This window comes from Micropterus salmoides, unplaced genomic scaffold (genome assembly GCF_014851395.1).
Source record: "Micropterus salmoides isolate LMB-PRFRI ecotype aquatic unplaced genomic scaffold, ASM1485139v1 Ms_hic_scaffold_15, whole genome shotgun sequence".
Taxonomy (NCBI): Eukaryota; Metazoa; Chordata; class Actinopteri; order Centrarchiformes; family Centrarchidae; genus Micropterus; species Micropterus salmoides.
The window spans coordinates 14961351-15033439 of NW_024040596.1; the positions used below are offsets into that span (position 1 = coordinate 14961351).

Consider the following 72089-nt stretch of genomic DNA (forward strand, 5'->3'; position numbering starts at 1 on the left):
GTGTTATTTACATGATACAAAATATTTTAATAAAAACACCAAAACTAAAACTCTGTCAGCAGCATCGTGTCTGCTTTGCATGACTTATGAGACCCAATCAGAGAGCCAAACATGAGCGTCTGTGTCATTGTTTCTAAAGTACTCCGTTTTTGCCCGTCTGCACTAAAACGGTACCAGGAGTTTTAAACTGAAAACGCAGTAGTGTGGATGGGGCACAGCACACACACAAGCAGGGGCCATCATATGATGGAAGCAGTGGATGCTCATTTTATGGCACCTGAAGTCATGGCTGTCCCTCTCACAGCTCAGTGTTTGGATTCACAGCTTTGTCAACAGCTGGCACAGCAGAGCTGAGGAGTTTATGTTGTCTCTGTAGGCCTGTCAGACAGACACGATCCTCGTTTCACCTCGCGAACACAGTTTATGAGCACAAGGAGCATAAGACAGACTTTAATATGGCCAATAAAAGCGGTGACCTCACAGTCCCTGGTGTCATCTGATAAACCACAGTAATCCCGTTCCCCTTCATGTGTGATGAGGAGCGCCCTCATTAGCTCGGCGCTGCTCTTAAACATTTGATAGTTAAATTCTGGGTTAGCAGCCTCTTCTGTAATCCAATTAAATTCATCAAGCTCAGCCGCAAATTAACTTCTGGGGAAAATGGGTGCGAGACCATGCAGGAGCTCGCTGAGACAGAAATAATTCTGTCATCTTGAACATATTTTAAGTCTACATAAGGATTTTTGAAATCCGCATCAGGGCAGGGCTATTTTAAACCCATTCGGTACGTTTATGGAAATCTCATTAAAGGGTGACTGACTTTAGTTTGTGCTGTAGGAATTGGAAGATACAGCTGTTATGACAAAATGGCAAATTTCTATGCCTCATGATGAAAATATAATATGTAGTAGCATTATCATGTGGAGGGGAGAATGTATAGATAGATGCCCGTTCATCTGACTCATTATGCTTACTTATGAAAAGAAAAAGATATATTAACTTCATATACAATTGAGTGGAAAATAGAACAGCATAGTGTCTTGATTGATGTAATTCAGAGTGACAGTAGAAAATGGGCACTTTGCATACTGTATTTCTTTGACTCGCATGTGAAATTCTCACTTATATCCCACAAGGTCATTTCAGTGGAGCTGCACCCTTGAAGCATAACGGGGAGTCAAACCTGAAACAACTGCTTCATACATTAAGAGACAATAGAGCCAAGCATCGTTTAGAAGTCAGTGAGTTTATTTATATCTGCAATAAATCAGTAGTTTTATCAAAACATGCAATGCAGACACGAAGACTGTTTGTCCAGGCAGCAACTTGGATTTTACCTTGAATTTGGCGCAGTGTGTTGTTGCTTTGATAATGAATGAACAAATGAACAGAGCAGCAGGCAGTGGGCTATTTGCAGATGTTTTTAGGTGCTTACATTGTGCATCACATCAAGAATTAGAAAATAAAACCATCCCCCACTCCATATGACCCCCAAACGATGAGTTGAATGAATGTTGAGCAGGATTTAGTAAACACTTCTTTGTTAGTAGAGCTAACAACGGAACAAAACCTTTGAAAGAGTGGAAAGAAACCCTCAAATGAATTTAAAATAATAAACTATTTATTAATCTCATCCTGGGAGATTGAAGTATCACAATAGCAGATGCACAGTTGGGTACCCGTGAAAAAACTGAAATGCAAAATGAAGCATTGCATTAAAATGACTGAATACTATATAAACCAAACATACATAGTAACTATAAAGTGTATTGAGACAAATACAGCGAAGGAAGTTGTAATAAAAATGTATACAAAATTTGCACTTGAGGGAATGAAATTGGGCAGTGGGTAAAGTGTGTCTGCAGAGCAGCATTAGCAGCAATCACATGTTTTGCATTGACCAAACTCTAAAAAATTAAGCACAAATGTAGGAAAAATAGTAATATATATATATAAGAACCACAGACCACAAAAATGTTCTCAGAGCCAGCTCAATAAAACTCAGTGTACAATATGGCCCACCATGAAATGATCGACGGCGTAATGAAGGAGCTAATGAGGGGGATCAAGATCGCTGCAGAGCCAATAAATCAACACAACTGTGCCTACAATGATACCAGAGCAATAAGTAACACTGGTCAGGGAGCAGTGGGGGGAGGGGTGGTGTGGGGAGGCACTGAATGGGGGAGGGGCACAGACATGGAAGTCGACACAGCAAGTCAATGTCAATAGCACAGTGATGGTGTTTTACGGCTTCTCAAAGAGCACAGCTTCATTTTACATGCAGAATATGAAGCAAGGAATTATTGTTAAGCATGATCATAAAATAATTCAATAAAAAACTTTAGAATTAATGCATATAAATATGGTAAGCACTGCATTTAATAAGAATTCCTGTTGACACCTCACTAGAAGAAATCAATCCTCAGATCCATGCTGAAGTGTCTGACAATCAATAAAGCTTTCCACTGATCAGCAGTTAGTGAAGAAGAATCCCTCGTGTAAGCATGTTGAAGCAAGAGGTCAGGCAACACTTCAGTTAAGAGACACTGTCGGGGGCCCCTCGACAGCACATTTTGAAATCATTTAAAAATAAATTGTTCTCACACTGAGATCAGAAGACAGTTCCGTTGCTGCTGTCATCAGTGAATCAATGTTTATGAATTATGAAACAGAAACAAACATCAAGACAGTTTTGCCCTCAAATACTGTCAAGAACAAAGAAACTGAAATGCTTGGAGGAGAAGATTCATCTTGAGCAAAAGAATAGATTAGTTTAAGTTAAAAGATAAGGCTAGTAATATCATATTTTTACTCTTTTTGTACACTGAGTTTTCACGCTGTCCTTAGTAACTCCATAAATCAATTTGTAAATGTAAATGCTCCGTACTTGTATAGCGCCTTTCTAGTCTTTTCGACCACTCAAAGCGCTTTTACACTACATCTGCATTCACCAGTCATACACATTCATACACTGAGCCTAAGTGCTCAAACAGAAACTAGCATTCACACTCATTCATACACTGGCGGAACAGCAATGGCAAATTGGGGTTCAGTATCTTGCCCAAGGACACTTCGACACTTCGAGCCAGGGATTGAACCGCCGACCTTCCGATTAACAGCCAACCCGCTCTACCTCCTGAGCCATAGCCGCCCCCAATTTGTTCATTTGTACGATTTAAAACTGTATTATTTATACTGAACTTTTATGAAACTGGGCTATTGAACTGATTTTACCACAACCCTCCAGGAATTCAAACTTAGATATGAATTCAGCTTTCAGATACGATTGGTCTCTTTCTTACAACAGCGACGCAATTGCCCAAGATCCCTGCAAACCAGCTGAGGTAGCCTTTTGGCTACAACACAAAGTCTGCTAGCTAACTTCACACATCTGAACAGAAGCAACTACAACAACAGAACCACAATTCTTTCTCGCCTGGCTAACTCATAACAGACCTGCCAGCTACCAGTCAGCACCCCAAAGCAACTTCTCTTCTATGGACTGGTAACATAACTGAGCGTCACATAGCTTGACAGTGTAACGTTACTTGGCTAAGCACAGGATTATAGCTTTTGTTCAATGTACATGTACAGATGTGATTTGTTGAGGTTTATCGTTGTGATCGTTTTCATGGTTAACGTGGCATTATTATTGTAACCGTAGTTCTCAGCAACCGCTAAATTGATATTAGCATTGTTATGCTCCACACAGACACAGAGTCTTTGCATGCTAACTAACTCCTTTTAACTTGGCACTGCTGTCTGACACAGATCCCACACATACAACTCTTATTTGGCCTCAGCTGTGTCTCTAAAATTAGATGTCTTGCTTTACATTTCCCAGCAATTTCTGATATTCTTTTTTTTCTTAAGTAGGACTAAAGGAGTATTTTTACACTGTACAAGTATTAAAGTGTTCATATTATGCTCATTTTCAGGTTCAAAATCTTATTTATGGGTTGTACCAGAACAGGTTTACATGGTTTCATTTTCAAAAAACACCATATTTTTTGTCATACTGCACATTGCTGCAGCTCCTCTTTTCACCCTGTATGTCGAACACTTCGTTTTAGCAATGGAGTGATCCATTTTACCTTTACAAGATCTATGTTGGGAGTTGCACATGTGCAGTTCCTAGTTAAGGGCTACTAGCCAATCAGAAGCAGAGTAGGGTGGGTCGCGAGAAGCCGGTAAACACAGCTTCGGTTCAGCTGTATATCCCCTTACTAGCATAGCAACATGGACTGGAGCAAGAGTTTCAGAGTGGTAAGTTATTAATTTGTAACAAATGTATCTTTCATCCATAAAGTTTTAACTGAGCTCTGTCTCTACATCACAGTAACAACTTTATGTTCATTGACTGCCTGGAGGATAGCTAGTGTTTGGAAGGGAGAGGAGAGGCAGCAGGCAGATGTCATGTCACTGTGTGCTGCAGCTCAGTGTGTTATTTCACCGATGTTTTTGAGGGCATGTCAGACTAGTCGCTAGGCGAGCATTATAACGTCACCGTGACGTCACAGAGAACAAGAGGAAAAGGCTGGACTACAAACAAGCTGTTTTCAGGCAGTTCAGAGCAGTGTTTTCTGTGGGAGATGGGAACTACCTTTGGGATGGACTTTGGGCTTTTTCACTTTGCAGACCTTTTACATTCACAAAATGGTACATAACTCAATAAAGGAGAGGGAAAAAGCCAAAAAGCATAATATGACCTCTTTAAGAATCTTTACTTCTTCCATCAGCAAAGAGTAAATAGTGTCTATACATCAACATACATGGATAGATTACTGAATAGGCCTACTGGGCACAGGCCCAGCGGACCTGCAAAATGTCACTGAAAGAGATACAAGAATGACCACAAAGATGCAAAATCACCACAAACAGATGCAAAATTACCATACGTAAAACAACTACACGTAAAAGACACGTAAAACAACCACTAAGACTCAAAGCAACCACAATGAGGCGACTGCAAGACTACAAAGAGACACAAAACAACCACAGAGATGCAAAACAACTACCAAGAGTTATAAAACAATCACACAGATGCAAACCGACTGCAGAAACGTAAAACAACCACAAAGACGCAAACCTTGCACATGTCTATGTCCGGGGGCCAGTTGTTTGATAATCCATACAGCAGAAATAAAATATTGATAACAACACAAGCAAATTCACATGGGAAACAGAGTTGAACACAGTAAGAGGCCCACTGCCATGAATAGACCTTCATGCATGCTAATGTCAGCAGAGACTAATGGAGGAGACGTCCTGGCGCCTCCAGACACACCGGGGAGTGCAAGTGCCCAGGGGAGGGATTGGCAGAGTCAAGCTCACCCGACGTACGTTCACATGCCCACTGGGGATTTGCCTCCACCAGTGCAGTGCACTCAGTGATAGCTGAGCTGATACACCCCTATATTACTATTAAATAGATGCACGTCCCTGGTGGCAAAGCAAGATACCATGTCGCCCTGCAATCAAGAGCAAAAGCAAACAGACTCAGTATGACAGTATGTGGAGGTTGCCAAGTGAAAATAATGAGTAGTTATCAGTATTTGTAGAGAGAACATATTATATCTCATCAAGAGTTCAATTAAATGCCCGGACTTTATGAAAGAAATGTTTTATTCCTTACATTTGAATAACAATAGAGGCCATCTTTGCTGGGTGCTGCAGGCAGCTTGCATTGTGTCCCACGTTTGATTTGGGACACAACCAGTATATTTACATAATCTGAATTAAATGTAAATCAAGCTGTTTCATCTCTGTCTCCCTGGATTCGAGGGGTTAAAGCGTGCGCTCAAAAACAGCACCCCCTCAGCAGGGGGAAAGAGCCCTCATTGTTGAGAAATCTGGAGTTTAAGGCCTGGAGCATCCTCTTTCCAGCAAAGCTCTGCATTTTTCAAATTTACCCCTGATGCCCCCTGAAGGAAAAAGGGTAGCTAGTTTGTATTTATGATACAATTCACGTAAATGAGGCTGTTTGGCCTTAATCCTTGCCTAATTAAGTGCCAGTCTGCTGAGGCAGGCTGCTAAGGGCCAAAGCGTAATACCTGCCGAATTATGGGAACAGCTGGAGCAGCCTGCCTGTCAGCAGATCAGCTCCACATTATTATCACGCTCATTTATTGGGAGGGTAAAACAGAGAGACTCCCAAATAGCACGTGGGTCATCTTTATTTCTGTTGCCATTCATTGCCAATTAGGCTCTGCTGTATGTGATGGCTCCACATCCACATGTGGCTCATAATTTTGTGAAATACGAGTACTGTTGCTGTGTGTTGGAAGTGAAAAAAGCAAGTTATATTGATGATGCTTTTTTATCTCCTAAACGGTGTGTGGATTGTGTTCACCACACAGGACACTGCTGTCTGTCTGAAAGCTTCTCTTCCTGCTGCAGTAGCCAGAAAATGGCGATACGCCATGCATTCATTAATGAAAACGAATTAACATTGATCATTATGAAATGAATAATTAATAACACAAAGCTGTTTGCCAGGGGGAATTTAATTAATCAAACAATCAAAATTAATAGGTGGCATGTGGAGGTGAATAGAACAGAGAAATCTCACTGTGATGCTCTGCTTTTTCTCCCCTCCTTTTGATTTAACTTCAAAGATGCAGAGCGGTACTGTAGTGTAATACGGTTCCAGCTTTGTAAATATGCAGCATCAAGCCAAAAGTGTTGTTATTCGTGAATGCTGTGACCTACATAGTAACATCTACAATTCTCCCCTCTGTGATCAGCAGCTAATCAAGGCTGCCCTACTTTAACACTGTAGGGAGCTCCGTGTATTGGCGGGCAAAAGTTTGTCTCTGTAAAAATAAAAAACACAACTAAATAAAAGAAAATACATTGTTTTCTGAGTTTTAAAGACTCCAATTTTTAATTTCTAATTTTTAAATACTCTAGGTGATGATGACATTTTATTGAAAACAAATTATACAAGTGGAATTAATGAAATAAACTGAGTGAACACTGTGGTTTTTTTGTTGATAAATCTTCAATTTGAGAAGCTTGTTTTCCTCAACAAAGAGTGCTACGTCTTTGTGAGTTCTCTTGACATTAATTTGAATAACATTACCATGAAAAGCAGTTATATTACATGCATTAAGTCAGTAACTTCTATTTGAAGCTTTGGTTTGGATGTAACTCCACCTGCTGGATGGTCAGAGCTGGTGCTGGTTAATTAATCAGTTGCCAGCATTGCAGTGGTATGTGTTACCTAAGTGTTTACTGCTGCTCCTACAAGGGACATATTCTGGCTTACTTAGCATCACCAGGGCAGCTCCGCTTTACCTGTGTTTTGTGCACAGTATGCTGAAGTGCAAATGGCAGCTTGGTGTTGGCTCAGTAAGGAAATGCACATTTATTTGCATAGAGCCTTTCCACAGTGAGAAATCTTAAAGTGCTTTACATAAGGCCTGAAGACAAGATATAAAAGATACACAAGGCAATATATAGAGACGCACGTATATGATTTAAATATAATAAAAATAAAGTAGAAGATAAAAATACAATAACACTGAATAAAACAGAAGAAACAGAAGATTGCTCTCAAAGAGCAGTGCAAGATACGAATAGGTAATGCTGAACTTAATTTATTAAAGGCTGTGGCAAACAAGACAGTAAGCCTTGAAGATTTAAATGAAGAGAGAGCTGGGTCAGACCTCAAGTTCAGTACCTTAATAGCAGAACAGTAGTAAGCTGTAGTCACTACTTTATGCACTGCGGGGCAGTTTAATTTATCACAACGTATCATATTTTATCAGTTGATCATGCATTTTGAATCCTAACCTGCAACTGCAGTGGAGAAGAAATTTTAAGTACTGGCAAAAATTAAAATGTTTAAGTGAAGTACAAGCACCTTAGTCTACCTACATGCAATGCTTGAATAAATGTAATGTAGTTATTTTTCATTGGCTGGTCGAAATAATTGCATCTATGACAATCAGTATTCTCCTTAATATGAGCAGTAGAAATATTGTACTTGAGTACAATAATGAGATACTTTTTGGGAATATTTCCATTTTATGATCATTTATACTTCTACTCCACTAAAAATATTGTATCTTTCACTCCATATTTATCTGTCAGCTATATACTATATACTAGTTACTTTGCAGATAAGGATTTTACGCACAAAACATACAGTATATGAAATTGATAAAATTAGATTCAGCATGAACATATTTTTCATATAAAAGTAATGCTGATAATATTTCTGGATTTTTATTTAATTAAGGTTTTGAATGCAGAAGCGTTTTTTTTAATATGTGTATTTTAACTTTGTGTTAGTTTTAGTAGTTCACTTTGGTTGTGGTAAAATATTTGAGAATTATGAAAAACAAAAACTGTCAGTACCTCCACATGACTAATAATCCATCAAAATCTAGATCTAGATCATCCACAAGGTGGCACAACACACCACAAGAAAGTTTTTCAGTTCACATTAATATAGAGTTTTGTGAGACATTTCATGTGAAAGCTGCAATGACACTGTCCTGTTGTAAACACTGCTAAAGCATGTGCTGAGGACTGGCAGGCTTGTCCACTACTGCTATTACTATAATTATTATTGTTATTAGCATCTTAGTGTTAGAAACACAACGTGGAGCCATGTATTTGCCATTGAGATTATTTACATATTCAGTTTATTTCCACCTGTTCTTCATTCTGGTGAAATCAGACTGGAGAATGAAATGGAAGCAAAGCTGGATTTTAAAGAGATATTAAAAGGTTTATTACAACAACTTATCAATTAAAATTTTATACAGAACTCTCACAAGTTACAAGTACAGATTCAACACAGTATCACACCCCCCTTTTTTTTTAGCAGTTAAGTCCAGGTAAAAACAAATAACCAAAGCTTTCATGAACTTAGAGCCACAACTCAAGTTGAAACAACTTGTTTAATGATATTTATCTGACTGAAACATTATCAAATAAACAGTTAAATTCTCGCAGAGAATTATCATCTCATGCAGATAGCACATAATAAATAAACAAAATCATACGTCAAGAAAACAATGTGTTAGCTTCTTGTAAAACTACATAGTAGTAAGCCAGTACAGACTAAGAGAAAAGGCAAATTGACTCCATGGTGTGATTTGCTTCATACTATTATTTCAATGAAGAAATGCTCACAATTCTTACAAGCAGTTGTAGTGTTAGTCTTATATACATGACATGATTCCAGTTCACATCTGAATGCTTTAACTTTACATGACGATGTATGAAGTCAGGGAGAGGTCTATCCTAATGATGAAAACATTGTTAGGATCAGTTTTGAACTGCTAACAGTGTTAATGTGATCAACAGGGCTCAGCTACTGAATCCAGACTATTCTATAAAAAACTAAGTACATAACACCTAGAAAGATTACATACAATGTTACATTGATGTTTTTTTTTGTTTTCTTAAAAACCTCATCTAGAATTGCAATCATGAAAACAGCATTATGTCCTTAAGTGTTCTGCATTAGAAACTAAAGCCATAAACAGTCACTTATAAAGCAAAGACATTATATAAAGCAAGATATTTCCTTACTGAGAAACTATGTTCATGAGACCTTTAGGGGAGGACAGCGATCAACTCAAGCAATTCTGCATCACCCAAGGCCCATTCTGCATTAAAAATGTACAGAAGTCATTTATACAAAAACATTAATGGCACTGAATGAAGTCAACATCACCATGATTGAGTAGTGGAAAAGGTACTGCAATCCTACAATCACTGTTTCAGGAACAATCAGACTACAGATGGAATGTTAATGAAACAACGCACATTTCTAACCAGCCCACCTCCTTAAGCCTATTTTTACAAGCAGAGGTGAGCGCAAACATTCAAACTGCACGATGCGACTAGAGCTGATGTCACTCACAGAAACGTTTTAAAATTTTTTATCTGATTCAGCCATTTATGTGTGTAATAGTGACAGTATTCAAATCGACTTCTAAAAAGCTGCCGGTTTTTAACATGTGGACTGTCAAACTCTATAAAGGTAAACCTGCCATCTCTCAAAATGTGCAAAATGGAAAAAGCTAATTATATACTTCAAAGGTAGTGACTGATCTTTAACTTCATCATAAAGATAGTGCTTAGAAAAGTCAAGAAAACAAACAAGCAAAGTAATTATAAATGGGCTACAACACACTTTGGTAATGTCTAACAATTCATTGATCAACCTCTTCAGGCTGAATGCTTTCAAATAAAAAATATATCAAGGATAATAAATAAACAAACAAATACAAAAACATTTTAGAATCATGTGTTTTACATCTTACACCTAAAGTGCCTGTTCTTTTGTCTTCATCAATTCCAGAGAAAACATTTGCATTTTTAAAAGCATTGCCTACGGAGGACAAAAACGGACCAAACATAAACAAACCAATCAAGAATAAATTAAAAACAGTGCGATCCAAACTGAAGCTGAGAGAGAGAATCCATTTCCTCTGTTTGTCAGAGAGATTGAAGAGGCAACAGCACTCCAGTGTTCACGCTTGGGCACAGTTTGGGACGATCAACTCCCTGAAGGCTGAGACTGGGTGGCGCCCCTTCGCGGCTTGCTCTCCTCTGTGCTCTGGTTTGATGTGGCGGCTGCGGCGGCTGTGGACGGGGCGGAGACAGCTGGGGTCGCGGAGGAGGAGCTGACCCCGTTGGACGTGCTGACGGAGCTGTGCTGGATGGCCTCGTTCTGCGGGCTGCTGGGGACGGACATCTCCTCGCAGCTCTCATCTTTGTCAGAGACTGTGTTGGAAAATGAGAAAATAACCGCTTGTACCTTAAAAATGTTTAGTCTTTCTTACATTGCAGTTTTCTACTTGTTATAATCCAGGAAGGCTCGGGAAAGCTTTGTCACGTAGGCCTAATCAGATGTAAAACAGCTATTTGCATGTGGTGTATGCAAACTGTTTCATTAATCCTCATGATGCTACTTCTGCACCCTTTCCTTTAATTAAAGCTCCAATGTCAATTTAAACCCACATCATAAGGGTACATTACATTGTGGGGCATGTGGCAGTGTTTCCCAGCCCTAACTGCATTCTCATTTGTTTTTTGTTACCTTGCCAACTACTGCAGCGACAGATGATTACAGCACCTGATTTTAATGATGCTCACACTGGAGAGTAGGGAAGACTTGGAGTCGAAATGCCACCAGCTGTTAGGCAGTTGCATTGAATTAATTGGATCCTGATGGAGAAAAAAAAAGGCTCTACTCTCATGCTCTGTTTCGTAAAGGAATAAGGAGCACAGTGATAATTAATATTGTTAATGATATGAAGTCACTTGTTATGGCACTTTGTAATTAATGACTGGGTTTCGTGTTTGAGAATGTAAAAATACAGATTCCATAGCAAGATGAAGCAATTAAAGCGCAATACAAATGTCTTCACATTAGAGGCTTCATCCCCCCTTCTTGACTGGACTTTGACCGTGTGATTTAGTGCAAGTGAATGTCAAAGCCCTATAAACTGCCTTGCTGCTTTACTATGCAGAAGGTCAACCTCAGAATAAATCAGCTTGGTGGTTTTGTTCCATGTTCAAGTGAGCATTATTACTCCTAACGACATTAAGGGGCGGCTGGCTGATATATCATAATACTCGGAAATTTGGGTTCCCTGCACTGCCGGAGCTTCTTTCGGCTTTCTTGGTTCCTGAAGTGGGCTTTGCTGTAAGCAGATGGACGGCTTGTTGTGCCAAGTGAAAGCGTGTCTTGGCTTGTTTGTGGGGCAGTCTGGGTAATTTCCTCCCACCTGCCATGGCTGTGCCTGGGCAGAACGATGAAGGGTACTGCCAGCTCTGGAGGGCAGTGAGGCCTTATGGGATATGTAGTACCATGAACATGAAGGGTTTTGATGAGGCCTTTACAAGAGTGAGGGCCATAGATCAGTCAGAATTAAATAATGTGCTTAACTAATTAGCAAGATAGATTGTTTCAGTGATTCCCTGCCGGGGGTACTCGTGCCTGAGGGTGTACTTATGAAGTTGCCGGAGGGGTAAATCTGTGGCGTAGAGCAGCTAATTTAAAAAACAAAACAAAAAAACCCCCAGAAATACCTGTAAAAACCTGGAAATTACATGTTGCGATTGAAAGTGCGTGAAAACTGAATGTGATGGAGAAACCAGTTGAAGTACTTCAAATGTCTGGATAGTTTTAGCTAACTATTTTATTACCTGAAATAGTGACAAAGGTCAGAGTAGTGGAAAAAACTTCAAAGTTCAAATAGTTGAAACCACTGGATTCTACCACCCTAAGTGGCAGTAGGCCAAAAAGACCAAAGCATTTACTGCTCATTTGTATGGAATAAATACTGTAACAATATCTACTTTTATTTGATCAATAGTGTCAAACAACATCCAGTTTAAAAACAATTCAAATGGACAAGTTTGGACCATGACGTGTGGTGTTGATGAAGACGTACTCGAGCTCATCTGATTGGGCTGTGGGGGGTCATCAGACAATGAATATTGGAAACCACTGGGTTATTTCCTTCTGCCATTCTACCAGACATTTATCTTCACCCTAACATTAGTTGGCTTCCCTTCCTGGCTCGTCTAAAACCTACCCCACCTGTCATCATGAGCCAAACTGATGAACTGGGGTATTTGGATGAGGTTATATTTTTCCAAACAGGGTAAAAAGTGCTCCAAATGTCATCCTTCACAAAGGTCTAGAAATGCAGGACAGACGTCCTCGGCAAACACACGAGAAAGATGACCCAATTCATCTGCGGTTCTTGCTTTAAAACAATCCAGACGATACCAAATGAGCCCTGGCTCTGACAGCCTACTCCAGCCTTGAAACCATCAGTCCCGTAATACACATGACGTGTGTCAGTGGGATGGTTAGCAATAAGGGACGCATAATGAACAGCCCAGCTTGGTGGACACCCCACAACGAGAATGCTCTGCAGTCTTGTCAAGCTTGCTGCTTTAATGGACTCATTTCAGAGGCAATCATTGTCAATACAAGTCAGCGGAGGCGTTTAGAGCATAGTGGAGAAGTGGCTTGGAGCACACTAGTTCTCATTGCATACTGGCTCATCTGTGAGGGAAGGTGAGTTATGACCAGAAAACCAGAATGACAGAGACCCCGATCTAGGGAAACGAAGAAATATTGGTTATATAATTTTAAATGAGACCATGTGATGAACAGGAACTGGCACAGAGATGACACGGTAGGGGCTGACAACAGGAAATTTAAATGAAGAGGCTGCAAATGATAGAATCTTCGTAAATATTACAATTTTCATAAAGGTGATCATTGTATGTAAGCTAAAGAGATTCAAAGTTAAGTAATTGTTGCAAAATCAGAGATCATGCTTTTTTTGGGAATTTCTCAACAACGCAAGTTTTTGGTTTCTGCAGACAATTAGCTTCATCTGACAAATGTTTATTTAGGTGTCACATGAGGAGAAAACTATTTCTTTCTTGTGGATACCACCTGTGGCCTCCTGAAAGGACTCGGACAATGCCCGCCCGTGACAATTTGTCTGAAACAACACTGCCCATAAATATCTAAACTTTTGTGAAGTTAAAAAAAAAAAAAAAAAAGGATCTTATATGTCAATAGCTCTTTCTGTTTGGCCTCAAGTAAGACATGTCCTTCTAGCGGTTAGCTGGAGCTCATTTTACACACGTTTCACTGGGAGCCTCGGGCTGAGAATAATGGAGCATTACTCACTGTGATAGCCAGATTTCTTCTGCATGGCGGTTACAGGGCAATCTTTATGAGCCAGAAGAAGCTGCTTCAGCTGAGCCACTTCGTTTCTCAGCAGGGTGACTTCACTCTTTGGGAGAAAGGAGACATAAAGCAGCACTCAATAACATGGTCACTCTGGTAGCACACAGTGTGTCAGACTATAACATGAAGACAAAGAGACCACATGTGCATATAGTTTAAATCTGCAAAAATGATTTTAGTTATATTTAATTACAATGTTAACCTTAACCTTGAACTTGAGCCTGATACTGATATCTGAGTAACAAAAATCTGATAACAATGTATCGGCCAATAATTACGCAACTGGTTCTTTTTTGGCTCACATTTAAGCCGATATATCTGCAAAAACAAAATATTGGCAAATGTGTCCGCTCGCCTGTCTTAATCGTTCTAGCTCTAGTCTGAACCCAAAAAAGGCAGCTAGATTAAGACCTAAGTCTGAACAGGATTCCAAACCACATTAACACATGTAAATATACTCCCATAACCTGCATGTATACAATCAATGCTCAATAAGTCGGCATATTCACCAAACAGTAGCTAGAATGTGGCTTTGTGCCCTCTCTACATGAATGTATCCACCACGGGCGTTTAATGGCAATTATTAATGGGATCACAGGGTTAAATTCCCAAGACCTCCTTTGTACAGTGAGCAGACACGACCACTACATTACTGCAGATAAACTCATGTTTTTCCCCATGAGAAACAGCCAACACAGGAAAAGGTAACAACATAACAGATTCAGAATAAAGTATGATGCACTTCTTCATTTATGTTTTTCCTGCACAATAATTACAGGCCTTCAGTGGCTACCGACCAGCACATTTGTCAGAGGTGAGCTGTTAAGATTGTCAGTGCAACTTTGTAGATGCTGCTGAGATTTACACTCTCGTGTCGTTACAGCTCCCATGGGAGCTGAGGATTTCTGCATGTCGTAAAAGGGAGCCACATTACGCTGAAGGTGACTTTATCTGGATTTAGAGCGACCAGGGCCCCGCGGAACACCCAGTGGCAGATTTAAGCTCCTTCTCTTCTTCTTTAAAAGGACTATGGGCGGCTTAATCTATTAGTCTAAAAGCAGCCAATTTATTTGATTCCATCTGTTTAGTCTTGCTGGTGCTGGCAGGGCTGAACTATTGTAAGACAGATTTAAACACAGCTGGAAGGAGTGGATGTATCACATGGAGCCAATGCCATATTTACTGCGCTTCCACCATGACTGCTGCCAGTTGCAGCCAATATAAACACCGGCGTTCCTTTAAAACTCTCCGCTACAGGGAAGCACGCGACATAGACTTAGACAAAAGTGTCGACATCCATTACAAAATACTGTTTCATCTGTTTCACTCATTTTACAACTAAGCAGTGAAAATACAAAGGGTTGATTTACAAATGCATTTACACAAGAGATGAAGTACAAGACGTCACAGTAATACCCCCACTGACGCTCTGGCTACAGTAACATCAAACTGCATCACACCTGAAATTTGAACCAAAACAAAACAGGACTTTTGAGAGTTAAACTTGTTTTTAACTTTGTGAATTAATCGAAATTGAGCAAATGGGCCTTGGGTGATGCTGGAAGCCCTGTGAGCTGCCTGGTCTGACACCTCATTAAAAAGCCAGTTAAGGATGATGTTAAAATAATTGTGCATCATTAGAGGCAGTTTCACTGATCAGCTGGGCCATGTCAGCATGGGGGTTTTAACAAAAACTGCACTGCTGATTAATGCCTTCATATAAAGCGCCCTTTTATTCTCCGCCACATGTTGTTCCCTTCTTTGTAGTTAACAGCGATGTGATCTGTTTATAACCCCATTTACACACCTATGCTTCTCCCTTCATCCGACTATATTTAAATAAAATCTCACCAAGCGCACCCATGACAAGTGGTGATAACTTGTTTTTGAACCTGATATTAATGACATGAACCCATTTATTTTCCACTGCTGTCTATCCCCTCCTCCACCATCCACATCTTACTCTGCTTTCTTAGAAAAATAAGACAGTGAGCAAATAAACACCACATCTCATTTAATTGTCTGGAACACCGATGTGCCGCACCCCCGGCTCACACTTATCAACAGAGACAGGAGATACATGAACTGTTTCGAACTTGTCAGCATCAGATCCTAATTGCTTCCAGCAAAATGAAGGTTCAAAAAGACACCTTTCCCTAAGAGATTTTTGAGGCCATTCAGTAAACTGCTGAGACAGAAGCGAAGACACGCTTGTGCGCGGCTGACATCTGGAGGATACATCTTTATTGACAGGGACATATCGATGTAAAGGGCTCACACACCGCTGCTGTCACACGGCAGCTCTTCTTAATCGGCTTTAATGACTTCATCACCACAGAAGGGAAAAGTCTGTGTACACACACTTACACCAACTGCACATGGTGATAGACATAGGCGTGCACACATACATACACTAACTGACACATTGATGCTTAAGAGCATTAAAACAAAGAAAGACAAAGTAGCTGTTGTTACATGCTGTGAGGGAAGAAGAAAAGAGCACCTGTAGTTGCCCGTTCATGGAGTTGAGGTCATCAGCCTTCTTCTCCAGAGACTGGACCCACACTTTCCTCTTTTGCCTACAGCGAGAGGCTGCAGCTCTGTTACGCTCCAGGAACTTGCGCCGCTTCTCATCGGGGTCTTCACTTGTGGTTCTGCGCCGCCGACCCCCTGTGCTTGGAGGGTTTTGCGCAGGGGGCACTGGGGAAGCCTGAACAATAATACAAAAACAATAACAAAACCACCACCACATCTTTAATGTGCTGCTGACATCACTGTGCAGCACTGAATATTGCACACTGAGTAACTTTACTGTTACTCAGTGTGTTACTGTCAACAATTCTCATTATGTACATGTATTATGTGCTTTTACATGATGATCAAGAAAGTAATTTCACATTCACCTTATTACATTTATATTATAAATTTGACATGTGACAAAGAAAGATTTAGGAAAATCCAGCTTCATGTCATTTTAACATCATGATTAAACAACTGCCATATTAGGCTGTTGTGTGTACAAAAGGCTTTATAAAATTAGGCAGGAATAATTCTCAGAATTAGCTAAAAGTTAACAGTTTGCTCACGGTGGGAATTGTTGGGTCTCTATAAATAATAAGAATGAGGTCTACACCTGCTCTATACGAAAGGTGCAGTGAGATAACAATACATTCAAGCTGGATTTTGTTTGATTTCAGAAACTTATATAATCAGAAACTTGGTCAGTAAGATAAAAAATCTGACCAGACATTTGATGCCAGCGTTCGGTACCTGATACATTTTGGTCGATGCTGAGATTCAACATGCAGTCCTACTGTACATCCACTTCAGAGACAAGTCTAAACCAAAAGACATACTAGTAAACGTCGCTTTGACCATAATAACATCTGATAAGAAACAAGGTGTGCATTCGAACAGATTGCAGACACACGTCTCCTCTATGGAACTCTGTTGAAACAGTCTGTGCAGTGAGCATACGCCTCTATACTGTAGTTGTGCTAACTTACAGGTGTCTCTGTGGTGGAGGTGGCTGGCTGCTGAAGGGAATGATGAGAAGGTTCCTCAGTTGTGGGCAGGTGAGGAGCCGGAGCAGGAGTCAGGACCGCGGTCGGGGCTGGAGTTGGGGTTGGGGTTGGAGCGGGAGAAGTGGGAGCAGCAGTGTGGGTTACAGCGCTACTCTGGACTTCACCGCCATCTCCATTGGTTACCTGAGGAAGCTGCTGGCTTAATGTGGCTTTCAGTTTCTGGTAAGAGATGTGGCACAGGCAAAAGTCATGACAAAATTGTTCATCCAAGGAAATGTCTGGTACAAGAGGAAGACTATATTCAATTATGTAAACATGGAGAAAGTGAGCTTTTACAATCGAATGTATTTGGTTATCTTATCCAGTAACGTGTAGTTTCAGATGGATTTTTTATTAATTAGTCAAATAGAAAAATATTGGATCATTCTGTAGATTTCAGAACGTGACTGGTGTTTAAGAGAGAGCGGGCTACAGTACTCTCTATAGTATAACAATATATAACACTAGCCAGTGATGGTTTTAAATTAGATTAGCTGTTATTTAGACTGGTATATGTCATTTGATGCTGATTAGCTCAAAACAAAAGATATCGTTCTATCACTAATAATTAACAAAGACCGCAACTATAAATTAAAAAGTCAAAACTATTTTAAAAAAACACAACAACACAACAACCGGATGAACCCATAGCACACTCAGCCAACCTCTAACACATTCAGCAATGTTCTGAGAGCTACTGTAATTTGTTGAAATGCACGTTTGAGATTGTGGACCTGAGCCACTGAATTACAAGTTGCAAATGATGGATCATTTTGAACACAAACCATTAAATAACAGAAGGCCTTTGGCAGCTGTGTTTGAGAACTTGAAATGAAACGGGAAATCCAAGAAAAAAAATAAATAAATACCTTAATGTCTTATAAATGTGTGTGCAGAAAGAAGCTGAGAAAAGTAGTGCCTATAGATGGCCAACACCAGACCTAGCATGATTAACATCTTGCTTCAATGAAGGTTAGAGCAGTCAGCAGAGAACATGAAGAGAGAGGTATCACTGCTGACATTATTATCAAAGATGGTTACTAGACTATGTTAAAGATGGAGGATATTTCACATAGTCTAGGACCCATGCTAGACTATATTATTTATTTATTCATTCACCATTCTCTATTTCAGTGCTGTTCATACTGTTATATTGTAGATACTGTATACCAAATCCACCTACCTCAAGTAATTACTCCTTCACAAAGTACTTACTAAATTATTCCAGCATCCTTTGCACTTTGCTTCATTGCACTGTGTACATGTATGCATGTATATGTATCTGTATATCACATCTACCTCCGACATGTACATACTCCTGCATCCTTTGCACTCTACTCACTGCACTATTTGTCAATGTCTATATTGTTTTTGTTCATAGTGTGTATATTTGTGTTGTCTACACTGAAGTCTGTGTCTGATTTTATTTTATTTTAATTATTGTAATTTTGTATGAATATTTATTTTGTAAGAACATCGTGAGCAATGTACAATCTAGAATCAAATTCCTCGTATGTGTTCACATACCTGGCAATAAAGCCGATTCTGATTTCTACAAGTACTTTGGTATTTCATTCCCCCCCAAAATTAATGTATATAAATGAAATCAAATAAGTCAAGAAAAACTAAAAAGAAATAATGTAGTAGAGTAGAAACTCATTTTAAAAACTAGAACTAAAATAACCTTGCAAACACACAACGCAAAAACTAAACTGTCTGATGCACGCATGTAAGACACTCCTCACATTTATTTCTGAACATTGACCAAGACTGCATACAATACACACGAACACAGCCCATTCACAGAAACTATTTCTCTGGCGCCCATGATTCACAGGCCAATTCCTCTAGTATCAAACACTGAGCAAACAAGGTGAAAGTGAATGAGCCTTTCGAAGCAATAACAAAGTGAGAGGGAATACATTTACATGAGAAAACAGAGGACCACATTATTCTAACAACTACCTTTGCCAGACCAATCTATCTACCAAATTAGTTTATCGTGTAATACCCTTCCAGAAGCTCTTCTGGCAGAAACAAGATATTATTCTCTTGGAATGGCCCATAGAAAGAGGGAAAAGCCAGTCAGATTCATATTTCATCTCTGCCACGGAAACCTCATCAGTGTAATAACCCTCCATCTCATGGGTGTTATTCAACCATCTGCTACTATATTACTTATCTTTATTTTGCAACTAATTAACAGCATAATCTTCTAAATTCAGCAAGTTAATTATCATTATTGTGGTCTTTGCAGCATCATCAGTCCTTGTAAAGTGCCGTATCCGCACCCCCTGAGAGCCCGTGGGGGCGGGGAGCAGGCAGGTTGAGCGGGGGTCTGTTTTCTTGACGCGGGCTCATTAGGTGTTTGCTGATGAGCTGAGTGCAGTGGGAGGCACTGGGAGTAAGAGGGGGGACGCAGGTCAGGCAGGATTCTGCTGAACAAAAGGTTCCATGCAGGGTGAGGCCGACTTAATGCGCCTTGCTGAGCGTGTGCCAGGATGCCCCCAGCTGGCTTTCACCAGTAGCCCCCCTCCAGTTGGCCCCGGTGACGGCGTGCTGAGCACAACGCTGTCTCCACGTTTGTCATCTCTCCGTACCCCATGATCCCCAACAACCCCCTCCCTTCCTCCATCCTCCCCGCCAGTCAGGATCAATCCTTCCCTCTCTCCCAGCACACACACACACACACACCTCCTCTCCGCAGTTTATCTGTTAATTTCCACAGGTGGAGCATGCTGCGAACACTTACAGGTTCTGTGATCCGTGCTTCATCACATTGCCACTGATCTCCCTCACAACACTTCATATCCCTGCCCTTCAACTATCTCTTCTTCTACAGTACAACTTTGGTACAACACTGCCATGACAGCCTTCTCCTCACAGAGAAATGTTTGGAATATTTTTTTTTTAATTCTGAATCAGTGGGGCAGCAACTAAATATTTTTTTCCCCATTATTCCGATTCATCTGCCAAATATTTTTCATTGATTAATCACTTTGTCTATAAAATGTCAGAAAATTGCAAAAAAAATGCCTGTAATAGTTTCCCCAGAGTCTAAGGTGACATGTTTAGATGTCTTGTTTTATCCGACCATCAGTCAAAAACCCAAAAATGAATGACAAAGAAAAGCTTATATTTACTTACATTTGTTTTAATTATTATTATTATTATTGTTATCAACCTTTCAACAACAGCTCATTTTCACTTTGTTTTTGGCTTTACACTGTTTTAATCCTGTTTTTTAAAAGAACTTTGAGCTGCGTCTCAAAGTTGACACTCAAGTACAGTTATTCATAATCTTATTATTATTATTATTATTAGAGACGCTAGAACCAGCAAATGTTTAGCAATTAATTTTCTGTCGCCCGAATCAACTTATTGTTGCGGCTCTATAAAATCAGTAAAAACATAATCACATTTGAAAGAACTTTTAAATGGTAAAATCCAGATGGAAAGTCCCCTGTTGAAAGGGGGATGGTAATTATAAATCTAACACAGTTTTGGGAGTACTTCACACCCAGCCTCTCACTACCACCCTCATCTGGTCAAAGAAAGCAACTGCTAGTTTATGGTCAAGCTCACTCATTACTTTGGTTGTTATTATTTCTCTCAGATGAAAAATCACAGACTCAACATGGAAATAACATTTGATGTAAAAGAAGAGATAATTAATACCAGCTTTGCTTCTGATTGGGCGGGCTGTGGCTGTGGCGAGGAAGGTCCTGGGATCCCGGGGACATTAGGCACTACGGTGACAGGTCTGACAAGCTGACGGCAGAGACACAGAGACAGATCAGCACAGAGAAAATTAGTCTTCGGCAGTAAAAAGGCAGGCGGCGCCCCCACCCCCCCCACGCACATAAACACGCACACCGCCACGGCAGGCTCTCAGAATTTCCTCATATCTCAGCCTCATTAGGTTGGATGGCCTGTTATTTTGTGGAGGCAGCGCCACATGGAGATGCAGAGTGCACGCTAATGAACCTCTGCCTGCCTGCGTGAGAGCATATGGACAGGGAAGCTGATAAGAGGATGGAGAGACACGAGTCGGAAGGCCAGAGCCAGGCCTCCTCTCGCCGCCGCTGACAATAAGACAGAGGGAGGTGGGGAGAGGTGGAGAGGGAGGGAAAGAAAGGAGGGGGTGGGGGGTTGATCGAGTGAAAGGGAGGCTGACTGGTACTCGTGTTCTCCATCTACTTTTGCCCTCCTTTACTTATCAGCGGTTTCCCGATCCCCACAGACTGGGAAAATAGAGTTTTTTTCCCTGCTGTGCCGCTATCAGGAGATAATCATCTGCTGCTCAGTGTTCCACATAGACAATCAGGACAACAGTGAACAACAAGACAAGCTTCCACATGGGGCAGTTAAAAAAAAATAAAAATACCAACAAGACCATCATTTACAACATATTTCCTATATGAGACATTGTCATGGGTTGCAGTTATAATTAGTTTGCAAAACACATAAATTTCTGCTCTGCCAGGAATCAGGAGCGTTAATTCTAATTGTGCAAGAACAAATAGCAGTGAAGTATCCTGGACTGGAGCCTGCTGTGCCTTAGCCAAATCCTGCATCTTTGCCACAGTGACACACAGTTGTACCCTCCATCCATCAACCGCTTATCCTGCATACAGGGTCGCGGGGGGGCTGGAGCCAATCCCAGCTGACATCGGGCACAAGGCGGGGTACACCCTGGACAGGTCGCAAGTCCATCGCAGGGCCACACATAGACGAACAACCACTCATGCTCACACTCACACCTAAGGACAATTTAGGGTAATCAATCAACCTAGGCTGCATGTTTTTGGACGGTGGGAGGAAGCCGGGAGCACCCGGAGAAAACCCACGGGGAGAACATGCAACCGGGGTTTGAACCCACAACCTTCTTGCTGTGAGGCGACAGTGCTAACTGCTAACTAGTTTTTGCGTTGTCAATTATTTCACTCACCCTCTAGAGCTCTGAATTGACTGCCAAATCTGAGGTGCCAAAGTAGTAAATAGCAAAGAAAATATATGGTATTAATGTATCACCACAGCGTTACTGTTGTGTGAATGTCACTTTAAAGGTCCCATATTATGCTCATTTTCAAGTTGACACTTTTATTATGTACAAGCTCTAATGTTCAAAAAACTGATTATTTTTCTCATACTTTAGCAGCTCTATTCACCCTCTGTCTGAATACTCCATTTTAGCACTAGAAGCCCACTTTCTTCTGATAGGACAAGTTCCCGGAAGCCTCCTGAGTGGCAGCAACTAGCTGGCGTAGCACTTACACGATGTGTGGATCTGGCTATTCAAGACTAGGCAGTGACCTGCACCGCCTCATCCTCTTGCCAGTATGACATCTAAAATAACTTAGCTTGGAAAAAAGTGAAATGGGGCACTGAATTTGATGTATTTACTGTTCAACCACAAATGAGACAAGAATTAGGTTTGTAAAAATGATAAGATGCTGCTGGAGCTGAGTAGGGGCTCTCTGAAGCTGCTGGGAGTGACCAGATCGGGCATATTCAGCTGATAAGGGCAGCTACAGTTAGCAGTAGCTAGCGGTTACTGTAGAGTTAGCAACAAGTAAAGCTATCTGTCCATCAGGAAACTCCCTAAATCACAGAGAGTTGAGGATGAGCAGCCAGAGGACATTAGAGGGAAACCCAGAAAATATTTATATATATTTCCATCATAACCATAAAAGCACTTTATGTGAGACATCCCGAATAACCTCCAGATCTAGCTCAGTGATGGTATGACGGCTTGGTGTTGTGTTGGACGGTGGGGCTGAGAGCTGTGTATTCAGTACCTTTTCAGTGGGCGGGGCCGTCTATTGCCTTGAAGGACTGGAGGAGGTCCTATGCTAAACAGATCCCTCTATGATGTCATGAAGTGAGCCAAATTCAAACAGTGTGTATGCACACACATTTACTGAATGACAGAGCAGGAGAAAAAGCAAGGGGATGTTTCTTTTCGCCAGTTTGGGGGTCACTTCAGACACAACGGGGACACATTTAAGTTGAAATGACATGAAAAAGTACATTTTGCATAATACGGGACCTTTAAAAGGCCTTAAATTTTAGTGGTGTGATCAACTGTCTATACAACCTTTCAAATTTAAAATGTGAGTAAGCATCAAAGCTTTTAAGTAATTCAACACAGTCTAGTGATCTTATTTTTCTACACCCTGGACTAAAATAGTAATCTAAAACTGCTTGGCTTGAGGAAACAAATGCTTTGGTTCATTAGTTAGTTCATTCTTGTCCTTGCATATGTCTTAAACAGCAGACGACAAAACAATCTCCTTGATAAAACTATCTGCAGATGATGATCATGTGATATGATCGAACAGCTACTGAATGGACCTTGAGGTGAGAATTTTTGTCAGCAACACTTTCTTACTTACTTACTTTAGTGCCATCACCATATGTTCAGTGAGTCAAGGCCACTGCATGCATTCTTAATTCTCAGATGGTTTCAATGAAATTGTCACCAAATTAAAGAAACAGTCTCATTTCAAAATTCTGTCTCTAACACACTAAAACACAGAATTAGCATAACTTAACCAGCAGAAAACTCACAGGGATTGTAGTTGGAATATGTACACTTGAGCTTGTAATAGATGCAGGTATAGCAACTGGCATGGTCTGGCCGTTAGGCAGCTGTAACAGCACAGGGAAGGTGCCAGAAACCGGGCTGGAGGGGTAGAGAAAATAAATCTTAGTCATTATCACAAAAATCACAATATGTCACAAATTAAAGACAAGGATGGCTACTGTTATAATATACCAACATTATGACATAATCAGGCAACAACATATGGAAATTAAGTGGAACCAAAACAAAATCCAACTCAAAATACACCTTCTGCATAACAGGTTCAAGCAACATTATTCACATTAGACATCAGTCTTGCCCAGATATGGACTTCTGGTTTGGTAAAACACCTGGAATTATCACTAAATTAATCTTGATAAACAGATATCTACATATGAATTCACAATGGGTAGGCAAGGGACAAGGTTTTGGTATCGGAAGTGCTCTGGTTTCCATTTGCAGTCCAAGTGGCTTTTCACTGCAATTCGGGCAGTAAACAATGACTGTCGCACGGAAGAGGAAGTCTTGGCCTGAATATACATTATCCAGTATCCATTGGCGATACCAAAAGCCCAGAAACATCGCCCATTGTCCCCAGAGGCAAAAACGTCATCAGATGATGTCTAATGGGTTTTGAGACTTACACCAAGTCATCTGTGTCTGGAACATTCATTAAAATACAGGATATTTTTACCTGTGTAAACTTGTCTTTAAAGTTGCATCTGGGCTATTACTTCTTACAATTAATTTCAATTTGAAGCTGTTATTTTACAACCAAAAACTTTACAGGAAATATGGATCCTTTGTCCATCATTGCTTTTTGATTTTTTGAGTGGGTTTGGTTAAAAAAAACAAATCACTTAACCAGCTTAATTGTTGAGGTATGCGCAAAAACAATTGTTTGGACAGAACTTTGACCTACAGAACTTGCTGTAGCCGTGGCTCAGTTGCACAAGCAATGGATACGGATATCGCATGTACACATGGCTAGTTTTTCTTTGACTCATCTTTCTCTACAGCTCAGATGTGATAGGTATCTAGTATGCCACCTGCCAGCAACATTTGAGCACCTTATCACTGAAGTGGAGCTATAAGTCCATATTTGAGCAATGCTGAACATTGTTCTTGAAGACGGGGTTTATGAGGTCTACAGCAAAAAGTAAAAATTCCTGCAGAATGCAAATAAATCAAAAACAAAACAAGCACATGCCTCATGAAATATGATCTCACCAAGACAAAACTGCACAAATATATATATAAAAAAGATGACTTAATAAATCTATGATTTTTAAAAATGGATGTTTTGAGTTACTTACACTATAGGCCTATTAGTGGATGGGACTTGGGTAATAACAGAGCTAGATGTTGGTGATGGGAGAGCTTGCTGTATTACAACATTAGCCTCTGAGGTTGCTAGAAGTACATTGGGAACTTGGAGGGATGCAGGATGGACTATAGTGGATGCTGGCAGTGAGGCTGGCTGCAAAGATATGTCCTGAAAACATCATACAAGACCTTAGCTGCAGGAAGTGTTTAATGAAAACCAGATTCTTAAGTAAATGGCTGTAATAAAATGATGCCCACATTCATCATATTCATCTCAAAATTAGGAATAAAATAAATAAACAAATGGAAAAATTGTATTAGTATACGTCACCTCATATCTCTCCTGAATTTCTATAGATAATAATTCTGTGCAGTACTGTTAGTATTTGTTTTCACAGAATGAGACAAGTATTATCAATGAACGATGAGACAAAGTAAACAAGCAAATACTTTTGATCTGATCACTTTTTAAATTCATTCAAGTCACTAGAATTTCAGAGTAAATTGCCAATCAAAGAAGCAGGAGAGTACCTTTCATTCACTCTTCACGACAGCCATGTCAACGCTCTGTGATTAGCACAACTACCAGAAACAGCTTATTTAAAAGCTTTACCTTGTCGTCATTCGTAGTAGATTCAGGGTGAGGCAGAGGGCTATCTCGATGTGCCTCCATAGCTGTGGGTTCCTCAACTTTGTTGCGTATGATGGGCGTTGCAAGAGGTGACAAATCCAATGGTAACTACAGATAAATGAGAATAACTGAAGTGAATAAAATGGATCAGAGACAGAAATGCTAACTATGGGACAAACTGAAGTTAGACGAAAGGCTGACAAGGAATTTGACAACAACCTTTTTAATGTCATCTTCAGCTGCTTTTTTAAAGTCATGGTCGAACGGACTTGCAAGTTCATTGAAGAGTCCAACCTCCTCGCAGTTCTTCAAAAAGCGGGTAGGTGTAGGGGTTTGATCTGTGGTGAGGGAAAACCTTTCAGTGTGAAGACTGTAATGTAAAGAATCAATTTACATCAAAATATCTCAGCTTCAAGAGCGCCTACCAGCAATGATGACACTGTCATTCCTTGCTGGGCCAAACTTCAGGGTCATCTCATGTTTGTGTTTGTGGACAGCCAAGTGATCCTCATTTGTAAATCTCTATGTAAGGTTAAAAAAGAAAACAGACAGGACAATGAGACAGTATTTGTATAGATATGATCTGGAGCTTCTGTCAGTTGCAGGCAGCCAATTTAAAAATCTTTTACTTTCATTGCTAAGATTAAGACAATTTTAACCAACATTTAACATTAGTTGCTGCAGCTGTCATGACACTGGAGCAGTGATAATTATGACAGAGTAATTTTGTCCACATTTACATATTAATGAGCGTAGACTTAATGTTAGGAACACCTCTTCAGTTTATACTTACTTATACAATGCTTAATTCAAACTCAGATATAGGGAGTTTTTAAAGGATGATACCAGCAGTTTTAAGACTTACTTCCTCTGAATTTGATGCCTTTTGGCCAAGACAAAATAAGAAATACATTACTGAATAAATACAACAATCCCCCCCATAACTGAATGTCTGGCAGTGTGGAGAAAAAACATTATGTAGGGAAACACTGAGACATGAAACTGAAATTAATGTAAGAGCAGTTGAATAAGTTTAACATGGTAAATCATGCAAATTAATTTTTTTTGTACTTTGTTTATTAATCTGCACCACTAAAGAACAAAATCAACTGGGTTTGGCATTGGTCGTCCTCTATTCTAGTTCATATTGTGCTCATATAGTTGACCAACACTACCACAAACTAAGTGACACACAGAAAACGGGGTCAGGTAGTATTCCAGTATGCCAGTACATGATTGCTGATTGGTTTGTGGGTCTCTGTACAAAATATAACGAAGCTAGCATTTATAGTGTGCAATGTACACTGATGATGGGAACCCAGAACAGGTTGATCCAGGCATAGGCTTATCTAAACACAGGTTAACTTGAAGTAGTGGCACAAAGTGACATGTATGATAACAGAGATCACTTACCTGTCCACACCCAGGAGCAGTACATTGGAAAGGTTTATCATCACTCATAGTAAGGGATTCCTGTTATGTCGCCCTGAAATAAAACAGGAAACAGCACAAGCAGGAGTTAAACAACAGACCTAAAGATGTGCGTTAATGAGTGTACCAAGGGTTAACTGTTATATAAATAACACTAAGGGTCCTTCAAGATGTAGAATAAACTTTAATAATTTCAGCAAACGCACATAGCTGTTATCGGCTAATGTTGAAGAGGCACGGTCAAGGTGAAAGTCCTGAGAAAGGACAGCTAGAAATTTGGACAAAGCATATCGATGATGGGCGGTTGCTTTGGTTGTTTACACGTCAGTGTCATCATAAAAGGCGCTGAATTTTCGGTCTATTTATTTTGGTTTGAATGCGCGACTGAGGATGACACCCTGAGCTGTAAGTTACGTTATAATAGTTCATCATGGAAAGGAGTCACGGAAAGAGTGCGATTATCTGTTTCCAGTCGCTTCCATGGACGAGCCTGAGCCCTGCGTTAACATACAACCGTCGCCATATTTGGACCTAAATATCACTGTTAACAGAGCAGATGTCAACGTTTATTTCGAGGCCGTTTCATTGTACCGGAACACAAGCCCATCGTAGTGCTAGAAAAAATGCGTTTAACAGCTTAGTATCCCTTCACTATCAGTTTATGTGGTCACTTACCCCAGCCACAACCCTTGATTTCCCAAATCCCACGTATGTATCGAAGTATCGCGAGAGCATCCTGAAAACTTCCGTAGACGTCACATTTGGGAACAGCCTGTTATGTCCTCCTCAAGCAGTCTTAACAGATATACAGGAATTTCATTTAAAGATCCCCTCCAGACATGTTTTAAGACATATGCAAATACTCTGCTTTGAATAATAATTTGTGTCTGATCTAGTTTTTGTCACAATTAAGTTTAATTACCTCATTAAACATCCTTAAAAACACACAGCTCCTTTTCCCCCATTAAAAAAATCCAGAATCTGAATATTAAAATGTTTTCAATTCAGAAGTTTAATTGGTGAACACAGTGTATCCTACTTTGCTGAAAAGTCCATTCTTTATTTGTATGTTCTGGAGGCTTTAAGTTTCCATATTACCCGGCCTCCTTGCATGGCTGTTGATATATTTAATTTGCTAAAGTGCATTGTGGTAGCTTGCTTTAACTTTTAATATTAGCATCCCTGGTTAAGGCTTATTTGTTTTATAGCTATTAGGTATACATTCATGGACAGAGGGTTTCAATTTATTAATATTCTATTGTTTTATTTTCTTTAATGTTACCATATTTTAACACCCATTTAATTATGTTAAGTTCTGTGTGTAGCACAAAGGGACTACAAACTTTGTTATACAACCATGTGTTGTATAATGACAAATAAACAACCTTGTAACTTCATCTGACATGCTAAACGGGTGTCTTGTTTGACATTTACCAATTCTGTGATTTTGTTTTGAATTTGCAAGTTTGTCATGGATCCATTGGTGAATTTTTATAACTTATATAGTTAGTATATAAAATCATAAAAAAGCCCATCACCAGTTCCCAAAGCCACAAAGTTATTGTCTGACAGACCAAAAAAAAAAATCTGTTTACAATGACACAAAATTGACTAAAAGAAAAACAATCTGTATGATGCCCACTTTGTATTGGGGAAGCTGCTACTAGCAAATGTTGGGTATTTTTGCTTGATTGTTCCAGCTGCAACTAAACTCTGTCCAAGCCAAGCAGCCTACATTATAGACAGAAAGGTCAGCTGACTACAATTGGTCAGTTTTTATAACATCCTTGCTGGGATTTCCATTAAAATAAAGTCAAAACCCATAATATAGCTCAATTGTCTAGATTTATTCAATGTCATTTACAAAAGCAAGCATTCACTTGCTGTCTAATTACAGTGCTATTTAACTGCAGCTGAACCAAGAATTCAGTAAGGTGGACCCCAAAAAGCTTGCATGTGATGCTGAGAAAACAAGGCTGATATGGCAAGTCTAAGTAGCTGCTTGAGAGAAAAGACGACATTCATGAAAACGGACTGCTTTCTGTAATGTTAGCATGATATTCCAGACATAAAAGCTACTGCCAGTGTTAAATAATCAAATACATGTACTTTAATCACGTAATTTCTTACATTTGTACAATACATGTTTTTCTTATTTTGACAGTGTCTGAAAGACTTGAAAATGTACATTTCCATGACACCCACACTGAACAATTTTGGTAGCCACAATAAAATATGTAGTCACATGTGTAATGAAAGTGTTGTTTGATAGCAGAGTTTTACATAGCAAACAGGATAAGGAAAGCGACCATCAAACAGAAGAGTCCCATGGCTTCGGACAGGGCAAATCCCAGGATGGCATATGAGAACAGCTGCTGCTTAAGAGATGGGTTCCTGCAAACAAGAAATAACTGTCAATACATCGATGAAAAAACAAAGCACAAACCAGAAACTTACATTTATGCACGTGCATTTTTAATTGTCAGGATGTATGCCTGTAAAAACAAACCTAGCATAGCCGATGATGAGACTGCCAAACACTGTCCCAATTCCAGCTCCGGATCCAGCGACTCCGACTGTGGCAGCTCCAGCTCCGATAAACTTGGCAGCGGTGTCAATGTCCCTGCTGATAGCACTGGTTTGGAAGCCCCTCAGTGTGACCTGGGTGAGGGGGCTCTGTGGCATCACAGCAACACTGCTCTGGGGCAAGAAGAGAAACTGAAAACCTTCAACTTTAAAACCTATACCATAAGATATGACAATCCAGTTGACATACAAAATAGTGCTTACTGATTAAACAGGTAAATTAATTTTTAGTAACTTTACCAAACCCAACTATTTTCCATGTTAACCTTTACATGGCAAAGAGTTTCACACTCAAATAAAAACCGAATTCAATACCCTAAAAAGCTAGTAATTGGCTAAAGAGCAGGGATTTTTTTTTGTATTTTTGAGGTCTTGACTGTTTTGGCTGTTGTTAATACCAATTTGAAACTGACACATTGTGGTTTAAACATTTGTGGTAAACATTTGGCATTTCTGACATTTTATAGAGTAAGTGACTAGAAACATCACTCAAAAGTAGTTCTAGGTAACTAAGTGGCTGAATGACAGTTGCAGTAGAAAGCCTGAACTTAATCTTACCTCTGTTTTGATCTCAGGCCTGGACAGCACTGAGGCAGAGAGGGGTCTGTAAAGAGCCCGGGAACCAGCACGGACCTGCAGCAACATCACAGTTACAAAAGCAGTACATATTTAGTTAAACACACACACACACACACACACACACAATAAGACACTAAACACACTGTTGGTAGCTATTCACAGCCTGCAGGAACACCAGCAGGTGGAAGGTACCTTGAATGTCACTTGGTGACAGTCATTCACTGTATTGATGACCTGTGGCCTTCAATGATCTGCCAGTACAGTCTGTGTTGTCAAAGTCACTGCTGGCAAACTACAATAAATACTGACAGAAATCTACTAGCATTAACAAAACGTCCAATTGTGGTTTAATCTGGTTACCTTGTTACTATCTAGTAGAAAGAGAAATATGACCTTGGAGAATGAACAACCACGAATGCTTGATCTATTTTGGAGCCAGCAATGCCTCAAACGGATACGGTGATCATTTGTGTCAATTGCACAGCCCCGTGCATGAGTTTTCACGTGAACTCTGCAATATATTCGCTAACAAAGGCTTGTAATGACCTTAGCTAACGTACGTTACTGAAATTATCCGCTATGAGCTAAACAATGGCACAGTAACAGTTTCTGAAGATAATTTATATGCACATTATTTATGAATATTAAAGCTAAATTGTCACCGTCTAAAACTCTGTCATTAAGTGATTTAGCATTAGCTAGCTAACCTGTTGGCCTAGACTGCAGATACCCTTGGCAGTCTGCTAACGTTAACGTTACAGTCAAGTTCAACCAGAGGCCCACCGGATTTACCGGTGATATTAAGAAAGCAGGACTCAAATTCAAAGCACGAAAGCACGCCGCAGAAAACAAACTTACCAGAGCCGGCGTGGAGACGAACTTTGCACAGGCGTACATTTTCTATTTTAGGTTGTTTTTACGGGTTTGGTCAAATCTGGTTGAAGCCCGGGTCTCTCTGAGGGAAGACCGGAGATAAGTAAGGTCAAACGGGTGTAAAAATGCTCCACAGACAAAATAAAGACATTCATATGTACATTCACATCCATTCTGCATGCTGTCCTCACTTGTGCGCTGCAGCGTGAAATTTAGAGAGAGGATGAAAGAAGATTTAGAGAGAGGTAATTCTCATTCAAACTGCCATTACACACTTACCGACTGCAGAGGTCGAACTACAGTGGAAGAGTGCGCATGCGCGGTGTGACGTATGTAGAGGCCCGGATGATGACTGTGGAAGGTCGTTTCACACAAACTTTATTTAACATGTTCATTCACAACTACTTCTTTGTTTACACACTGTGTTTATAGATGTAAATTGATGGATGGACTTTAATTGTGTAAATAATACGATTTATTTTCATACCATACGTGAGTTACATCGATGGAAATTGATAGCTGCTCTTGGTCTGACTCTACTACAATGTGGACCGGGAAAAGTGTTAGCAAGTCAAACATATTTTAATTTGAAAAACAGGTAGGCTCAAGAGCACATTAACCCACCAAGGGTCCTGAGGGGCCAAGAATCTATTAAGAATATGCACCATGCAAAGCTTGACACATGTGGACATCAGAGGTAACTACAGGATCCGCCTTAAAGTGGTGATATTTTCTTATTGTCAACAAATCCCATGAGAAGTGTACACTAAATTATAGAACATATTTTCCCAGCAGTAGGCCTACACTGCTTAGCTTCTGTGACGGTGCTCTCTGTTTCTCCAAACTTGGGAACAGCTGACTGCCATCTAGGATAAGTAGGCTACCTCATACAGCCCCACTTAAAAAAGGATCATTTGATTATATATTGTGCTCTAGTGGTGCATATTTCCAATCATCAATCATCTGACATACAATAAATCTGTTACCTCTGGGGACCCTGGGTCAGGTTGGTAATCGGGCATTAGGTAGGTTTAGCTATGAGCCTATGCACTTGTAACTAAAATAGCCAAAGATGTTTCAAACTAAACCCCTGCAGGTTAATTTGGAGTCCCAAATAGCAATATACTGGTTGTTTTGAGAGGCTGGGCCCCAGGATAAGCAAGATGTCTGTTTTGCATCAGCTATTCCTTGCTTATTTTCTACAAAAAAAACTTTATTTCAAGTTCTAGTGTAGATCTCAGATACCAGATGTCAGGCTTAATTTAGGGGAGAAGTGCATAACATTGAATATTTCTAGGTATAACCTTACACTACTGTAAGATTTTATAAATGTTGTTGTTTGATTCCAAATCCTACATACGACTAAAGTCAAAGCTCACAGTTCTGGCAATTGACAATTGTCAATAAAGATTTGTTTCAAAGCCACGATGCAGGTAGAACTTTGTCTGCTGGCAATAATGCCAACAAGGCAAAAACGTGTTGCCATGATCATCTGAGCCATCCTCTGTGAAACAAGAAAAAAAAAGAGGCGTAGATGAACTCCAAGGTGGCTCAAAGATGCAACAGTATTGTTTGTCTATTTAGCAGGGAGAATTGGAAATAAGCTAGCTACGTTTTATTGCATTGAATACATTGTGAAGAAGCTGAAAGTTGTTATACTGGAAGTTGAAATAAGTTAGTCAAAAGAAAAATACATGGAAGAAGGTAGTAGACTATACAGCTTAATCATAGCACACGTCCTTAAAAAGTGAAAATTTTGATTTTGATTTCTCTTGTGAAATGGACCCAGGAGCAGTAAAAGATAAACAGACAGAAATTAAGTTGAAGGGGAGACAGACACACAGAGACAGATAGAGATACAAGCAGTCAGAGAAACAGGGACAGACAGTCAGACAGAACAGACAGAGCATTTACCCTGTTAATTATCAAATTACACCTTTGTGTGCACAGTAGCAAAGCACTAGCCTACAAAAACATGAAGCATTATTGGTCACTTGATAGGCACACGGTCTTGTTATTATAACGCTGTTAGCATTAAAAATAAGTACTTTTTTAGGGTTGAATAATTGATCGTTTTCAAATCAAAATAGTGATTTGAAAGAACGCGATTAGCTAATCGTGAAGACGGCGATTAAAATGTAGGTTAATTATACAGCACATCTGACCCATTTTCAACAGTTTTACAGATTCATTCCGTTGTCATCCTTGTGTGACAGACCTACTAACCAATCAGAGCAGGCACAGGGCGTGGACTTTTTACAACAACAAAAGAAACTAAAGAAAAACATGTGGATTAATGACCTCTGCCGAACAAATACAGGCGTCAATTCACAGTGAAGTGTTTCATCAGTTAGCATGCCCTACGTGTTGTTAATTTAGGTCGGAGCGAGGTAACCAGTATGGAGCGATCCATTTTATTTATTTACATCCACATGGAGCCTTTCAGAATAAGAGCGTTTCGCCTGCCTGATTTTGCTTATGTATTCAGATTTGTTCGATACAAGATTTGTTCGGTTGTTCTTGATTTTTGTGTTTCTGCCATGGTTATGTAGGCCACGTAATTACATTGCTTATTTTTTTGACTATTTCAACCAAGCGACAACCTCCTGTTCTTACTTCTGATGCAACCAGGAAGTAACAAAAAACTGCAATTCATCAAGTGGCCACTTGAGGCTGACTGCAGAAGGCAGTCATGTTAAAATGCCCAACTTAACAGCAGAATAAAACATGTTTACAGCCTGGTTCAAAAAATGCTTTTAGTGTATTTTGCTAATTTTGCCCTTCATGACAACTTCGAGGGGTGTGATTTTTTAAAATAGAACTCACCTGTTTAAATTATATTAAGCCTTAAAGTTCTGCATTATTAGGGTTGTGGCTGGTTTGACAGGTGGCAGCTGCCGCTGTCACTGCTAGCCGTCTGTCTGCCGTCTGTTAAGGCTTGAATATACTCTGGAGCGGACACACACACAGACAGCTGCAGACCCCATGGATGCAGACTAGTTCTGTTTATACTATTTTCTGGTGTGGGACTCGTTCCACACATGCGCAGATCAGCTGGTGCCCTGGTAGCGTAGTTTTGGTCATAAAAAATGGGAGGCACGCGGACGTCCGTACAGAGCCTACGCATACCCCCTCTGATGACAATTGTTTCGTCATGCGTACCCTAGCGGACCTATATGTACGTCTCTCTCTCTCTCTCAAACACATTGACAGCAGACTGTGTGTGAACTGAATGCTTAGAATCATGAACGCCAATGCACAAATCTGTCCAACACAACACTGTTAATGTCAGAGACCCAACTTCAAAAAAGTCATTAGCAAGTAGCCTAGCTAATAAGGACAGCTATGTTAACATTAGAAAAGTGATTTGACGTAATGGTTAACATTAAACTTTCCAAACGGGCAATGTTAGATTTGGCTTCGTACTTCAACGGAATGACTGTTCAGTTAGATAGTTAACTGTCAGATACAATCATTTATTACACTTAGAAGTAGCATTCCTTGAGATTCAGCAAAAAAATATGTGGTGATTACCGCATAGATTTTTTAAGAGGTAGATTCATTATTCGGCAGAACAGATTTTGTAGGCTACCTGCCGAAATCTGCATTCACCTTTTTTTGTTAGCAAATATAAGTGTTATCTCCTGCGAGCTGCAAGCAGAACTCTGCACCTGTGGTGAAGACAGGTAGCTGGGATGTAACTTAGGCAATGTTCCTGTGTTGGGTAAAGTTAGATTAGTTAATGCGAGAAATTAGGTGTGTGAGAGCTGCTTCTGAGTTTGTTTTTTACAATCTGTGATTTAAAAAATGTATGTCAAGTAGTATAGTTAAATAAGAAATATAAAGTAAGATCTTAATAATAAGTATACATAGACCTGACTTGACTGGTCAACAGGTGTCTAGCAGCATAGATTACTGTACATTGTCCAGCAGCGAGATTAATATTGCAGATATGAATAAACAGTGTATTTCATATTGCCACCCTAATTATTGTAACATACCAGAGAGGTTATCATGCTGAGGCGGTCTCAGAGTTGAGTATGTTTATGACAGTTGGGGAAAAACTGTGTGTACTGTCAGTTACTCTGTACCCATCTTGTTTTTACAGGTCCCAGAGGTGCTGATTGCAGAACCCATCCAGATGAACCACCGTCCAGCTTCCAGCGTGGTCCTTTGAGATCCGGCACCTTTCTGCTCGTCTTAGCCTTTCTTTTAATCCACAACACCTGAACACTACTGATGTCAAATTATGACACTGGGTTCCTATCAGCATGTTCCATCATTATAATAACTGTTACAACAACAAGTCATACAAAACAACTGTTCCATTTGTAACCTTTAAATATTTATGTTTTCATGAATGCAAGATATATTTTTAAATTGTTAAACTATTCCTTGTGTATTCTAAGATAATAAAAACATAACGGTTGATTATGTAAGGTCTTTATACACCACTGAAAACATAGTTATGGATCTTATATTGCATTTCTGTCAATAAATCCTCAGAAATATTACAAACTGGACCTTTAACTAATTCATGAAAGACAGTGTTTCTCTTTCCTGCATATTTGTGTACAGGGACAGTCAAAAGCACAGTGACACATTTTTCAGTGGATCAATAATGTAGCTGGAAAACGATAACTCCCTGTTTCATAGGTAACTGAAACAAAGAGATTTACAACATCTAAAATACCCTATTTTGTCAAATGGTCTACATCCTGTGGCTGCAGGACAAGAGAAGCAAAATTTCAACTAGTATTTCAAAATGAGTTTTCCCCTCATAACACAAACCTGCCTGCCACTGTACACTACTATCACCTGTTGTGGTGTGAATTTAACACTCTGCCCAGAGGGACTGATGGCTCGGAGCCCCGTTTGTGCATCTCGCAGGCTGATGGTGGAGCTGTGGGCTACCAACACCGGGTGGATTTGTAATCGTGATGAATGACTCCACAGCAGCTGCTCTGTGATGGAAAGGTAATGAGCACTGGGAGTCTGCCTTTGCTGCATGCTGGTTTTAAGGGAGGAATGTCCCAGTAACTCCTCAGGTGTGATGTCTTCAGTTTTACAGCGTCAACATGAAGCCACAGATTCCTGACCTCGCTGAGTAGAAACCGCCAGTAGATCCTATGTTACCAGACAGGTAAGACACAAGTAATTCTATTTTGTTCTGTTCTATCCTATTCTAGTCTTTTGTTCTGTTCTGCACTGTTCTATTCTGTTGTATTTTATTACACCATATTCTGTTCTATCTTTTGCTTTTTGTTCTGTTGTATTCTGTTTTATTCTCTCCTATTGTTATGTTATGTTTTGCTTTCTTCCGTTCTGCTAGCAGAGTTTGTTCCATATGTTTATTTTGAACTTGTTCACTTTGTTGTAGCAGTAGTGTGCTGCGTTGTTTCTTTTCAAAGGCCTGGTTCAAGTCATTGCTTTTAGCGATAACCTATGGAATGCTCAAAACCAAACGTCTATAATAATATAACAACATTAAAAAACCATGTACATAATACAAACTTACATACAACATAATCTGGTAAAACTCATGTCTCATGTCCAGCAATCATTGTATCATAAAGTCACAGACCTGTTATCACTGACGTCCTGCCTGAGACCAAGAATAGCTTGAACTTAACTTTTAGCAACCAAAAACAAGGTAATTTCCATACAAGTCCAGCAGAGGGTGCTATAGGGTCTAACGTGGTGACAGCCTTTGTTGCTGGGGTCATGGTAACTGCACAAAAGAGATGAGAAACACAACAGCATTGTTGTAAAATTAACTGGCATATTAATCAGAACTGAATATGTTCTGTTCTTGATACACATCGAAATAACCATCCCATAGCTAAAATACTTTTTTCCAGTTTCTGTGATACTGTACCTTGTTTGGTCTGAACCTTTTAATCCTCATGTTAATTATGTAAGTGCAAAAAGACACAGCTTTGAATACAAAACTATCACATGACAGATGTTTAATTTCACACTGCTGGTATTGTCTTTCTGTTAATGCAAATGTAAACTGTAAGAATGTATTGTAGGCCCAAGTGTAATGCAGCCGCTTATAGGTCACAGCTAACCGTATGATAAAACATGAAGATTTACAATATATTAATTGCAAGGCGGCACATATCAAAGTGGCCGTTAACTACCTGAGGTCAATGTCATACTGTCTAATTAACCGGGCAGCGGCTGTGTGGTCCTACATGGCTGTGGAAGGTGGAGAGAGCAGCCGATCTCACGCACCCCCCACCACCCTTTATCCACCTTTTACTTCCTCCCATTCAGAGGCACGCACGCACTCGCTGTCTGAGTTCTTGCATAGAACACTCTGAGACATTCCATTTGCATGCCCGCCCCATCAAGCTGGATGCACTCAGACTGGTAATAAAAGGCATTGACCCCCTTAACCTTTATGAATTACAATTTGTGCCTGCAGCACGTCCTGTCAGAGGCCTCAGAAAAGCAGGCACCTCACCCTGGGTGTGTGCGTGTTGTTTTGCAGTTGTTAAGGAGAAGGGAAAAGGTTTTTACAGCTCCTCGTCGGAGCTCCTGACAAGCAGGGAGGAGGCGGTCTGACAGCAGAAGCAGGGTAGGGAGGGACTGCAGCGCTGCTGATGGCTCCATGCTAATCTCCATTTCTGGATTCTGCACAAAACTACCGAGGCTCCTTTCTTTGTCAAGACCAAGGATAAACAGCCTGTAGGGCTACAGTTATCTGTGTTCTGCCTCTGCTTTTATTTATTCTCCTGTACATCACTTAAGAAAGAGAGAGTTCCCCCACTTAAAAGTATTAACTAAAGCTCATAATCAAACTCTTATGGAAACATCTGGCTGGGCTTTCACTGCAAGTTGTCTGTATTAAAGGCAAGATCTAACAACAATTAAAAGTCTTACTCCAACACTTGTTGACTGTTTAGGTAATAGAAACGACAAGGACTGAACTACAAGTAAGTAAAAAAGTATGTCACCCACATTCATTTTTCACCAAATACTGCAGTAGCCTAGACTAAGGATAACTTAGTATGCAAGTATTATTTTAATGTACATCTGCATGACAGACTGATGAGCTCACTTATTTAGTTTGTTTATACAAGTTTGTTACTTACTGAATCTTCATATCCTCAGGAAGTCTTATCGAGATCGACATCTTCTTTGTAAGAGAAACCCGAGAACAAATTTCATATATACAACATGACAATAAGACTCTTCACTAACATAGTCATGTTTCCATCACTTTCGGGGACATGAAACTGACTTACATTCATTTCCTAGGGACTTACCCTAACCACAACCACTATTTGCCTAAACCTACCCTTACCCTAACCTTAAACCCCATCATTTTGTCCCCATAAGGAAGGTGAGTCCCCACAATGTGACAGTGTAAACAGATTTATGTCCCCACATTAGGAATACCCACACATACACACTGATTACACTGACTTAAGTTTGTTTTGTGCCTAATTCCAGTACGATGCATAGTACTGAAAACCAGGTTTTCCTTGTTCAGAGGAATATAGGGTTTAGTTTGAATTTGGTTTAAATGGTAACGGGGTTTAAAGGTATAAGCCCCAACATTAATAATACCACAGTAGAATCAGAGTTTAGGTGACAGTAGACTCTGTGGAGCTTGTTGCTGAGAAATATTAACAGGTACTCTCTTTATTGGTAGTATGTTGAGCTCCTTGTTCTTATTATTAAGTTCCTGTTGTACAGTAAGCTTAAGGCTCAGCAACTTGTGAGTGTAATTTGCATTCCTGTCTTATATGACACAGAGGCTACGTTCTTGATGTTGACCCAGTATATGATAAGTAAAGGATCACCACAAAGCTTTTCTAAATAGTCTGTTATGATTTTTTCTCTTGGGTGGCACAGTTGGTGATTACAACCGTGATCATCATACACCAGAAAACACTAGTTTTATTCCCTGAGCAAACTGGAACAGGTGTGAAATCAGGTTTGAAACTCCATCCAGGTCACTTGTTTTAAAGACCTGCACACAAACCAGACAAAGCTGCTTGATTGTTTAACCTGTGTGGTTCACACAGAGAACCTGAGAACCCTTTTCATCGACAGTGTAGACAGCCTTCAAGCAGCCGGTCCAATAATCCACAGTAGGAGTCGACACGCAGATCTCTGATACCGCTGGAAATCATCCCACAGAAATGCACTGAGCGTTCTTTATCTCCGAAAGATTTAAAGGACATTAGCATTCACAAAATTGATTTTTCAACAAATCCATAAAAACACTGATCTTTGTGCTGCCGGTGAGCAGAGCAGCTGGAAGTGGTCTAAAAAATGCTGAGGCTGGCAGTATCATTAGTCTTTATCCTGACTTTTTAGCTAAGTCTGTAACACCTCTATATCCACTGGATGCCCTATGCTTAGGAATGTTCAACTGAGCAGAGCGATTTTATTAAATAATTCCTTAACAGAGGTACTACAATGCTAATATTGGCTGGATTTTAAATAAAGTTTCAAACTGACATTGTGTTCTCACAAACACTAGCGTGAACTGAGCTTTATCCCCCTTTTCTCCCTCTGTTTAACATCAGGAAATTCAGGCAGTGACTGTGTGAACAGGAGCGTGGCTGACAGGGGCAGCCGTGCGATGATTGGTTTACGGATCTGTGCTTTTTCTAGTGACTTCAAGGTCACCAAGATTTACAATCAAATGGCTTATGACACTTTAGCAAAAGCCACCCGAAGCTGATGACAGGAAAGGAAAAGCGGACTACCACTTTAGAGGAATCTGCTTGACCTCATACAGTGGTCCATTACTAGGATGCGCAGTTGTCTGCTTTTATTATAACACCCAACAAAGCTATGCACGTTAGTTTTAGCAGACAGAAGGTTGTTAAGGACGGCATATGGAGAGTGGATTTGATAGACAGACAGTACATGGTGCACACAGTATAGTAGATTTAAAAAAGAAAAACGGTGTGTTTCAAGCTCCAGTCAAACTGCATTACAGACTACTACACAAAAGAGCAATTAAATATGATTTAAAGGCCATTCTGTAATGGCAGTGTGCTGCCCCCTTTTGAAATATTATTGCTGTACTGTTTTAGATGGTGATTTAGTGTTGTTCTGTCGACTTTGGTTTATTTCAGTCGTAGCTCAGAAATATAATGTGTGAGCTTGGGATTTTAATACTATTATACAGCTAAATACAAGTATACCTGAATTCGGAGGCTGTCAAATTTGTTCTTTTGTTAAACAAAACAAATATATATTTTAAAATCATGATGGGTTCAACCCCTAAGCTTATTTTCCATCAACATGCCACTCTTTAACTAATGTGAATATCGCCAAAATACATCACCGTGCAAGCAAAACAAAAATTCCGGCTTTGTTTCACTGCATATGAGACTTGTTACACATAAGCTGATATGCAAGGCATGTTTACTTAGCACTCACTTGGAACGCTGTAGATTTTTATGGGACGCATATGGCTGCATTTTATTGTGCTCAATTAAATCGCTTTAAACTAGGATTAACTTTTTGGAGCAGCAATCCATTATATAACATCTCCTTACTTAGAGCTGTTCGCCGCACGGCTCCTAAGCACTGCTCACAGATTGGGGTGTCAAATATGAGGCTGTCAGAACAACATTTAGTGAAAGAGCCCTTCCTGTTTTTAATGGCCTGACCTACATCCCAGTTCAGAGAGCTAATAAAGGCAGTCTGGTGTGGGTCCTGGAGCTGCACAATGTCACTCACAGATCCCCAACTCAGCAAGATCCGGAATGCTCAATTAGTTGCTTTTATAGGCCCCATTAATATGCATTAACTCTCTTTCGAATGTACGAACACAGACAAACAGCAATTTTTTTTTTTACCTTTTCTAAAAACACGATGGATTTTGGCATCATAAAAACCTATTGTAGAGTTATATAATCGATTAGTTAAACACAACTATTTTGATATTCCACTAATTGTCATTTTCCACACTTTGGCTGGTTCCAGCTTTTAAAATATGACTATTTGGTGCATTTGTATGTCAGATATATAAATAGACTTAATGTTTTTGGGTTTTGGTCAGATAAAATAACTCATCTGAATATTTTAAGTTAGGTAACCCTACTTTACTACTTTTAGATGAACTACAACAGTAAAATTCGAGGTTCCGCATCTTGCCCAAGGATACTTCAACATGCAGCCTGGAGAAGCCAGGGATTGAACCACCAACCTTCCAATTAACAGGCAACCCCCTCTATCTCCTGAGCCACAGCCACTCTTGCCCAGTAATGAAATTTCAATGCAACACTTTTATTTGTAGTGAGAGTATTTCACATTGTGGTATTGTTACTTTTACTAAAGTAAATTAATGATCTGAATATTTCCTCCACCACTGTCCAAATATGTATTTTAAAATATAAAATGATTATTCAGACCTCTAGATCTAGTGAAAAAAACTATATAAAACCATCACACACACAACAGTTACAGGAAACCATAACATCTGAATATTCCCTCAACCTGCCTCAGCTCCACTCTTGAACCAAGACAACAGATAGCTCACCACAGAAACCAACACAATCTGGTACCACTCCTCCTACACAATAAACCGATCTGGCACACAGCAAGCTGAATCAATCATGGCACTTTATTATCCTGTCACTAGTCTGCTTCCTGCAAGTGTGTTTACCCTGTCCATGGCCCTGTGATTGTGGCTGTTCAGTGTACATTAAGACAGACATAATTGAGATTGTGGGCGGCCGAAAGTGCAGGGCTCAACCTGTTGTCGTTAATCTGTCATATTGCCGAGGGTCTCAGCAGCAGTGACCTATAGGAGGCTCCACCTTGGAGGCACGGCTGATGGTGCTTTGTTGTTCATGGCAGAGGGCCTCACCTATTTTAAGTTTATTGGCTTGCCACCAACGGAGAACCCCAAGAAAGCGTAATCTCTTGCCCAACCTCTGACTTCAATTTCTTTGCTCTGCTCCTAATTCATGTTAGGTGCTTTATGATTAGGAGTGACACTATTAAAACTTGTCACCTCTGCATTATATGCTGGTATTCATGATTTGAGTGACACAAACCAGATTAGGTTTCTTTTTGTTATGATGTGTTATGATGAAAAATAGGTTGAAAAACTCAGCAGAGCGAACAGCTACGCACAGTATAATGAAAGCCTAATACTTTTCTTTGTAATATACCAAATTATACAGGCAATCAATTTGAATTAATTGGTAACCCTTCAGATAGCAGCAGATTCTTTTTCAATTAGATTACTGATGGTTGTGCTGAAAATTCGCCTTCACTTTGTATAAATTAAAGCTCTGGAAAAGCATTTACAACATAACAAGATATAAATGAATGCAATCGTACTGTTGGAAAAGGTGCTTTTTACAATCAAACAACATATTAGAAATAATAGCTAAATCTTGCCTCAGCAGCCTGTTATTAATTACCTGGCAAATAGGATCTGTCTGAGTTATAGTGGTGGTGAGAGATCACCAAGGAAAATTAAACAGCAATCAAAGTGCATTTCTATCATCATAATTCTGATTGTCAGGATCACCTTTCCCAAGATGGCTCAACAAATCCAACAACAACAACAAATCCTAGTTTTTATTAAGTAGCTCTATTTGCTGCCGTTCACATTTCACATTTATGTTGTATTACAACAGAGTCATACATGTATCCTGCATATGTGTTATTTCTGGCATGCAACATGATCTATTAGACTTGGAAATATGAGAATACTGCCATGAAACTGAATTTTATTGATAGTTAGAGAAGACTTCTGAACAGTAATCTGTGGAATCCTCTGTGCGATATGTTTACGCCACAATAACACAGAAACAGCAGCAATAACACAGAGCCTCTGCAAGTTTTTTTTTTATCACATCATGCACGCCTTTTTATCCAGCTTTGATTTTGTGCTGCAAAAATGCACAAAGCAATCGCTTAAATCTGAAAGAGGGTGTTAAGTATCTGGCTCTGCGTCTTCAGAATGTGGCTTCTTTTATAGCGGGAGGTTATATCAGCCTGGAGACCCATAAGTTATGAAATGTCAGGATCCTATGCATTCTAATTGAGTGTGGAACGGTTAATGGCAGTGGAAATTCAGCCACTTGACGTCTTATTCCCCTGTGTGCAGTTTCACAGCCAAGCCCATGAGCCTCAATTAAATGACAAAATGGGCCCATTCTTGAAAATAACAACAATAAAAACACAAGCCTATATGGCAATAATATCAGGTCTCACCTTGAATCAACAATGGTCACAGCTTGCAAATGGCTAAACAGAGACACTGTGATAAGAGCAGAGACAGGGGGGTCTAAGTGAGATATTTCTTAGCAGCTTAAAACAGGAATATATGTACTAGGAGTGCAACTAACGACTATTCATTATCAATTAACAGGATGATTATTTTCGCCATCAATCGATTAATCTTTTGGTCCATAAAATTTCAGAAAAATTGTCCACCATAATTTTTCATAGCCCAAGATGACATCTTCAGATTTCCTGTTTTGTTTGACCAACAGTCCAAAACCCCCAAAATATTAAGTTCAGTATCATAAAACACAAAGAAAATCTGCAACTATTTAAATTTAAAAACCTATAAAATATTTTTGCTTAAAAACGCATAATCGATTGTCGATCCACTAACTGTTTCAGCTCTAAGTATACTTTAGATACAGTGTACATAAACAATATATTAAAAATATGTTTTCATAATGAATGAGGAAAGGATTTAAATACCTAAACTTCAAGCTGACATACAGCAGGTAAAACTCCTGTCTACTGTACCCACAGGACTAGCAGAAGTTTTTCTCAGACTCAGGCCTACTTTTTCTACCAAACTAGATCATGTCCCAAAATATACCCCCCTCACCCCCCCACACACCACCACCACCACCACCACCCAAAACTTAAAGTTACCTATGTGTTACTGAGTAAAACTTTTAAAATCCAGAATCAATAACGCCTAAACCTTTTCCCATTTTCAGCAGATGTCTGCAATCTATAAATACACATGGAGCATGTCCTATTAAATCCTCTGATATGGTGAGGGGCTAAATATTGACCCATTCCTGATTGGAGTAGATTTTTTTCACACCCTTGCTTATTGTTTTTATGACTCTGTGACTTTAACCCCTTTACTGCTTCACCGATTTCATGCAACAAACAATAGCTTTTCAATAATTCAATTTATAGCTCGCCATGAATGGAATTCAAAGGACAATGCTGTTGCAAATGAACACGGACGATGCTTTTGGCTCGGGCAACACCCTGGTTGCCAGAGGAAAGAGAGGATATTTATTTTATGGTTGCCTCACATTCCCATTAAAACGAGGAAACTACATTTCCAAGTGCGTGGTATAAATGTAATATGCAGAGTTAAAAGAGACAGATGGTAGAGTGAAACTCTCATGTGGCAACGCTGTGCAATGGTACCACTGCAGCCAGTGCCAATGAAGACATCCTCCCAACACCATCCAAGGCCAGATTAGATCTATTAGTACATTTTCATGTGCACCTATCATGTGTCTGATCACATACATGTTCATGTGGGCAGTCTGATTCTGTGGCCACATCACGTTTATGGTTAATGCCAAAACACTGAGAGGTGATATGTGGGAATGGATCTAAGACGCAAGCACAGAAATGAATTACCATCCTATTTATTTATCCAGGCCTTTCTGTCAATCACTGCAATAATCAGAACTAACTCGTTCAAATTTTGAGAAAATGAAGGATGCTTTCCCTCCAATTTTCAATTTGGAAGTGGCAACTATGGCCATGATGAATGTCTGAATAGTCCATCTTCTTCCTCTCATTTCTCCTAACCTTTCCTGACAGCTTAGATATTGCCTACCTGGTAATTTGCTCTACAATAATTGTTACTGTGAGATTTCCCCCAGTTTTTAACAAGGATTCTTAACACCCTCTGTAGGTGACAAAATGCAATTACAAACACATGTGCCCCATCGTGACTGGTCATCAGCAGCTGCCACCTCCATTCCCCAGCCCCAACTGGTTCCATTAATGAAAAAACAAAACAAAAGACATGCAGACAGATTCAGCAAACATTTGCTGCGAGTGAAACTTTAATTAAAAGATATGAAGCTGTTTTATTGATTAACAGCATCAGTGATTAAAGTGTACGTCTGACATTTTTTCCCTGGCTTGCTGTTTTGTTCCCTCTCTGAGATCATTTATTTGTTGCACGGCCCTGTTTATTGATAAGTGTGTTTGATGAATGCAGATGCGGCTGTTTGGAGAGCGGGCTCGCTGATGGAGCGATCATATTGTGCGAAACACCAGGCTCAGGCGAGAACAGCTGTTGCGGCTCCATCCACTGGGACGCCATGTTTCACCACCACCCCGAGAGCACGTGCAGGCGCGCCGCGGTAAAGCTACAACCAACACATTCACAGCGTCCTAACAACTCTATGAGTTTTATGACACATCACCACAGCGCTCTCATCTCTGTCCAGCACTAAAACCTTAATTATTGGACTAATTGCTATGGCTATATTCATCTATCTGGTAATCCTTCGGTGAATACATTTTGTGTTCAATACCGGGCTTATCCTTTAATTAAAAGGATTATTAACCTTTAAAATAGAGCCATGTGGGATTAAACCCTTGAATGTTAGTGTTACAAATAGAAGCTGAAAATGAGGTGCATCATTTCAATCATACTCAGCAGACTGTGGGCTGGTCAGATGGCTCATAGCTGCACTACAGGCTAGCCTTTTTAAGGAGCTGACTTACAACAGCAGTAAGCCGTCATCCATATCTCCTTCCAATTAACGTCCGCAGAATGCTGACACATTAGGCCTGGTGCAAATAGATGGATAATGATGCAGTTCTAACCAGAGAGAATCGAAACATGGTGAGAACAAGGTGAAAGGGTGAATGAGCCAATGGCAAAACAACAAAATATAATACAGACAGTGAGATCTTTGCCATGTCAAGCCTTCCAAGGTCTTTCACCTCCGGAGCAGGTGAGTTCAAAGTTCAAAGTCAGCCTAAGTGGAGCGTGACTGAAAATTACTGGAGATCTTGAAAAATAAGAGTGCATTTTAGGACAATGAATGAGGTGGGTTGATGTTTTCGGGGTTTTGATGACAAATCAATGATCTACGTAAGGCTTTTTCATGTACACCTGTGTGGGAAACTAGGAGGAACACGGGCTCCGGCTAGCACATGAATACATGAATATAAAAGTAAAGTTGACACCTTCAGTGTCACGGGTTGCTGCTGAGGTCACCCAATGCGCCATCATTTTGTCTGATCAATATTTGTGCTCATCAATAATGCAACAGAACTATTTGGCACCAATGAGCCAAATGTGAACCATGAGCAAGAGACTACGATGCTGAACCGCCCCTGAAGCTGAGTCAAGCAGTTAGAATCAAGAGCTGTTTGCCCATGCCAAAGCCACGCTGCATTATCCAGAGCAAGTCTTCATTTGAATGTCCTAATTAGTTAATTAGTTGGTGGTTAAGGATGATATGAGCATCTCATCAATCTCTCTATCTCTAAAAATAAACACCCTGGGATGGCGGCGGTGAGTCATTAGAATACTGATGACTGTGGGAAGTGTCTGTGAGGATTAGAGGTCTGCTTCTGACACTCCATATTTCCACAAACCACCCGGCCCCATAAAGAAGACTAAAGAGCCATTGCAGTGCGCATTGTATGGATGACAAACCAAGCATGACATAATGAGTTTACAGAAAGTCTGAGGAGCTCAATTAATGTTTTTTCATGCGTAGCTTTTGGGATCCATTTACTTGTTTATCACTGATGGAGGGAAAAGGGGAATTAGACATGAGAATGAAAACCGTTTTCACACTCAAAAATTATGAAAACAAGTTTATCTCAAGAAAGTGTGCGTAATGACTTTTAACATTTCTGTTTGGCTGTTTTTACCCCAACTTCCTCCTTGGTTGTCATGTGGACTTAACAGTTACTTTAGGCAAAGTAACAGCAAAGCAGACTGAGAGTTTGTTCTTCATTTCTGCAGTTGAATACATGACGGAAAGGGGAGAAGAGAGGGGAGTAGAGGAGAAAGGAATAGGTTAAAAATAGTTAGCATATGGCAGCATATGATTGAGTTTCCAGGGCTCTGAAAATTCACTCTAATTATTCAATGGTATCCCTCTGTCATCCCTTCCCTATATGCATTCCTTTGCGTGGAAGTACAAGTGACTCCAACTAATATACATAATTCTGCTACTTAATTGGCACGGATCGGGTGAAAGTGGGCTAGGAAAACTCCTTAGAGACTAATAGGGGCACATATCATTGGCTCCATCAGAACAGTAGTGCCATAGGTGATAGAAGTCAGCAAATATTTCATGAGCTGTACTATCAAAGTACCTCACCTCTGGAGTCCTGTGCACTATCCTGCAAAGAACACTTCCGAAACAGTTCTGCTGTCAGGTGTATTTATAGCAGGCGGCGCTCATGACTGATGCTAATGCCATGTAAATTATGCAGTGCACTATTGCTGTCATAACAATAAGTTAGACTTAAACAGCAAGGTTAACTAAACTAGTCATTTATGTTATAAGTGGGCCACTGGCGTATGTAAGGTAGAAGGTAGACAAAATAAACGAAACTGTCCACAACACAGATTAACAGTAACATAGATAACACGTGTTTAAAACTGCATCATCACATCACTGACGACTGACAAGGATGTATAGCCAATTTAAAAGTACTTATTTAAGACTACAAAGCTGCAACCTCAAAAGTCAAGATTTAAAGATTTTTGTGACACCAGTGTGTTGTGAGTATATAAAGCCGGCATATCTGACAGGACTGCTGTTCTGAAGCTATTTGTGATTTAAAAAAAAAAAAAGATGCAATGTAATGAATAACTGGCTGTAAAGACCTCAAAACCAGGAATGTTATCAGATTAACATCTCATGTGACCTGGCTAAGTCCATTTCCTTTATGTGTGACGCTTGTTTGTTTGTTTTGACTATGCTGTATTTCTATTTAATTTGTAACTGATGTGCATTTTATAAACATGTTTGCTGAGAAAATTTTATACACAAATTTTATAAACAGGTTACTGAGAAAAAGTGACAAACACTTGTGATGGTGAGAGCAGCCATTTTGCGGGAGTCATTAGCACCGATAATTAGCTTTGTATGGTTTCATAATAGACTGGGAATATGAGGATATTTTGCAGGATTGGGTGCATCCTGGGTGTCAGCTCTGTTCACTCAAGATGTTTCTATATGGAATTAAAACAATAACTATAAACATTGATTGAGGAATGATTTCACAACCATCAGCATGAACAGTCCGGTAGTCCAATGCAGAAGGGCAACTGTTTATCAAGAAACGTATTTGCTGTTTGGTGTTTCCGTTACTCCTGCAATAGTCAAGATGGATGAGTTGGTACAAGTGAGATAGTTTAAGTTAATTGACAGCACTGCAGATCTTCCTCCAGTTCTTTTATCATGTCATGAGGTATTTGGCATTTTTTCTTATATTGGTTGTTTTTTAAGTAAGATTTTCTTTGAAATAACAGCCTTAATATTGTAGCATTGATGCCCTTTTCTTAAAGAGGAAGGCAATTTTAAGCCTATTTGTCTATGCCTGACCAAGGACGGTTATGTTCTACAGCTAGCCAAACGTGCTGTGTTTACTTAAAGTGTGCAACATGAAAAGACGTCAGTGTTATAAATGATATGGCCAGGAGATTCACAGATTTTTACAGACTTAATGTAATGAAGTAAAGAATGCTAATGCTAGTGTTTTAGGTGAATGTATTTTTTTTGCTACAAAGTCTCCGTCACTAGTAGCTAACCGTATTTATTTGAAAATAAAACAAATAGGGCTAAAACCAGGAAATATTTTTGATTTAAATTCATGAAACACATTTATTTGTATTGGAAATAAGCAAAATAATCTCGCCCACTAGCGGAAAATCCTGGTTGTTAGGAACCAATAATAGAAAAAAATGATTTGTTATTACTGGAGACTTTATCTGCCAAACTTGTCTCATAAAGTATCAACTTGGGTATGCAGTCTGGGGTAATGCTAGTATCACCCACCACAGTGTATGCTGAAGTGCAATGATGGAGCATAAGAATGCATGGAAGGTTTCATCAACTAATCAACAAGGCCCTTTAACCTTTCTAAAATGAACGTAGACTGCCACAAAAATAAAAATGATTGGTCCCTTCCTCCTCTGATTGTACATGGTAATCAGTGCAGTCAGCAGCCTTTTGGTTGAAACCAAAACCTTCAAGAGCATCACATTCAATAGTAAAACGCCGCCACAATAAAAGGTTCACACTATATCAAAACAAATTGTGGCCACTAAAGGGATCAATTTTTGACATTTCACCTCTATCTACACAGAGTGCACTGACCCTGGCTTGTAAATTTACAGCTCTGTACAGCCTCAATCAAAGTGTTTGTCAGCAACACATTTTGTCGAAAGTTTTAGTGTAACACATTGCAGATCATGACATGTATGGATTTAACGGCCCTTGAGCCACCCTTATATATCTCATGCCGTTCACACAGGATAAATATCTTAGCTCTCGGTGTAATAACATGGGGAAGATTTGTGGATGAGACCCCCATTTCTAGTCTTAGATCTATTAAAGTGCTTCTGAATGAATCATCAAAGCATTTGATGTCACCATGGGATTGTTAGCTGGAACCTGGAGTTAATAACAATTTCTAATGGGGTTTGTAGGAATGGTCACAAACAGTAACTTTTTATGAACAAATGTAATATGGATATTGAAATATATATACAGCGAGCATATGCTGTGTTTGTTTGCTTCTCAAAGATTAAGAAACATTTGATGTTTTAAATTACGCAGGACAGCAAAACTATGAAATGTGAAATGTTTATGGTTCAGTTCAGTATCTTTTTGTGTGTTTGTAGAGTTGAGCATGTTAGCACTCAGAAAAGAGATGAGACCCTAGCTGAGAGGAAAACAGCACATATAATCCCATTCCTATCTTTTTCCAGGAACAAACACAAAACCACCCAATCTTTCGAGAGTCAGAGAGAAGAGAACTACTCAAGCTGAGGATTCCCTCTAAGCAGCAGAGATGACTTTCTCCATCGTGGTGAGAAGCTGTTCGGTTAGCCCAGGGAGAGGGATCATGAGTACCATATTGACTTTAAATTACAGCAATAGCTGCTGCTCATGCTGTCTCAGGACCATGCTGCGGATCAAACACAAAGATCAGGCCAGGATTAGGAGAAAGCCACTGACAAGCGCCAAGCCGCCTCTCTGCTGCGGCAGCACGCGTACTCACACAGCACCACCCAAATCTCCCACTAAGCTCTTCCCTGCCTCTCAACATGTAACACACAGACCTTACAGTCATCTCATTTGGATTTCAAAGCCAAAATTGATTACGAACAAAATAATCTAAACACAAGGGTTAAAGGCGGCTGGCTGGGTGTGTGTATATGTGTGTCTGTAGACTTTGTCAGGACAGATCTATTCTGAGGACGGCAGCATTTCCTCCCTGATGGTGAAGACACTCACGTTTGCTCACAGGATACAGCCGTGCTGGTGCAACGCTTTGTAACTGGGCTTTTATTTTCCTTTTCCTGGCAGTTAAACACAAATAACAGCATGGATGATGTGCTGGGATTCATTGTCTATACTCAGGGAGGACTGCAGAATATGACTGGTGTGATAAATGATCATGCCTTGTGCCTGGCGTGACAAAGGAACTGCGGCACAATCTGCATGCGCTCCATCCTTTCGCCATCATTAGGTGTAATTGGGACTCATGGTGAGGCGTGTTCTTTTTTCCGCTGTGGAAGTATCAGGGAATGAAGCCGCAACTCCTAATAGGACAAGCTACAGAAAGGGAGACACACGTCCAGGCCACTGCTACAACACTAAGAGTATGTCCCAATATCACACTGCTGGCCTAAATGGAAGCTCAACAGATATTTGCTTGTGTCAAAGCTCCTTAACTCTAATGTCAAACCAACTCTATTGTCATGTCAAACTACCCATTTTGATGTTGACCTTCAAGGGTGTACACATGGAGGCTGTTATTGGCACCTGTCTGAGGAAGGTGAAGCATGTTGCTTCACTCTAAACACAGTACTTGAGTAAAAAAACAAACAAAAAAAACAACATAACACCAAGTCAGGCGCTGATTACAGTGCCGCTCATTAGCTATAATGGGGATGCATGTGGAATTTACAGCAATGTGTAACGAGGTTGAAAACAGACTCATGAATCCTAGTATTCATGCAACCTTTTTTCCCCCTGCAGCACTATTATTCATCATTAAGACAAGAATATCCAAACAACACCACTGAGTATATACAATGAGTTGGGACTAAACTGGCAGAGTAATAATAAATGTGGAGAGGCAAATGAGCATGCAAGTTGCCCCTGTTTGTCAACCAACTATTACAAAACCCCCACATGCACTCTTTAAACGCAGTAGAGTAAGTTCTAGCAGCAGCAGGAAAGCACAAAGTCTTTGCTTCATGACCTCAGTCTGTATATCCTTTTCCCCTCCTTTGAATCAAAGCCCCCACACCATCTTTAGCATTTAGAATTAATTGCACAGTTATCCTCAAATTAATTCCTAACTGTTTTACAACACACAGAGAGAAAAGGGCAAACCAATTATTATTCTGTTTTCACCTTACAGAGGGGGATATTATGCAAATGATCTTCTCTACATGAGAAGGAAAATGGGCTTTATTTTCCTCAGCAGATGCTGCCTAGACAGTCTTGCGTTCTGTGGGGGACAGGAAGTGGGGATGCTGTGAAGATCTGATCGCTCCACCTGGCTTCCTACTGACTCCATATCCAAGCAATAATAGAAAACACACCGATTAATTATTTATTTCAAACAATCATTTTTTTCTCCTATATTTCATGCTGGACAACTAAGGTTAAAAGGAATGTTCCAAGTGCTGTCTGGAAGTGTTTTACAACTTCTGCACTTACAAGCTAGAGGTGTTTCTTGACGGGAGACAAAGTCCCTTGGCTATGCAGACCTGCAAAATGTTTTATTTGCTACTTTCCCAGGAAGAGAATACACATTAAGAGCGAGCAGCGAGCCTGTGAGCCAGACATCAAGATGTGGCTGACAGGATGGCAATGCCGGGTTTCAGAGAGGACAGGGGGCATCTCACCTCCCTCAGCTGCTCTGCACTTCTGACCACAGCGAGTGTTTATTAATCTGAGACCTTGAGACCTCAGAGAAGTTGCTAAATGAAAACTAAAACACAGACACACAGCATTTCCAGCTTCTTAACAGTCAAGAGCCATAATGCTTTGCAACGAGCTGATTTAAAAGCAGCTTCTTCTTCCAAGGTGGAACAAACAAAAGCTTTAATGAGCTGTAATGATGAGTTAAGGTCAAAGCACTTATCATCTTTACAAATCAGGAGAAGATGTGCTCATGGAAATAAGCTCCCTTGAGTATCCATCATCACCTCAAAAAACTGCATGCAGTGGCACAGCTCCAGGTGCTTGAGCAAATTGGGCTTTCGATGTGGAATGGATCAAACGCCGGCTCAATATTCATTATTCTTTCTGACTGTGATCTGCTGCAGTTCTGAGTGGGTGAGGGTAATTGTGTACCTCATTGTGCGCATGTTTGGACCAAACTTAATCATGATGTCAGGCTGTTAATAAAAGGTTATTAAAGGAACAAAGATTCAGGTTTTACATATGTTAGGCAAGGGAGGTCTCGGGAACGGCTGTCTCTAAGGTAAACACGGGCCCGTCATGACAAATGATGCACATGCTGAGATCAGATAGTTAACAAGAGATCCCCTTATTAACCAGGTCTGCACAGATAATTGGCATTTGAGCCTTACATTTTGAATCTGGCCTGAGCAGTGTCATTTATCAAGAACCCGAGCACGCTGTCACGGCTCCATAATAAGCTGCAGTAACTGATGAATCAAGATTAGGCAGAGAGATTGAGAATGAAGGAGGGGAAAATGGGACACGGCCACATTGCAGGGGGGCTTAGCTTAATATTCATAACATTAAAGCGCTATTATTCCATACAGGAAGGAATCTATCCTGCATTAGACATGATAGTTCATGATGAAGAGTCTCTATGCAGATTGCAACACTTTGCTCTAATCTGCATATGCTCTGTGCAAGCTGTTTGACCTGGAGAGGGAGCATTCGTAAATTGTTGGCTTGGCTGAACGTTTCGTCAGCCATCTTAAGAATTCTTACGAAAAAAAAATCCGAAGAGCTTTTAAAATATATGATCATGTGTAATGGAAAAAGTGTGTACACATCAACATAGCTGATTAATCAATTGGTCATTCACTAGGTAAATAATGCAAAACATTAGGTGGGGAATTGCTGCATTTCTTTGTGGTATATGAACATAAACTGAATATTTTGTCAGATAGAACAAGCAACCTCAAACTTGGGCTCTGGGAAATTATAACAGTTCTATTTTTTGTGACATTTCTTAAACAAAACTATTAGTTAAAACTTATTGGCAGATTAATCAGCATTGAAAATAATCCAACATCCATTTGCCAAACATAAATATGACTCATACAAAACAGTAACAGATCTCATTGTTGTCTTGGGCTCAGCAATAACTATTCTTCACAGTTTAAGCTAATTGTTGTTGTTATACAATATAATTGGCATTAGCTAAACAATGCACGAGCACATTATGCCTATTACCGCTGTACAACTATATCAATCAAAATAATTATAGCAGATACAACTTCCTCATCAGAATAACATAATTAGCTGCATTCATTCCAAACCCACTGGTTGGTCAGTAGGTCTGTTTTCATAGCCTTTTAATGTGATTATAAATGTGCATGTGTGTGTGTGCACCATCCCCTCTTTTTTTTATCTCACTGGTATATAAGTGTAGATAATTACAGATGATGGGCCGGTGATCAGCTGCAGGTATGGGAGCCACCTCAGGCCTCGCCCAGCCTTGCACCTCCAGCGCTCCCCTGCTCTGTCAGGCATGTTTGGCAGCCTCTCCTTTCCCTAAGTCTCCAGCTGTCCAGTGGGGTGCGCCAAGTCACAGCAGGAGCGCCTGCCTCTCCATCTATGGCCCATCTCTTTCAAGGAGCGTGAGGTGTGAGTGTGTGTTTGGGGGTGGGGGGGAGTGGGGGTGGAGGGGGTCGTCGCTGTACTCGCATTACTCACAAGCAGACGGAGCACACTGCCAGCACCCAGCATGTCCGCCCACACGCCCCTGCCCTGCCGGTTAGACCTCACGGTTGGAGGAGATGATGGAGAGAATCTGGGATCCAGGAGGGGGGTGGATCCAGAGGAATCTGAGAGACAGGCAGAAGCCCAGAAGCTTACCTCCGTCCCACAGGCCGATCCTTGGACAGCCCGACCTGATATGGTATTCTGATGTCTCCTTGTTGGGGTTCTTTGGGGGGAAAGCAGGAGGGGTGTTTCTGTGGAATGACAGCTAAATGATTTGTTTGCTTTATTATATGTATTATCACCTCCCCTTACTACTGCACAACGAATTCTACAGAAATCTTCCTTAGCAAAGTAGCTTCATGTTGTTGTGATGCGGACAGTGCAATTTAAATTCATTACAGTTCAGAATACCGTGTTTATGTTTGGCAGCCCGACTGACTTTACAAGAGTATTTAATGGAACATAATTACTAAAAACTATTTGCATCTTAAAAATGGTGGAACAAGTTTATGAAGCACCACTTTGTGCCTGATGTCTGTTTAGAGTAAAACTATTACCAACGTGAGTGGAATAAGTGACTTCTTACATACAAAGAAAAAAAGACAGACTATATATTTTTTTTAATGTAGCAATTAGTCATATGTTAAGAATGCAGATTGGTGAAGAACTGTAGCAGAATATTACTGAAACTGCTTAGAAACAATAAAAAACAGAAATCAGATAATGCTCATGATGAATATTGGGACAAATTCTCATACAACAAACCCTCATCCAAATATCAGTAACTATGGCTCATTACTACCAGCCAGCATTACTTTCATGAGCCCACAGGGGGCTCTAGTGTACCACACATTTTACTGCCCAGACTCTGATAGCCACAACTCTGACACCAAGGCACTGACTGTGTGGAGGGGTAGACCTTTTTGAACTGCTGTGCTTGTGTGATTGATATAAACATTAACCAAGCTTATACACAAGTCAGAATATAAGCATGGCATAATAGTGCAAATTAAATGCAAAACAGGGTAAAATAGTTAAAACAAAACAGATGTGGCGTAGCACTGCATCAAAGTGGTGTAAAAATCTGAAAGCCTGAGTGAATACACATCTTATCTTAATCCTGATATTTCTGACTATATATATGTGTGTGTGAGTGTGTGTGTGTGTGTCTGTATGAAATTCCAAGGTGGTGAACAGTACTTGATGAGCTAGCTCTGGAGACCTCTGAATTTTAATGATGTTGGAGATGATATTGTGTGTCCTTCAGCTTGTTATACTGACACAAGCACTCCATAAATCATCATACCTAGCTATCGTAAAATCAATACCAAACTGCTACCTCAGCGCTAACCCGTAATAAGTTTTTCAGCCATCTAACAGCTTAAACTTTGCTGTAATGCCGTTCGACCTATAGGTTAAGATCAGAGCATGCTTAATTTGTTTTGTAATAGAGACTTTCTAATCCTTAATGAAGCGCCTATTAGGGAGGCTTTTGTTGGCACATTGGTGATCAGTTGGTGGAACAGCCACTGCAATTAAGTTTGAATCTTTGTCCTGGAGCAAAAAAAGGAAAAGGAAAATACAAAAAAGGGGGGTGGGGGGAAGCTTGAACGGTCAATAAATGTTAATCCACTCAGAACTCGTCTGTGCCTTTGAACAGGGCTCACGCTGGGTTTTTTTCACATGCACTTGTTTCATCCTTCCCTAAGAGAGGCCATCCCTTAAGGATACTGCCACTGATCCTGAGACCAGACTACCACTCACTAATAAGAGCCCATGTGTAAGCAATATTGTCCACATTAAACACATTATTACCAGGCTTTGTGTAAAACATAAGCCATAAATACACTCAAAAGAAATTGCTCTTTAAAAAATGGAAGAATGTAGTTTTCCACAAGAATGAATAAATAATGGGACTGCTATTAGGCTAATAGTGAGAAAGTAAAAATAAATCAAAGGTTCCATTAGTTTGTTTTATAGCTTGACGGATCTAAGAATTCCTTTCTACCTTTATTCTTGTCTCCTTTTTTTGCTCCAAAATGATCTCTGCATGCTTTATCCAAACACCAAACAAGATGCAAGTAACACTGGAAAAAAATGACATGTGGGCTTTTTTTCTTTTCTTTTTAGAATGATAGCTATAACTGGGGCAGAATTTCCGAGAGACACACAACATATGTAAAAGCCTTTGCACAAGAGAGAAGCCATTGCCACAATTTCTGAAGCGTAAACAGCTTATGAAAGTCAAATGGATATGTGGCATAATCTGACACGGCGAGTCGCTGTTTCAAAAACATCCCTAACAAACCACGCCGGCAGGCAACAGCGACAATAGTTGCATGTTTTCTAAACGCTCCACAGGTGAGGGAGCCGTAATATCAGCCAGATGCAAGTCAACAAAAGGAAATTAGTCAGGTATTTAACATGATAAACTCATTTCTTTTGTTTCTCTTTAACACAGAACATGCTAATGAACAGGATTAAACTAAATATTGTACCAAAATAGTGACAGCTCTTGGATTACACTCCAGTGGATGTAGTATTCACAAAAAAACATAAAACAACATTTCAAGTTTCGAAGATTAAGCATTAAGTGGCACCACTATCAGCTTGTAACTCATTCTTTTTGGCAAGGGGAACACCCACATACCCATGGTTTTTTGGGGGCGCTGACATTGGCTGTGATTTACACGCAGTAAGAGGTGGTGGCCAATTGTCAGAGGTCTTGCTGAATGACCCCGAAACATTTGTGTTTAGGGTCTGTTACTGATTACACAGCAGACAAGGCAGCTAAGATGACAATACAGCCCTGGCAATAATGCGGCCTGAAAAATATTTGACTTGAATGGCAGCAACATAAAATGTGATTCTTTAATGTAATATTGTGGCAATACAGGTCATGTGTGTTCTGTCTTGTCAAAAATCATTACAGGTGAATCATTAATGATAAATCTTTATGCCTGAAGGTGAACTTCCACGTTAACACTTTTTCTGATACCGATGTAAAGGTATAAATCACTCAGTCAGCCACTGTCACACTGAGTTTCCTGACTCTAAGGGAAACAAAAAAAAGAACAGAAACATTTTATTTCTGTTGGTTACATGTGGATTTGTGGACAAGAAATTTGGAACAAGAAGTGATAGATAAATAGAAAAAAAACTGTAATATCAAGCAATTTAAGGCAGAAGTCATTTTCCAACTGATAGTTGCACCAACTATCAGACTGTTGCGAAACAGATTGTTTTAGTGGAACAGAAAAAACTTTTTTTTGTGAAACTTAAAGTTATTCAATATAACTAATTATTATTAATTGTTGCTAACTGAAATCTTTCTCAGAATGTAAACATTAAGCTGAAATAATCATCATAATGAAAATATATAATGCTGTTTTCAGAAATTAGACTGTGTTTACAGAGGTTTATTTAGATTTGAGGTTATGCAGTTTCCACATTAACCCACTTTTCCCTGTTTTTTTGCAGTTTCTATTGTCTTTGTCACCCAAAACCAGATATATAGTGAAATATTGTCAAATTTCCCAAACTATGCTCATTTATTTGTTTTCCAACAGTAATAAAATATTTCATTATTTCTCAGAAATGATGATTGCTGCTACCATCCACCGTGTGTCTGGTAATCACAACACTGCTTGTGGTGTTCCTCTGTGGCAAAGTCTTAAGTGTTGTTTTGTTCAAGAGAAAGGAAACTCAACCCAGGTCTTTCTGTTCACTAGAGCTGCAACGATTAGTCGATTATTCGATAGAAAGGTCGAAAGAAAATTAATCAACAACTATTTTCATAAAATGTAAGCAAAAATGTGATACATTTGCTCGTTTCATCTGCTTAAATTGAGGAACTGCTGCTATTATTTGTCCTTTATGATAGTAAATGAAAAGTCTTTGGGTTTTGGACTGTGGGTTGGATCAAAGAAGCAATTAGAAGATGTCACTTTGGGTTCTGAAAAACTGTGATGAGAATTTTTCACAATTTCTTGACAATTTATAGACATAATGATTAGTACATTAATCATGAAACAGCCCTACTGTTCACCAAATAAACAAATGATGAAGTGTAAACCTGGGTCTTTTAAAAAAAACTATAGTTGGTGTTTTGTTTTAATCAAATTATGACATTTCTGATATTTCATTTCTACTGTTTACATGTTTTTAACAGTTTTAAACCAGTACAAGAGCAAAGGAAGGACAAATATACATTGTTTCCTTCAGGGGAACTCAAGGGAGTCTGGTTTTGTGTTTTAGACTTTAGATTTCTAGTTTATTGGGCAGACATACAAATCTAGAGCATTTGTTGCACTGAAATATCGCCCACGTTGCTTTTTAATAAGGAACCATACGTGTCTTTAGATGTAATTTACAGTTGTTTTGCAACATCACTGCTGCATGTGTTCATGGCAATGCCAACAGTCATGAACTTACAAAATATGATGACATGGTGACTTTGCAGAGAAGTCTTTTATTTGAATACAGGGCTAAATTGGAGCAGCCTGGTATCTTGCATGTCTGTCACAGGCCTCCCATGTGGCTCTGATAGGGCTGTTAGGCCAAACCGGGGCAGGGAGCTACCGTAGGGGGAGGGGAGGATTTACACTTAAGGCCAGAGCGGGGATCCGTCATTGTGGGCGGGGTGGGTCGTCTTCAGCGTGACCTGCCACCTCTGACGGAGCTTTGAAAAATTGCAATCTGACCCTAAATGCTGAGCAGTCGTCCCTCTCTGTCACAAGCCTGCGTCATCTGAATGAAGGCCACATAGTTTACTGTAACATTCCGTTTATTCATAAATTACAATGTCAATAAGGTTTATATGAGTTTATATGAAATTTAAGTTTAAAAAATGGATAACTACGTACAAGTTTCTAACTGTAATATGCAGCAAAATAAAACCAGTCCCTTATCAGCATGAAAAATACTGCAATGCCTCTCAATTAAACCAACACAGCAGCAACCACCACATCAGGACCCATAGATGTAGTTTTTCACAATTGTATGATCTGCCAAAAACTCCAGTCTCGCCCTTTGTTGAGCATCCACAGAGAAAGAAACACAGATAATAAAGGTCTCTTTATGATGAGGCTCCTGCACACACAGCCACAAAAAAAAAACTTAAGAAAAAAAGATCTATCAAGAGGTGGGAATTACATTGCCCTGTGCAGGGGTGGGAAAAATGAAGCAGGCATTTCTGAGCTAGCTGGCAACATAACCTTCAGAAACATCCTATTTTTCATTAGACTTGTGTCAGACAGCTATGCCTTTAATAACATTCATCCCCCTACCAAGGAGAGGATAACTCAAGCTTTAGGCACATAATGAATGGGAGAATAGGGCCTAGTGCTGTTAAGAACAGGGGGGCTTGCCAAACAGGCAGAGCTGCGCTGCCGCACTCATGGCAAGCCATTCACTGCACGGCATTCCTCCTGTATTAACGCCATGCAAATGAACAGTCAGACACTTCCTGAGGTAGCTCTCTAATGTGGCCTTGTTAATTACTGTCATTAGAGCAGGCGCTAGGAGAGAGGACTAACAAGCCACCGTCCTCATGATCTCTGCATTTGAAAGTCATCTCCAGCGATAAAAACATGTCAGAACCCCAGTAAGAAAATTGCAAATTGCCAAATTTGCTGACAGAGTGAGAAAATTTCTGCTGACTCCGAGCAGCCTGCCAGTGATGGATGCATTCTTGACACAGTCTTGGTGTTTAGACTTAAGAAATAATGAGTATCAATGTCCCAGCCGAGGAATATGCAAAGATGAAAGAGCACTGTGTGGGTTTAATTAAGGGAAACAGAGGCAGGCGCTGCTTTCAAACAGAGTGACCCAACATGATCAGGTTCTTATTGCTGTCATTTTTGTGCTGAAATATGGCCACGAAGGTACAGGGAGTGCTTTAATAAGACCGAAGTAATGTCATGGCAAGGAAGCTCGAGGCAGCTAGTGCATTGTAAATGTAGCCCGGATATTTTTGTGCAGTGTGTCTTGGTTTCAGAAACACAGGTTAACGTGTAGAACATCTCATTCAAATAAGGCGAGAGTGAGGCTCTTTGAATCAGGGCAGCTTTGTTTTAGGAAGGGTTGAATTGGTTTTTGCTGCATCATTACAACCATGGGGGGTGTGGGCACTCATTGTTTCCACAGTCAAGTAAAGTATTTTGTATTACAAATGCCCTCTGGCAGTTCACACTCCCTACATCAGGGGGAAAAAATGTTTCTCATACTTCAGAGAGCAAACCAAAATATCCCCTATTATGTCTGTGATGCATCAAATCCCTGGCGTGGCCTTGAATTTAGTTTCTCCCCAAAAACTGGAGGGTGACATGGTCAATATATTCAACACACGAGGCCACGTCTAGGCTCATATAGAAGGCTTTTCTCTTCTCCTTCTTTGTTTCACTTTCTCGCTCTCATTCCCTCCTCTGTTTTTCACACGTCTGTGCTGTTGAGGACAAATCAAAGGCTCTATTTTACTAATGTAACACTGAGCAGACTGTGAGGTGGCTGTGGGGATAATGAGCGGCTGCAGAGATGTGAAACAGACAGGCTGAAATGGATAATTAGGACAGAAAGTTTCTGTGATGCCAATGACACTCTACAGGAAATAGGATCATTAAGTTCTATATAAAATCTCCATGTACAGTATTTCTATATAAAATTTCATTACAACCGAGCTCTGTTTAACTTAAGGTGCAGCCCTCTCGATTTTAGAGAAATGTCAGAATGTAGTCACTTTAACTATCTTTATAACTACCTGTGAAATATATTTAGCATAATTACTGCTTTGACCTGCCTGAGAAATACATGAATACTTCATGTCCTTTTGCACGACTGCCCACTTAAAGTTATTCTGCAAATCCAATAGTCTTGTTTTGAAATGTAGGTATCGTAGGTGAAAGTTGGGTGTTTGATTGTTAGGACAGCATGTGAATGAATGTCTATAGTGCTCAGCCATCAGAGGGTCTGGTGCAGGCAAACTGGATAATGAGCCGCAAAAGCTGCTAAAAGGTGTTTGAGGGAGATATCAGGCTATGTTGCTCTATTATGATTAGATTTCTCCTTGACAATATGAAAAGATCAAATCAATATCTACTGAGATTTTGATGATCCACAAGCCACCCCCATCCAGCTCCCCCTTCCCCAGGCTCTGTTGCGAGAGTATGATCTAACATCGCCACAGTAAGATCAGGCTTTTCTCTGCTACTGTGAAAATATGTAACTTTGATTAGTGAAATGCTGAGCAAAATGACCTGTGTTTTGGATTCACTCCCAAATGTTGCTGTTGGGTACTGATGACAGGACCTATTGTGTTTCACTTTAAAGCAGTTCAATTAGGAGTCATTAGTCCTCTGAGTGATTACCAGTGGCGTATCGATAGAGAGAAGGACACACTAATTAAAGGGCATTTAAATGTTTCTCGGTGCAGAGTAATGAGGAGAAACACAACATTTAAAACGCAGTTTGGAGGAAAATATCCTCGCACAGCAAATGGCCGACATAACATGTTCACTTTGCTCTCTGCAAATTCCCTTTATAGACACATCTACGGGAATGGATCCCAGAGGAATACTAAAACATGGTCATACAACAGTCACCAAGAAGCTACCAGCCCTGCTAAAACACAGGTAAATATTCAAATGTTATGGTTTCACACTTCAGAAAAAAAGACAGATAAATGGCTAAACTGATGTAAAATCATGGCAGGTATTTATGGCACATATGTGAAATTGAATATACGCATTTCACTAAAAGCAAGGCGTGGATTATCTTTCATTTTTAATTGACTGTCAGTGTTGTGCATCTTTGAATTCATTGTATATGAGATGGATAGGTACTTTCACTGCATATCATGAAGTTAATTCCATTCTTTGATGAATGGTAGTGATTATGTTGAGGGAAGGTGACTTACTTCTTTCTGCTTTTCTATGCAATCACACTATGTACTGTGGAATTAAAGATATTCTGTATATCAACAAGATGAATACAGAAAGGCTGATTGTGTAATTGCACACTAAAAACTAGTCACTAGTCTACTCATCTTAATCTGAAAAAATGAAACAAAAAAGAAATAATACAGCATTTGCACAGGTCACAAAAACATATTTCATTACCACATGTATTTCTGGAGACTCATCATCCATAGTACAAGGACGCTACACCTCTACAGTGTGGAGGGGACTGCTTTGTTTTAACATAGTGAGAGATATTGATTAAAGTATGATAAGAAGAAGCTCCAGTCCCAGGGCAGAGCCCTTACAGCTATGATTAAATATGCTGCACCGAGGTAGGACCTATATCTCAGAATGAAGCCTGTGCATTTATATAGAGAAAATTATCTTTACCACTAATATAGAATAGTTTAATAGCTCTAAATTCATAATTATAACTCAGGTACAAGATGACTCTTCAATTAATGCAAATAAAACCTTGAAAGGCATCCTACAAATACAGTAGATAATATAACATGACGATGTGGCAATTATAAGATATAAGTTGTTGTAACAGTGGCTTCTTTCCACAGTGTTATTATTATGGGTGCATGTGTAATGGGAGTGATTAAAATATTGCAGGTGGGGAACCTCTTCATAATGAGACGGTACGGACAAGCAATCTCAATGCTCAAAGATGTTTCCACCAGGCTGACATCTGCAGCAATGGACAGGACTGATGGATTTTTAAAAAACTCCAATCCAAATAAATGTTACTATGTAAATATTAGCGGAGGTACATTTTTTGCAGTTTGCCAATCACTGAAAAAAAGATTTGAAAATGTAAACAAAACTTAACATGTTAAGCTGTCAGACCTTGCATGAAATATACCTTAAATTAATTAAATTATTATGGAAACAAAGTTAGAAGGAGGGAAACAATATTTCAACAGGGGGCGCCACACAATGGACATGGCCTTTCATTTCAAAGCTTGTATACATGTACATTCTTGGAACTGAAAATGTTATGGCCCAACTTTATAATCATATAAAAAACAATGTGTTTGTTGTTTTGTGCTCAGAATTACATTCTTTATTCTTAATTTGTTCAATAAAATCTTAAAATAAAGTTTTTGATGTATATATTAATAAATAATATGATCTCAACAGAAACAAGGTTTTGTTAAGTTAATGTTCTACAGTGATCCTACAAAAGTTGTTTTTTTTCCTAAGTATTAACTATTATAATATATTACAGTATGGCCATAATTTTTTATTGCCCCATTGTGACAAGAAGTAAAATATTTATATTTTTATCTGACAAAATGTGAATTTTTTCCTTCCATTTTGATAAAATACAATATACAATACAAATACTTCAAAACTCAACTCAAATAAATCTGGAGTAGCTTTGTGTAGTTAAACATCAGCAGAGGTTTGTGACGCTCACAACAGTGAAAACTGACTTTTTAACTGCACAGAATTGTGTACAGAATTCAAATGTATGAAATTGCACTAATAATTCTTATGTTATTATTTTCTTATTATGTACTTACTTATTTATTTATTTATTTATGTATTTACACAAAATGTTTGTTAGCATGACCAGAGATGGTATAATGTCCACATTTCCAGGTAAAATTATGCACACATGCTAGCTGAAATATTGGGTTTAAACATGGTGAGATCAGGCCTCACATACAGGTGGATGAGACTCCACCACTTTATCAAGACCACATACTAGATACAAGGCAGAGCAGTGTTGTATATACAGCCTGCCACACAAGTATGATGCTTTGAACCTCTATCTCTGTCTTCTCAGCTCACTGTTTTATCTATAATCACAATAAAAGTGTATCCCGTTGCCATTGTACTTTTTGTAATTTAAAATCTTAAAACCTGCTAGAAATAACTAAATGGCTGCTTTCAACTGTTAATAGGTGAATGAAAGAGGGCAGATGTATGCATCAAGATAGGAAGCCTTGCTGTTTATGTGTAAAACTCCTTAATTATAATACCTTTCTTTATAAACTGCATGATCTAATTTTGCATGCCAACTGCATTCCTTGGTTTTAGCTACGCAGACGAAATAACTGTGAGAAATGTCCCCTTGGTCTGACTTTTATTCCTCACCTTATTCCCAATGTCATTCATTTGCCACTGAAGGTAACAAGCCTTTTCCACTCGGTGCTCTGTAACGGCAGACCTTTAATAGCCATTTCCCGGTGTGGCGAGGGGAGAGAGGGGGAACATGTTTATTTGTGTGTCTGCACATGCCTCTCCAGCGATTCTCTCTGCTCCACTCACCCAGCTGCTGGCTGGAGGAGTGATTCATGGGCCTGACAGATGCCTGGTGCAGCTGGATCTGTCCTTGATCATCCCAAAAGCCTGGACAGCACTGTCATTCACCATTGCCCAAATTATCTCTGTATTGACTGCAGAACCCTCTGTGACAGCGCTGTAATGGCTAATTACCCAGGATGCTTTGGGTACTTTTAAACCCTAGAGTGTTCTCTTGCTGTCTTGCCATGCGGCTGCTGCTGATGCTGCTGCGTGTCGCTGTGAGGGCCACCGTTTTATAAAGCCCCACATGAGTAACACAGCCTTAGGAACAAGAAAACATCAAGAGAAGAAAAGGCATAATATGCTCTTTTCCAGAAATTATACAACAATGCCAAAGTAACAAAACACTTTTCCCGTGGTTACCATTCACGGTTTGTCTGCTTCTCTATCCTTCTCTGCATGTTAGGGGAATCACCTTTCTGAAACACACACACTCGATTAATTGTGAAAATCCATCTAATGATGTTAGAAAAATTAGCTAATTGAAATCTTTCTCAGTATGTAAATATGAAATTGTATTTTAATCATGAAAACGTCTTTTAGGAGAAAGGAATCGACCCAAATAGCTGTCGAAAGTTTTACATTTCAGTCAAAAGGTCCACCTTTAGCATACTCATCTACAATTCTAAAGGTGCAATGTTACTTTAGACTTTGAGATGCATTTCAGGAGGAAGGTGACAGAGGGAAAAGAAAGGAAAGGCAGAAAGAGGGAAGGAGAAGGTGAGGGAATAGAGGGTACAAAATCCCATCCTGACTGTTAGAGAAGATGATGAGGTCCCCTGAGAATGGACAGAGCAGAGAGGGAGCAGCTTTTCTTCACAAAGACTCCAGTAATTTGCCACATCCTGTCCGCACACCCGGCATGGAAGCCACTCTGTCCTTAATTACCAGGATAACAAACCCATCCCCTCCCGCCTCCTCACGACGCGGCTCTCCTCATGTTACTTTCCCTCCCAGCCAACGTCACCAATGCCCAGGCTTCCTGCGCCCCCCCCCCCCCCCCCCACCCCACCTCCCATCAGTGTCGGGGTAGAAATGGATGGCCTCTGCTGCTGTCTGCAGACAGTGGAAGGATGGACACCAAATAAAGTGATAAAAGCTGAGGGAATGGCCCTGCCTCGGTTAGTAGCTCTGATCTTGATGGACAGGGGTGCTATAATGACACGGAGGCCTCACCTAGGTAAACTAGCAGTTCTGACAGCCCTGTTAGCACAAAGAAAATCTTCAGACAAGCCCATTACCACTGATGGTGTCCAGCTAATAACACAGTTACTAGTAAAATATGTTGATTACTTCTCTGTAACAATAGCTATGTTATATAATTATTAAATATTTTGCCATAATTAAAATAGGGAAGGGTAGAATCCATTTGCTCTCTAATATATGAATTACTTCCAGTTTCCAGAAATTAAGTTTAGCCAACATTAAAATGTACATCATAAGACACTGCAAACCTTGCGGCTTGTGATGACATCACTGTCATGAGACAACCAGAGTATAGGGGCCGTGGCCTTTTCGTCTGGTCCGTCGTCTGTCATCTCCAAGATGGCGCCATGTCTGCCTCGGCTTTATTTGCAATGGCTTTTGCATACGTCTGCGTTGCTGCGTCCTGACTCCACAGATTCAAAACAAAGGGGAAGAGCCACGAGTGACACCACAGTCCTGCATTACCTCAGGACATACAGATACATTCAGCTCAGAGGGAGTGACAAGGCTGTATTAGTGCAGTGTTTGTATGCTTTTCTCTGCGAGCAGGCAGTGGGCGGGACTGCTCTTCCTGGGGGTGAAGGGGTTAGAGGGGTGTGTGTGTCTGTGTTACCAGTCACCTGCTGTTAAATCCCATTAGCAAGGCCTGGGGGTTAAACCAACCATCACCATTAAAGGCCTGTCAGGGGAAAGCCCACAAATAATAGGGCTGATTGCTACAACTCACAAATAATAAGGTGCTTTGATAGAGGATAATCAATTAGTGATAATAGGAAGAGGCTTGACATTCTGGAGATGCCTCTGAAAGGGGAAAAATAGTGACATAAAGACAATAACAAAATGTTTGAGAGAAATGAGAATTTAGACTTTTATAACCAGCCTATTTTGAAAGGACCTTTTCATTTGTCATTTTGAAATTTCAATGAATGAAACAAATCTGTTTTAAAACTGTAATTCTTTTGTCACTGTGTACAAATAATGTATAGTCAAAAAAGACTGGGTTTTAATTGTAACTAGACGTCACATGTTAGCTCAACTGAAACCTAAATGGCAATACTTTGCTCAGTTATGCTGCATGCAATTTTCACATTAAATTACAGCACAGCTGTATTGAAACTGCATGTCTTTGAACAGCAGATACTTCTGTCTTGGACAGAACAGTGCTTAGCTTTTAGGCCTATGGATACAACCAAAAAGTGAAAGTCATAATGCAGATATTGTTATTCAAGGATTAGAGTGTGGGCCAAAACATTTCCATATGTTTTCTTAAGCGAGGAAAACGAGGTGAGAAAAATCTGGCAAAGCAAGTGTTAAATGAGATGAGAAGTGACAGTTTACATCTCCAGCCACAATTAACACGTTGATGGCGTTTTTCGCCGGGCCCCTCACAGTGATAATGCCTGTTGTCAAATCTGTTTAGCACGCCAAATCTCCTGGAGCCTTCAGCTAGGCAGCAAGCTTTTGACAGATTGAAGGTTCAGAGATAGGCTATCATGACAGATGGAAGCTGGCATCGATGTTCAGCTCTCGCCAATCACAGGGGACTTGCCCCCCTTATTCTGCGGGGCGCAGCTCCGCAACCTTCCCCCCTCTGATGGGAGCAGGGGATGGCATTGTTAAGCAGTGCATCTGTGAGACTCAGTCTCCTCTGATGGAAGCATAAGGCAAAGAGCTCTCAAGCAAAAGACGGCCACTGCTGTAAGCACATTTCAGATATGATGGGAGGCTAGCTCAAGGGAATTGTGGAAGAGAAAAAGTTTGAAACATTTTGAGGAGCAGAGGAAGGACCCAGGAGAGGAAAGAGTGATTGCAGCAAGCCTCAGCTATTCAGTAATGCCATCATTAAATTTAATTATTACCTAAATGCTAGCAAATGCTCTGAATTGTCACAGCATCAGTGGAGTTTGACAGAAACATTTACTTGATCAGTGTTTATATCTGATTAGTAGAATGACATTTTTCTTCTGACCAACAGAATCTCACCTGTTAAATACTCAATACTGAGAGTAAAAATCAATTTAGATAGCTTTGGCTTGTGTATAAAGTCCTCCTTAGAACTCATACTACAGTATGAGTACCCTTAATGAGATCCACCTGAAACAGTGGCACAGGAGAAACTCATTATACTGAGCTTGTTCTAATCAGACAGGCTTATATGGATTTTGCAGACATCAGAAATTGTTCTGAAAAAGAAAAATACACCAGGGCCTCTGAAACAGAAGAAGGGATCCGATAATTAAGTGTCTGCCATGCGCTGATGATATCACGAGTGTTAATGATCACTATAATGACAGTTCACGCTGCACCCAGTTGATTTACAATACACCTACTGTGAGGCACCACTGCGATAAACACTGCAGCAAACACACCCAAGTGTTAAGTATAGACTAAAAAGCCATACGTTAGACCCAATAGGCACTTTTAGGGAAAGGAATTAAATACTTACTTGCACAATTAAATGTCTGCAGGTAGATAACTTTGAGATGCACCGATGTTGGTTTACTTGCTGGCAGGCAGCCCTCTAAGTTGTTTGGTCTCTCCCTCCCTGTTTAGGCGAACACATTGTTGATTCAGACCCATCATGTTGAGGCTTGAGGTCACCCTGTCTCAGGCTTGGCTAGTTAGCAGCAGCCCACCTGATGGCCCAGAGGAAATCACAGCAGCCGCACTCACAGGAGAGGGCCTGACAGCCAGGCCCCGCACCAGAGAGAGGGGTCCAGCCAGGGGGGTGGAGAGAGGAGGGTCAGTATGGGGGGAGGGAGGAGAGAAAGGCAGAGGGTTCTAGAAAGAGTGGGGGTGGGGTCCTTCAAACACAGGGAGGGATGAGACGGCTAAAGAGGACGCAGTGGTGAGTTGTGTTGTGATCACGGCTGCATTAAGTGAGGAAGAAAGAGGCCTCAATGATGAAAGAAGAACGTAAGAAAAGAAACAGGGTTGACAAAGTGAGTGACTATCTGAGTGGTATACTAGAGAAGAAAAAGAGAGATGAGGAAAAGAAGAAGACAGTTCCTGGGTTAAGTTGAACAAAAAGATGGAGAAGAGGAAGCTCTAGAAAGTATGATGATCCTTATACAGAAAGATGGATGCTTGGTATTTGGGGGGAAGGAGAGGATTTCTGTTCAGTGGTATATTCGGATCTATACGGGGGGCTGGTCTACTGGTCTAGTTGTCTAGTTTTGGAACACCTAACAGCAGTTTCTGTTCAAGCAGAAGCAAAACTGCCCTGTGTAAATGAAGTGAGGCATCAGTGTAAGTTATCCTGGGGCAGTGATGCTGCTCTTGCAGAGAAAACGTTGGCTGTAAAATGCTGTGATGAACAGCAGACATTTCCAGTTCACAAGTCTCCCAGTCTCTCCTGAGAGTCTGCTTCATCCCTATTATAGCCAATAATAGCCCATTGTAGTCATATGCTCTTTCTCTTCACTGTGACTGAATGAGGACACATTATTTACTGAGAGGAGACAACGCTAATATGGCGCTGCAGAAAATTGCTGACGGCAAGAGGGCAAAAATCATAGGTTTTCCCTCCTAGAGGACGTTACACTTCTTTATATTTATTAATGTGCCGATACACCTCCAGACAACCTCCACAGTGGGTCTTACAGAAGGTTCAACTACAAGGTGGTAAACTGAGGGAACAGAAATCAGTGTTTAATTTCTGCTTTCTACAGTAAGTGTGTATTGACATTGATAAGGTCATTTTGGGTTATATGACATGAAAGAGGAATCAAAAAATCTAAATGGTAAGTGTTGTACTAAGATTGTTTGACACAAAAGCTGCATAATGTTTATGATCACATTATAGAGTCAGATCACAACATTTTGAAGCTAAATGCAACAAAATCTTATTAGTAACACGATTTCAAATTCATGTTTCACAATATGGGAACACAGCTTTAATTTATGATTACAGTTTGCACAGATCACGAGCAATGCACAAATTAAAATGTAAAACATGAACTAATTAAATGAGTGCTTTAATACTCGTTAAAATGTAATCTCAGTGGATAAAGGCCCTTTCTTCCAGAGCATTCCAACAGGGCAATAAGTGCAAAATGCAGATCAAAACCTCAGTGTACCCATATGCCATTTAACACAGTTTCTTTAGGTTTCCATTTTGTGCTTATGTCCAAAGGCATCAAGAGACAAATGCCTCACCACAGAGTCATACACCATTAATGCAGTCAGCGGTGCTGCAGCCTCAGAATCTTATTATCTTAGTTGGTTCAGCCTCATTAGCTGTTCTATGCATATTAATGGATGGGAAATGGAAAACTATACCCCATTTAAGAACAAAACATGCTCAAAGTACTCGCTGCTTCGAGGTTATAGGACATAACTCACTCTGCAAATTGCTATCATCGGGCTCCTGGCAGAATCCTGCTGTTTTCTTTACCCAAAAGCCCCTGGTTCCCTCGCCGAGACAGAGTTTCATTAACCTGCACTGCATTCAGATGCCATTATGGCTCTAATTATGGCACATGCTCTTGTGAGGAACTGCCTAGGTTCTCAAAGACTTTTATGTCCAACTGTCCTGTCGCCAAGGCCAGGGTCGTCGCCGCAACTGCCGAAGTTCCAGACAGAGAAGATGTGCTAATCTCAGATGCATTGAAGCTGGCTTTGTAGACTTATGCAGGCTTATCTATCATGGTCACGACTGCATTAGACATAAGACCTTAAGTTTGCAAGCACTGAAGTAGAAAGGAGAGCAAATTAAATTCTTCTCATCTACCTCCTCAGCTGTGTCCAGATTGCATCAGTCAAAAAAAAGAAAACTTGTTCTCCTGAGGATAATACTAGCACCAAGCAGTGCAGAGGTAAGTCTTTATGTTCTGCTTGTTCACAATGCTGATTCCTACTGTAGCAGTGTGCACTTAATGATTAGAAAAGCAAGATAATGACAAGATAAGTGTGTTTGCCATTGTAGACTCCGCCCATCAGCTAACAGACCAATGGAGACCTTTGAGATTGGGAAACAAATAAAACCTCTGTCCAGTGTCTCATTATCCATGAAAGCATCTCCTCTGCTTCCTCCGACTAATCAAAGACAAAGGAAACACAGGAACAAGCTGAAAAATTCCAGCATGAGGGAGACTGAAACAGTTCCCTCAGCGTTGAGCATTGCTCACTCACAGCAGATAGTGAAGGTAAGAAGATCCTTTGGCAGGTGCTGCAGGCTGTCAGAGCAGTAGATGAGCTCTGCTGCTGGATAACATCTTGCCAAATGCTCGAAGCTTGTCAGTTAACAGTCTGCCAGAGAAAGGTGGACAGCTACTAACCTCTCAGAGAAAAAACAAAGACCAACAGTAAGTTCTAAGCCATGAAAAGAAAAGTTTAGAGTTCCCAGGGGCCAATTACTAGTATTATCACACGGATAAAGGTAAGCCACTTTGAAATGCAATTCTAATGCATATTATGCAAATACTGCCAGGAGAGTGCATTTCAGATGTTGCCTGTCAGAAACACACAAAACATGAGAGCCAAACCGGTTCCTACGAGGTAAGATTCCGTAAGGACATTTTCTGGTCAAGTTCACAAGATTAATGTCTTAAATCAAGTGACATATGACATTAATCAAGTCCTTTCTCTTTCTGCTCTCTGTCTGTCTTGCCCTGTTTCAACACATTTTCTGCACTGTAACAGTTAACAAAACAGAGTTAGTTAGCTCTTGGTCAACTTGCTTGGCAGTCTGATTACATTGTACACAACAACCTTTCTGGTAAGTAAATTTATATTTAGACTTTGGCCTCACATTTGCAGTTGAGCACACATGTTTGGTATAAGTTAAATGTGACATACAAAGTAATAGTTGGGAATGGAAAATATTTCATAGGGTACTGAACGATTACTTACTAGACATGTGCCAGTCTAGAAAACCTTTGATTAAATGCACAATCTTGAAGTTAACATGTTTCCATATAGTTTGGGACTGAACACATGATAGGATTACGCGGGCTACTTACTATATATGTCCATGCATTTCTGTTAATCATAGACCACAGACCATCGCAGGGAACATAGAAGTAAACAACCACTCACACCTAAGGGCAATTTAGAGTCACCAATTAACCAATTGACCTATTAACCTGCATGTCTTTGGACAGTGGGAGGAAGCTGGGGCACGTGGAAAGAACACA

The 72089-nt window shown here is 40.0% G+C and overlaps 2 protein-coding genes across 7 annotated transcripts; both read right to left on the reverse strand.

Annotated features, from left to right (window-relative positions):
• Positions 1-8722: 8722 nt before the first annotated feature.
• Positions 8723-28036, reverse strand: atf2 (activating transcription factor 2). 4 transcript variants are annotated; one of them, XR_005444648.1, is made up of 13 exons: positions 27966-28036; positions 27273-27345; positions 26285-26381; positions 26079-26197; positions 25842-25967; positions 25219-25397; positions 23887-24001; positions 20992-21084; positions 17257-17493; positions 16254-16460; positions 13691-13796; positions 11069-11196; positions 10612-10752 (listed from the first exon to the last, which is right to left on the reverse strand). XR_005444648.1 is itself a non-coding variant. In XM_038720528.1 (12 exons), the coding sequence occupies exons 2-12, from the start codon at positions 27318-27320 to the stop codon at positions 10526-10528; spliced, it is 1554 nt and encodes a 517-aa protein (XP_038576456.1). In that variant the 5' UTR covers positions 27321-27345; positions 27966-28036; the 3' UTR covers positions 8723-10525. The 4 variants fall into 4 exon arrangements, 2 of the variants coding, with proteins under 2 accessions (XP_038576456.1, XP_038576458.1); XR_005444647.1 differs by having other exon boundaries at positions 10613-10752; positions 11105-11196; XM_038720528.1 differs by lacking the exon at positions 11069-11196 and having other exon boundaries at positions 8723-10752.
• Positions 28037-29116: 1080 nt separating this feature from the next.
• atp5mc3a (ATP synthase membrane subunit c locus 3a) lies at positions 29117-31664 on the reverse strand. Of its 3 annotated transcripts, none has more exons than XM_038720531.1 (5): positions 31608-31664; positions 31314-31410; positions 30435-30509; positions 29800-30008; positions 29117-29684 (listed from the first exon to the last, which is right to left on the reverse strand). In XM_038720531.1, the coding sequence occupies exons 2-5, from the start codon at positions 31350-31352 to the stop codon at positions 29570-29572; spliced, it is 438 nt and encodes a 145-aa protein (XP_038576459.1). In that variant the 5' UTR covers positions 31353-31410; positions 31608-31664; the 3' UTR covers positions 29117-29569. The 3 variants fall into 3 exon arrangements, with proteins under 3 accessions (XP_038576459.1, XP_038576461.1, XP_038576460.1); XM_038720533.1 differs by having other exon boundaries at positions 29800-29990; positions 31608-31662; XM_038720532.1 differs by having other exon boundaries at positions 31520-31625.
• Positions 31665-72089: the final 40425 nt, after the last annotated feature.

Excerpts from the sequence above, each read along its gene's own strand:
- atf2 (XM_038720528.1), bottom strand. The coding sequence starts at position 27,320 with ATGAGTGATGATAAACCTTTCCAATGTACTGCTCCTGGGTGTGGACAG. Across the intron at positions 21,085-23,886 it reads ATATTCCAACTACAATCCCT|CTTGTCAGACCTGTCACCGT; the intron begins GTGAGTTTTCTG and ends CTCTGCCGTCAG. Across the intron at positions 16,461-17,256 it reads CCTCCACCACAGAGACACCT|GCTTCCCCAGTGCCCCCTGC; the intron begins GTAAGTTAGCAC and ends ATTATTGTTCAG.
- atp5mc3a (XM_038720531.1), bottom strand. The coding sequence starts at position 31,352 with ATGTACGCCTGTGCAAAGTTCGTCTCCACGCCGGCTCTG. Across the intron at positions 30,009-30,434 it reads GGCCTGAGATCAAAACAGAG|TTTCTCTTCTTGCCCCAGAG; the intron begins GTAAGATTAAGT and ends GAAGGTTTTCAG. Across the intron at positions 29,685-29,799 it reads CTCATCATCGGCTATGCTAG|GAACCCATCTCTTAAGCAGC; the intron begins GTTTGTTTTTAC and ends TCTTGTTTGCAG.